Source organism: Equus przewalskii, chromosome 3 (genome assembly GCF_037783145.1).
Source record: "Equus przewalskii isolate Varuska chromosome 3, EquPr2, whole genome shotgun sequence".
NCBI classification, from domain to species: Eukaryota; Metazoa; Chordata; class Mammalia; order Perissodactyla; family Equidae; genus Equus; species Equus przewalskii.
Window position 1 is genome coordinate 25,420,201 of NC_091833.1, and position 60,948 is coordinate 25,481,148.

Here is a 60,948-nt window from a genome sequence, read left to right on the forward strand (position 1 = left end):
TGAGAGAACAGGAATGGATATTGGGTAGAACTGGAAGTGTCTGCTACAATTTCACGTATCCTGTCAAACATTTCTTACTCCACATCTACTTTAAATTTTCATAGGTTTCATTTGAATTCATGTTTCTTCCTAATTTTTATTGGTTTATTTTGATACTCATCTTTTAAGTCCTGAAGTCAAGTAGTTTGTGTATTTTTGGTCTTTCTAAAAAATTACAGGGGCTGGCCCCATGATAATGGTTAAGTTTGGCACGCTCCACTTGGGCAGCACAAGTTCCGATCCCAGGCGTGGACCTATCCCACTCATCAGCCATGCTGTGGCAGCATCCCACATATAAAGTGAACAAAGATTGGCACAGGTGCTAGCTCAGGGCTAATCTTCCTCAAGCAAAAAAAGAGGAAGATTGGCAACAGATGTTAGCTCAGAGCTAATCTTCCTTGGGAAAAAAAAAAATCACAATAAAACATTTGAGAATATAAATTTGGAATCCTATGTTCTGTTGCCTCATTTATGAAATCTTAACCCCTTACCAGTGGGGTAAATGTTTATGGAGCTGTCCAAAGATAGCTAGAACTAAAAGCATTAGATTTTAGTGTTCATGATCTTTGAACATGTATTCCCTGAGCTGGGTGGCTATTTGACATAGTAGACTTCTCGAGTACATAGTCTCTCATATCATAATTCGTTTAACAAATTGCCTTTTGCGAGACAGTTAGCGGTCTCCACTTCTTCAAGATTATAAGTATGGCTTTACCTGCCATCCTTACAACATATCTTTGTCTACCTTCGTGTAATTGTTTCCATAGGATTAATTTCTAGAAGTGGAATTGCTGTGTCAAACGGTATAAAAATGTAAAATCTAATACCTATCACAAAACAGCTTATTAGTTTGTCTTTTGCCCTCAGAAAAGTTTTCCAGAAAATGTAAATTGCTTTTTCTCATACACTTTTGGTGAGAGCATAACTTGCTAAAGCTGGTTTAGATAGCAATTGGGTGGTATCAGCCAAAATTTAAGTAGGGTTAGCCACTGACGCAGCATGCCCTCTTCTAGGAGTCTGTCTTACTGAATTACTTTTTATATACGTAAAGATACACTAGATGTGGTGACTTGGAAATAGAAGCTAAAGGCATTAAAATTAAGTGAAAAAATCACTTTGAAGACACATACATACACTACGATTCCATTTTGTAGAATAAAACTATATGTGCATGTGTTAACATACATTAGTACTCATATGCAGAGTAAAGGAACGAGAAGAATACATACCCAACAATGGCCAGTAGTTACGTCTGAGAAGGAGGATGGGACTGGGCACAGGAGAGGGAGATTGTGGTAAGGAGAGGTCCATGTTTAAGTTTATATACTTTTGTATTTTATGTCTTTTCCACTAAGGATATATTTTCATTTTACTATTAGAGGAAATTAAGATGCCTATTAATTAAAATTAAATTAGAATGTTGGCACATACTTTTAAGTTATCTGTACTATCATTTCATTATTTAGCTATTTATACTGCTTAGTTATTTAGATGATTGGTTTATTTGTATTTCATTGTCTCAGCAGCAGCATCAAGGAGCTAGGTTCTTTCTCTCTTACTAGTCTGCTAGGACGTAGATTGGCTGCCACTGTCCCAGGTGTCATATAGAGACCCAACAAAATCCAGTGAAAGAAGAGAAAGGCTCCTTTCACAGTGTCTCCTTCAAAAAACAAAGAAACCACCCCACAGTCCTCTCCCCCATACACACACACCTCCCTGGTCACAATTTTTCCCATGTCTGTTCCTAAACTAGTCTCTGGCAAGGGGAATTAATGCGATGACAGGCTTAATGAACAATCTCACCATGCCAAGGAAGGTAGGTACCTCAGTAAAACCTGGAACCTTTAAAAAAACAAAATTGGGGTAATGGGTACTGCATAAGCAACCAATAGGTTCTGGTAAGGTGGCAAAAGAGTCCCTCCTCCCCATGATAATTACTTTCCCCCTTTTGATACTTTTAAATTAATTTTTCTAGAGTTTGCACCTCAAAGTAAAGCTTATAAGTGCACTTGCTCCAGAAAGATCACTTGCCATGCTTCAGCCAGTGAGTTGTGGCTTTGGACAATTTATACTGCGTGCACATGGTCCATTAAGGGTCTAGGAAGATCCCTTCTGCTCTGCATGTATCCACAGATTATGAAATTCCATAAGGAACTTGCTAGATTTTCACACTTAATCTTAAAAAGTATAAGATTTGATAAGTGATAAAATACTCAGTTTTACTAATTAATCTATAGCTTGGAGCCACAGCCCTTTGCTCCCCAAAAAGGAACCATCCAAATACAGTAGTTGCCTAGCATTGGAGCTGGGTGCAGAGAGTGAGTTTGGATCAAAGGAACTAACCCCAGGGCCAAGGTTGGCCAAATATTCCCTCCGCCATCATAAGCTGGGCTTCTCAGAATCAGAGAAAGGCTTTATACAAACAGAATTTTGCCTTCAATAAGGAGATCATTCTAATTTCTCCATCAAGCCAAGCCACACAAGACAAACAAGCAGGTAACATTTCAGCTAAAAATTTTAACTTGCTAAAAGACCAAGGACAGGCAAGTGTGAGAGTATGGATCCTCTGGGAGATTCAGACACAAAAGGAGCTTGCATCAACTCACGGGTTATTCTTTATGAACATCACTGGGTACTTAGCAAGAAAGATGGGGGACAGGGTGGTACAGACGCGTAAACCTCCACCCGCATCCTCCTCCCCTGTGGAACAAAAGGTAACCATAGTAACCACAAAATGCACACCTAGCTCAGCTATGTACTGTTAAGGTTTTTATCTTTGGTGTCTGGCACTTTAAATATAATATACCCAGGTGTTGTGTTCTAGCAGTTATTTGGCCTGCTGTTAATTGAGGTTCCTGATCCGTAGAGTAATGTCGGTCATCAGATTTGGAAGAGTCTTGGCTCTTATCTATTCAAATATAACTTCTTTACATCTTTTCTCTTCTCTTTCTGGTTTTGCAGTGACACAAACAGTAGACTTGTTGACAATGTCCCACATTTCCTTTTTGCTCATTTCTGGGTCCTTGTCGTCGTCGTTATTGTTTTTCTTTGCTCTTCGTGTTTCATGCACATAGACCTTTGCTTTGATATTTCTTCAAATTTACTAATCTTGTCTTTTGTTGTGTTCATTCTGCAGTTAAACTCATTTGATGAGTTCCTTACTTCAAATACCATATTTCGTTGTTTCTAGAACATTCATTTGATTCTTTTTATAGATCACAGTTCTCCATTGAAATATTCCATTTTACGTATTCATTTTATCTTTTCTTCTCTTTTATTTCATATATCATCTAGTTTTTTGAAGGCCTTGCCTGCCACCTTTGAATCATCTCTAGGTCTGTTTCTATTGATTATTTTAACTATTATTGGGCACTTGTCTTCTTTTCATGTATGGTAACTTTTTTATTGCATGCTGGACATTGTGAGTGAGACTCTGTATTATGTTATCTTCCTCCAAAGAGTGCTGACTTTTGTCCTAGGTGGCAGCTAAAGTAGCAACAGATCACTTTGTTTCTGGTGAGACCCACTTTTAGCTTTTGTTACGTTTTTGAGTCTACTACAGTTTTGTCCTAACACGTATGTCCTTACCCATATGGCATTGACTTTATGGAGTCTTAACAGAATGTCCCAGTTGTTCATGTGTTTTAAAAATTGTAACTTTTTCAGAGGAAATGATAATATTCCTTCTTTATTTCTGTCCTCTATAAGTAGTTAAATTTGCTAGTCATTATTTAAGTGAATTTGAAACATACGTGATTGATGATGGGGGAATGGTGCTGTTTAATTTAATCACTGCTAAGTTACAGAAGTTACAGTTTCTTTATACTTCTATGTAGAACAATGCCAAAATCTGTATTTTCTTTTCCAAACAGATAGCCATAAAAAAGATTTAATCTTAGAAAATCTCAGGATAGAAGGGAAGTAAAAGTTCATTACAAACAAAAACATGTGGTCACCTGTGTTAATTCTCCATGGTGTCTGCGTTTACAATGAGATAAACTAAGTTGAATGGTAATGAGGATGAATGTCAAGTTCTGCAGCCGAATTGAAAATGACAATTGCAATAGAATAAAATAAGTAACACTTGAACTTTTATGAGCATCTCACGTGAGAATAAAACTCAATCTGAGTTCTAAAGTTAAGGCTTTAAAATTAACCTAAACATATGTTGGTTAGGGGAGTGTAGGTACTTGAAGATCTAGGTGTCTGAAGATTCTCTAAGGTCCAAGCATTTCTCAGCTCCACGACTGAAAATGTGGCACTGACCTTCCATGCAGGACGCATCCTGGAATATCCCCATTATTTCCCCAAGCCTGACTCCAGTGAGAGAACATGAGAATGCAAAACTGGGCCCTTTGTAGGGTGGCAACATGTAAATACAAGGTGTAGTCAACTAGAAGCATGAGACCTAGAGCTCTAGGTTTTCCAGAAATATCTTAGGAAAAATTAAATATCTTGATTTCCTCTTTTCTGATTTATTTTGATATTTCTGAAAAGTGCATATCTGAAACTTGCTTTCAGTTTTGTTTCCCTGAGGATAAGAGCTGTTCAAGTAACCACAATAAATGATGTTAAAAAAGAAAAGGTAAAACAAGAAAAAGGGAAGTATTAGTGGTCTGTCTAGAACTAAAATTCATCTATCTAGAGCTAAAATTCATTTTACCTTATAGGTGTTACAAGTTTTGGCGATTATTCTTGTTAAAGTTCAAGTTAGTCAGCAGTTAGTTAACTTGTGAAATAACATGTGGGAGAATCATACCAATTTTTAACTTATTAGCAGCTGTCTATTTCAGCGGGTTAAGCACATATTTCATATCTTAATCATGTTGGACATCCCTCCATGAATGGGATATATGAGGCTTGCTCCTAATATATGCTAAATGCCGTAAGTTTGAAATCCATCAGAAGCTTTTATCAAATGCTTCTTCGTATGAGATGAGAGTCTGATTTGGCCCTTGTCATTCAAAAGTTCTCAACTATGACAGGCAACCCACTTAGAAATTTAAATGAATGTTGATCATATACACCTTTGAGTAAAGAAGTTAAGCATCTAACTTAATGCATAGAATGAAGAAAATGTTTGTTGTTTGGTGGTGCCACTCTCACTTAACATTAATTGACTGCCAATCACATTCCAGACAGCAGACTATGAGCGTAATGAAAACAAGAACCAGGAAACACTGTGTAGGATGCAGCATGTAAAATGTTGCTTAATTCATGTTTGTTAAATTGATAGCAACTCGCTTGCCTTTTCCTATACAGTATCTCATTTCATCTCTAAAATTTCTCTGTAAGGTATTTTTTATGCCCACTTTGTAGATGATGAAGTTGAGGCTTGAAACAGTTAATGGACTTCCTTGACCCAGGTCCCACAGCTGTGGGTGGTCACGCAGTGCTCTCCCTTCCTGTGTTCTGCTCATTCTTTCTCCTGGCTCAGCAGGATACAGTCATGGGGTCTGGGGGGTAACAAAGGAGCTGGAGTTGCAGTTGGTAGGCAAGGCAGATGTATCCACATGCCCCCTGAGAGGTAAGGAGGCGGGTTGTGAGACCTGTTGGATTCCAAGAGTAGTGGGAATGACAGAAGATGACAGACAGAATAATGACAAGAGAGAGTCACCATGGCAGCTGTGTGCAGAGGACACCACTTGAAGAAGATGTGGAGGCAGAAAAGGGGGCTCATTGAAGAGACCTGGATGGGGAGATGGGGAGAAAGTTAAATCACCAGAGAGTCTGGGCAAAGGGCCTTCATGGAGAAGGTGGGCATCTTGAGAACTTGCTGTGAGGCTGCGTGAAAGAAGGTTATCAAGCCAAAGGTGTGAGTGGAAAATGCAAGCCCTTAAGAGGGATGTGTGGTTACCTAAATTCCGTGGCTGCTGACTTGTAGCCTGAATCCCAAATCTGGCCCAGGTCATCCTTCCTTTGCCTTAAACATAATGGAATGTTGTGCCTTGAGGCAAGGTCTATATTTTTCAGGGTGCCCCTGATTCCTGTTCACCCCTTATATTATCTGTCTGGCCCCTTACCCACCCAAGATTCACAGTAATGCACACGGGTCTGCTCCACCAATACTGAAGCCCAAAACCTCAGTTCCAAAATGAACAAAAATTAGACCAGTGTGGTGTAACTTTTTATTGGCTACTTGGTGAATTTCTCTGGGCTCATCCTCGTTTTTTAGCAACTTCTTTCAACCTGGCTTAGAATTATGCAACTACAGCACCTGCTAGAATCAATCAGCCTTCCAGACCCAAACATGTTCATCTTTATCCAAATGTAATTTATCTGAAATGCCACATTGGTGTGGGATTATGCGTTACTGCATAGGCTTCTATTTTCTTCTTAAATAATGAAATACCCTAGTGGAAAATATTCCCTCTAAATAAATTTTAATGAGCACTTATTTGCCTAAATTCTCCTTTCGCTGAATGGCATAAATTTAATATGAACTTGAATTAGCAGGGGCATTTTGCTGGGAATAAATCATGCAAAGATGACTTATTTTCCTATATCTTCCTAAGCTACAAGTACTGCAGTAACAACTTCCTCTCAAATGCAAAGCGAGTGTCAACATCTTATCATACCTATACAGGAAAATGTCACATCAGAAATCAGGACAAAGTGTAAGGTATTAATGGAGATTGACAGGAACAAGTAAGAAGTCTAATTGCTATAGAAGGGCAATTATCCCAGACTCTGCTGCTACAAATAAAAATGTATGTGTTTACTACATTTTTAAAAAATGTTTTAGTTTTTTTTTAAGTATGCTTTTTTTGGTGAGGAAGATTGCCTCTGAGCTAACGTCTGTTGCCAGTCTTCCTCTTTTTTCTCCCCAAAGCCCCAGTACATAGTTGTATATCCTAGTTGTACATCCTTCTAAGTGGAACACTGCCTCATCATGGTTTGAGAACCGGTGCTAGGTCCACGCCCAGGATCCAAACCAGCCAACCCCAGACCACCAAAACAGAGCATGCAAACTTAACCACTATGCCACCAGGCCGGCCCCTGCTACATTTTTAAATTCCGTGCATTGAACCGTTTTTCTGAGGAGAGAAAGTAAATAGGAAATATTACCCTGTATTCTGGCAGGCTAGAGAGCTCGGGCCTTGTTGTACTCACCAAGAATTAGAGCAGAGCCAGATGCAGAACTTGGAGAAGTGCCTTCCGGAGAAGAGCTCCAGCTCAGTGAAAATTACGAGTCAGTGGAGAAAGGGGCCAGACTTGAGCCCCTTTGGACTCCAGAATGCATACCGTTAATTGTTCCTCTAGACTTTCTCTCTGTCTGAAATACTGCCAAAGGGGGCCATTGCCATTTCTGAGCCATTTTTTATAATAGAAGTGACACTGAGAGGGGTAATTTAGTTCAGTTTTCTTTTTTTCTTTTTCTTTTTTTTTTTTTTGAGGAAGATTAGCCCTGAGCTAACATCTGTCACCAATCCTCCTCTTTTTGCTGAGGAAGACTGGCCCTGAGCTAACATCCGTGCCCATCTTCCTCTACTTTATATGTGAGGCGCCTGCCACAGCATGGCTTGCCAAGTGGTGCATAGGTCCGCACCTGGGATCCGAACCGGCGAACCGCAGGCCGCCAAAGTGGCATGTGCAAACTTAACCGCTGCACCATGGGGCCAGCCCCTCATTTAATTCAGTTTTAAAATTTGTATCGCATACATACTAGAAGTTTCAGAGTATTAAAGAACAACAACGAAAGAGAGAGGTTCCATGAGAGTTTCCATTTTCAAGTTGCTCTGCTCTGGGATGGGGAGCTCCAGCTAAGTCAAAACACTTCAGTGAGTATCAGATTCCCTTTATTAAACCAGAAAATTGTCAGCTCAATGAGCACCCCCAGGAGGGAAAAAGACACCAGAGCCCCACTCTTCCTGTTCACGGGAAGCTTCTGGGACTTGTGGGAGAACATAAGCTCCAGATGCTGATGGCTGTGCCACCTACCGACAGAGTGGCCTTGACAAGGTCAATAACTACCCTAAAAACTCTGCTTCCTTATCAGCAAGATGGGTAAAGAACACGCATCTTGTAAAGCAGTCATGAGATGCACACAGATAATAGACATTCAAGGACTGTTCTTTTAACCCCCAAGCAATCTCCTGTCACCTCTGCCCCCTACCGCATCATACGACCTCCACTCCCCCCGCTCTCCTGGCAGTTTTGTCCAGGACCAGCTCTGTCTACAGAAATGGTCAAATGATTAGAAGATGGGATCTCAAAGAAGATGTAGGAAGTGAAATTATTTAGTCCATGTGTAGAGGAGGTGGAGAAAATATTAAATGTGATTAAGATTATTTTGTAATCAATAATAGTAATGTGCCCCCTCATAATTTAGGTATTGTAATAATTATTCCTATCAAAAACATAAAAATAACATTTTTAAAACATCTAAAGGTCACAAAGAACTTCATGTTTATTTTATAATTTGCTTCTCAAGAATAATCTGGTGTTATCAGTAAGACAAGAAATTTTACTACCAGTTTTAAAGATGAGGAAACTGAGGCTCTGAGGATTTATATGGCTTGAACTGTCCATATATAGTGTTACAAAAACTGGACTCAGGTGCCTTTGCTTCCAAATTATAGCTCCTTGCAGCGTGTCATACTGCCTGGATAGATGTCTCTAAAAGAGGTCCAGCTTTGGCTTTTATTCCATATCAGTGTGCCTACTCAACAGCTCAACTTGAGTGTCATACAGGTAACTCAAGCTCTATTCATGAACTCTTAGAACACACCTTCCACTCCTTCAAAGCATCCTGTCTTCACGCCGTTACTGCCAGTCACCCAGATGTTCACACCAGAAGCCTTGAGGTCACCCCTGACACCTCACCTTCACCCCTCCAGTGGCGTCTATCACCCACCTCAGTGGACTCTACCTCTTTAACATCTGAATCTGCACCATTCTAGACCAGCAACCAGCGTCTCTTCCCTCTCATTGCCATGGCCTCCCAGAAGTCATTCTTGCCCTCTCTAATATGATCCCCCAGGGAACCACCAAAGTTATGTTTTAAAGCACAGGTATAGATTCATCATTTCCCTGCCAAAATTCTCCTTCTTCAGTCCTCTCACAACACAGTCAACTCTTTCATGAGCGGGCCATTGCCAGCGGCTTTGATCTCATCTGTTCTCCCTTCTCTTCTCCTCAATACCTATCCAGGACCCTTTCAGTTCCAGGCAGCCAATGCTCTTCCCACTTCTGGACCTTTCCATAAGACTCTCTCTCTGAGTGGTGTGTCATTGCTGTCTACTACACCTACTTCCCTCCTGCTCTTTCTCATGTATTCTTCCAAACACTGTCTCTTCCTGATGACTTTTTCTCACCTCCTCCTTTATTCCACGTGGTAGGCAGAACAATGGCCTCCTCGAAGGTGTCTGCATCCTAATCTCTGACACCTCTGAATGTGTCACCTTACATGGCAAAAAGGACTTTGCAGATGTGAGTAAGTTAAGGATCTTCATATGGGAATATTATCCTGGATTATGTAGGTGGGCCCAATGTAATCACAAGGATTCTTATAAAGGAAAGCAGAAGGCAGGAGAGTCAAAGAAGGAAATGTGATGATGAGGGAAGCAAGCTGGAGTGATGTGATTACTAGCTGGAGGCCACAAGCCAAGGAATGAGGGAAACCTCTAGAAGCTGGAAAAGATAAGGAAGTAGATTCTCTGTTTGAACGTCCACGAGGAACACAGCCCAGACAACACCTTGATTTTAGCCCTGCAAGACACATTTCAGACTTCCGACTTTCAAAACTAAGATTTGTTTTAACTCATCAAGTTACTGTAAATTGTTACAGCAGCAAGGGGAAACTAACACCCCTCAACTCCTATATCCCAGGTCCTTTTAGCCCCCTGATCTGGTGTTTGCATAGCATTCTGTACTTCTCTTAACTGCACACAGATCTCTTGCAAATACTTATTTAGAATATTTTGTGTAATGTCTGTTCTCCTGACCAGAGGATGTGGCCCTCCTCTCATAATCTGTTTTGGTCACCACTGAATCCCCAGCTTATACTCTAGGATTTGGCCCACAAAGAAATTCATGGATTCAAAGAAAAGGTACACAGAGCATTTTTGTAGCAGGGAAGCACCATGTATTAATAATGAAAATAAGTAGGCTATTTTCAGAGAAAGGGACAACTCACAGGCAGTGTGTGTGGATAAGTTGAGGAAGGTCCGTGTCCCAGGGCTGGTTCAGCACCTCTCTACGTTGGCGGGGGTAGATGCTGCTTGCAGGGGGTGATGCAACCTCTCCAGTGAGCTTCTGAGTTTGGATAACAAGAGACTGAGGGGTCAGGTGCCTCCGAAGGGCAGGAGCCCAGGAATCTGGCCCTGTGTGTCCCTCTACTCTGGAAGGGAGTCCTCCACCAGGCAGAAGGGAACTTGAGACAGGACTTGGTTTCCACCTGCTCTCGAGTGCAGACATGTGGGAAACAGGCTGTGTCTCCTTATGGGAAAAGAGGAGGATTCTTGACTGCCTAGCGTGCACTCATATTTTCTCCTAAGTGGTAAAACATAAACAGACACACACGCGCACACCTCTGAACCAGCGTGTTTAGGATGTATCAGACAACAGGATTAGGAAGAACTCTAGTGTTTGAGATGATCCATTCTGAAGTTACATGCATCTGGCTTCAAATTCTGGCTCTGTCATTTATAGTGAAGGGACCAGAGTCGAATCCCTAAATGTCTCATTTTCCTCCTCTGCAAAATGAGTCTGTAATGCTCACCTCATCTGATTGTTCCGATGTTCCAAGGATTAAACTAAAACTTGCAGGCTAGAGGCCTGGCACACATCACGTGCTCAATGGTAGGAATTGTTACTATTGTTCTATTCTGAGGGAGAGGAGGACAGTAACACTTATTGGGTGCTTTTATAAGCCATTCGCTTCTCAGGAGCATACACAATCATGGTCTCGTTGCATCCATACCACACCCCCGTGAGGTGGATAGCATCATCCCCATCTTGCAGGTGAGGAGTCTGGCTCAGGAAGGTGGTGTGATTTGCCCAGAGCTACAGAGTGTAAATGGCAGAATGCTTGATCATCCTAGAGCCAGAGTGGTCTCCCTGAAGGTGGGCTTGGCTGTTCTTTTATTGAGGGAAAGAACGATCAATACCTCTGCAGGAACACGGCTGGAGAGAACCCTGACATGAGCACAATGTTTCTGGGAAAAAGAAATTGGCAAACCTTAACTGTCAACAATCAGAAGGTGATCAACAGGAGAAAAGTACTTTGAGAAAGCATCTTTTTAATCTTCTTTGAAATAGAGCTTATTTCCCTAGACAAATGGAGAGCTAAATTCATGCAATTATCTATGCATACACTCTTGTCATCTTCTGTGTTTGTAGACAGTACACTTTCTTTTTTAAAGAAAAAAAGCCAGAGACACCGTTGTTTATGTGAGCAAGCTGAAGACGCTGTCTCCCCTGCTTTTCTGCTGCAGTCATCAGCACAACGTGTTATGAATAACAGGAGTAGGTCAACAAATGTACCTGTAAAGAACTAGTAAATGAAATGTTTACAGCTTCTTGGTGCTTGTTAGTGTGAAAATATAATCAATTGCTTCCTGATTCTTGGGAGAAGGAAACTAAGGGCTCTCCCTCAGCAGAAGGTGAACTCTGTGTTCCCACCAAATGTGCCTGACAAATGGGAACATCAACTCCCACGGGCAGGCCAGCGTCAAGATCACTACCCTCTGCCCCGACTCTTATCGCCAGGACAGCCAACTCCTCTTCCCGAGGCCCATCTGGGTTCTATATCCCCAAAGATAAAGGAGATAAAGGAAGAAGGGAAAGGAAGATAAAGGAGGAAGGGAAAGCTTAGTCTCACTGTCTCTTGGAATGGCTGGTGTGTGTTTTTGGGTGGAGGGGACAAGGCATGGCTGGCTAGACAGCAGGGTCCTAGCTTTCATGTAACCATGTCTGCCCACTACAAACTGAAGTGAGAGCATGCATTCATTCACATGTGTTGAATTCATTGTTTCCTTCCAACACCCCCTCTGGAGCCTCAAAATGGTAAACACCCTTCTTTTAAATCCAGAAGCCCTTAGACATACTTCCAGCTACATTTGCAGCTATCCGGAAAGCTTCCACACATTCTGAACAATTAACCTATTGGAATACTCAATCCTGAGACTCCTCAAGGAATCCAGTGGGAGTTAGAGTGGCTGGTCTGTGCCTTCCCCCCATGGAGGTCCGGGTCACAGGGCACAGCCTCAGCTGGATTGTGAAGCCCATGAGAAAGGACTTGTTTAAAGCAACTATGGTGACCCAGGAGAACGACCAGAAACCTAAATCTACTCACAGGACTCAATGAAGAAAAGGGTAGAAATAAGTAGGTTAAAAACAAATTGTACAGTGTAATCTCGTTGTTAAAACAACAAACTGTATAAATGTTGTAGTCATATATTTTTTTAAAACACCCGAAGGAAATATATCAAAATTCAAAGTTTGGAGCTTTGTTTTCTTTTGGGACTCCTGGGAATACAGGTGATTTTTATTTATTTATTTGTGTTTGAGATGTAGACCTATTTTTTCTAAGCATATACTGTTATTATAATGATTAAAAAGTACTGTTAAAAAAATTACAAATGCTCCACACCAGCCTGTGAGTTGGCAGGAGGCTATTAAGAAGGCAAGTGAGTCCAATAAAAACAGTCATTCTCCAAGTTCTTCCGTGCCCCACAGATAGCTTCCCTGTTCCCCAAGAGGATGGAGCTTTAAAACGTGCACATCATCAAACATTTAGTCACTGGACCACACAAATTCTAAAGTCATGCATGTAAGCACACTAAGAAGTCGAGGCACCTCCTTCTTATCCCAAGTCTGGATCCTCACCTTCACAGAGCCCAGTGGCTACCCTTTGACCAGCTCCATCCCCACCTGGAGGCTCAGGGGCCAGTAATCTACACACCAAGGTCTGTAGCAAAGAAGTGGGGACTTGCAGAAATTGCCCTATTCAAACTCCAACTGATCTGATGCAGGACGAGGCTCAGGGCCACACGGTGGATGAAGCGAATTCAGCTCCCATCCCAGCTCTGCAACCATCCAGCCTGCAGTCTTTGGGCAAGTTATTTAGTCTCAGCAGGACTCACGTGCCTCATCTCTAGAGGGGTCCTCTCTTTTCTCTCCAAGTAAGCATCGTTGAAGTTTTGCAGAACAGTGACTTCTCAGAAGAGGAACTGGAAAAATATTACAGCTGTGAATCAGAAACACGAAGAAATCATCTTAACTTGGTAACATGGAATGGAAATAAAGTGTGTTTGCCTTTACTTTTGCCTAAAATGAAAGAAAACCGAAATACCCCACCTTCGCACACATCCTGGACACAACTGTACAATCACTTTGATGTTTCAGAGTAAAGCCAGAATGTTAGAATCTTAGAAGCCTCTGTGTCCAGTGTGGGAGCCACTAACCCCGTGTGGCTGTGGAAATGTGGCTAGTCCGAGCAGAGATGTGCTGTAAGTGTAATTTATACCCCAGATTTCAAAGATTTAGTATGAGAAAAGGTAACATATCTCATTCACATTTTGCATTGATTATATGTTGAACTTGTAGTATTTTGGATATAATGATTTAAATAAAATATATTATTAGAATTAATTTCACCTGTTACTTTTTACTTTTACTGTGCCTTACTGGAAAATGTTAAATTACATGGCTGGCATTATATCTCAGTTAGATGGTGCTGATCTTGAAGAAAGATTTTTTTTTTTCTGGGGTTAGGCTGTATCTGTATGCTCTTCCAGCCACCACATGGCATGAGGAGGGAACAATGTGAAATGCATTGCACACAGGGAAGGTGTAAAAACCAAAGGTATTTATTCTACCACCCTAGTCCTCACTGGGATATGGTGGCTGTGATTTTAGCCACTTTTTCTTCTTCCTTCTTCCTTTCCTTCCCTTTTCCTCTTCTTTGCTCTTTCCTCTTTTTCTCTTCTTTGTAAAATTATCTTTAGCACCATGGCCTGCCATTGCTGAACTCTAATAGGAGTGAGGTGTCAGATAATTAGCTGCTGTTACACTTCACTCATCATTAGCAACTGATTTACTGGGAAAGCTTTACTCCAGGTAAAATCATTACCTGCCAGTGTGACCTGACTGGTGGAGACAGGAATTGCCTGCCCAGAATACTTCCGTCGTTCTTTCAGTAACAGTGCTCTAGTTTTTCTTTGCAAACCTGATCAATGCCGTTGGTTGTGTCAATCACAGTGCCCTATGCTCTTCCCTTCTCCACTGGACATTCAGGACAATCCAACTCCCTTTCCGAGAACTTGAGTCTGAAATGGAATGATATGCTATGGGAATGGAGATGAACCTAAGCCGTTTTTATATACCAATCGCTCCTGCTACTGGATTCTTGGAGCTGCCTTGATATTGTGCCTGATTGCTTTTCAGTTCTTCCTGCAAACTGATGAGCTACCCAGTAGTCTTGAAATAACTTCCTTTTGCATTTGAGCTACGTAGAGTAATTTTCCAGTCTGTGTAGCCACAGCCTTCTGTTATTCTGATTCTGCAAAACAGTGAAATGCTGTAAAAAGTATTTAAAAACCTTTATCCCTGGCTGCAAATATTAATGTCAACAGGAACAGGACAGAATAAAAAATAAATTGGTTGAAATACAGCCATCAGCTTTGCATTTGTGCCAACCTACAGTTAACCTGGTCCCAGGCTAGCTCGACTGAGCAGAGCCAAATCTCTCCAGTGCCTTGCAGATCTCACCTCCACGCCAGGAGCTGATCTCTGGGACAAGGGAGTTAAGAGGAATGGGATGGCCTGGATCTCCCCAACCTTTGATCTTTTAAACACTACTACAATGAGTTCTCACTCAAGCCGTCCCTTATGAAGCCGAGTTTTGATGTTGTACCTAAACCTACACATCTGTGAATTACTCTAAAGTACTTCTTAAATTTTATCCTCCAAGAAGCATCTGTTTTCTCGTGACATACATGCAACTTCAACTCTTTTTGTTATTCGAGAAGAAGAATGGTGGTTTCATCTGGTTGGTTGAAGTAAAGAAGGGCTTTGTTTCCTCTGCAAAGATTCCCAACTTTCGTCGTATTTGGGGACTTGAAAGACTTGGTTATGATCTGCCACTCATTCTAATTGTTCCTCAGTACAACTCTCTCTAGCATTTTATGACGGGAAGAGAATAGGAGGCTGCATAAAACTTAACATAAGTTTCATAGCTGTGAGTAGTGAATTTGCTATTACGAAAATACTTTGCATTTGCAAAATAAGTTATCAAGAAATTGGTTGTTTCTTTATGAACTCTACACCTGTAAGTTCTATATTTGTTAGAAAGATTGGTGGCAACCAGAAAGGAAGGACTCAAGGGTAAATATAACTCCCTCGATGTGTGTAACCAAGAGACTGAAGTAATTTTCATTTATACGAAATTGTTTACTGAATGCATACTAAGTTTCAGGCACTGAACTAGGGTTTTCATTTATTATTTCATTCGTCTTTCACAACAACCCTGAAAGTTAGATATCATTTTTCCAATTTTACAGATGAGAAGGCTGAAAACCGAAATAATTAAGCAATCTGACTAAGGTCATCCAGCTAAGAAGTGGCAAATCAAGGTCTCATAGACCTACAATATCTAATTTCAGACTCTAGTTAATTCCATCAAACATTCCTGTTTCGTTGCTGTTGTTGCTGCTGTTCAATGAAATTAACTTTTTTACTCAAAAAAACCCCCAAAACCCTTAACTTTGACCAAACATAACCTCTTTCTTGTGTGAGCCTTAAATATCATGTGACACAAGAGTTAAAGAAAGAGACCCCTCCTCAAGGACAGGTACACTAAACTGACAAGTGGCATGTTAGGTACCACTCTTTGAAACTCAGCTCCAGTTCCCACCCATCAGACTGAAGCCGTCTGATGTTAGGAAGCCATGTACTCTGTCACAAACACCATCACCTTGGCGTAGTCTCCCTGGGGCTGCTGCCTGAGGTTTCTGGATCCAGGGACACTGTCCCCTTCAGGCATTCTGTGACTTGGCTGCCCCTCCTCACAGGTAAGATCTGAACATACTTTGCCTCTCAGTCCATCCTACCAGCTTTCCTCCTGAGGTGAGCTAGAGAAGAAAGAACTTTATTGATCCTATAGGTTTCCACTGTCCCCCAACTCTGCAGTCCCAATTGCTAAACTTCTCATGATTCAATTCCATCCTTCTAAATAAATATTTCAGCAACTGCATAGCTTTATTATTCTCTGACTTTCCATCCAGAATAAACCACTTCTCAAAGGAGCTGCACTCACTCATGACTTTCAGCCAAACACCTAAAATAGTTTAAAACATGAGATAATGTGATACAGTTGTTTCCTAAAAGTGTCATGGGTGGGTTTAATCTATTATAATATATGGTTATTTCCTAATAAGATCATGGATGGCTTTATGAATTCCAAGGCTGGACATTTCTGGTTCCACCTGCTATACTAGCATCTCTCTCTGAGGCTGGTTTGTGATATTGTCTATGAGACTATCCCACAGAGATGGCAAGCGCTGCCCGCCAAGTCAACTTGCAGTTCTAAGGGAAATGCCCTTTGCACAATTCTTGATTACAGGGGAGGAGAAGGTGACAGAATTCATTTCCTTCTCACGATTTTCACGTGGCCATCTCCATCTTCATGCCACCAATAGCAAGCATACTAACTATTGCTTGTCTTGTGTCTCTGATGCTTACTGAGGCAGGGGAGGGGTGGGTGGGAATGAACAAAAAACAGATTTCACAGACAATTTTGTGTATAATCTTGGAGGGGAATAGGAAAGGCAAAACATGTAAAGGTTCGAATCAAAGAATAGGATAAATGATCTTCATCAGTGATATTCTCTCTGCTTCTGAACCTTTTATTTTTAATTTTTTAATAAAGAAATATTTCCTGAAATAACAAAATAAATACTATACTATACTCCATGGTACTCTTCCACATTTATTCCAACTCTATGAGTGTGATAAAATTGAAAATTTAAATGTTTCTAAAGGAAGACTGATCACTACTCTGACATATCAAGCACAGAACATCCATAGTCCTGTAGCTAGACGTGCCATTTAAAATCATTCAGCAAAGATTTCCTAAAGCCAAATGAATCCAGCCTCAAACCTCTCCCAACTTAGTTGGAAAATAACCACTTGACTGACTGTTGAAAAGGAGAAACTTGGAAACCCCGTGGTTCCATGGAAGGAAAACTGAGATTATCCCATAATGCAGGCCAGCAGTGGGTAGCACATGTCCTGAAAAGTTCCTAAGCCAAATGACCCCTACAGTTTTTGCTTGTGGAGAGCAAATGAAGGTGGCCATCTGGATCAAATCATGGCTACTCCAGTTGCTGCCTTTGTGACCTAGTGTAGGATATTTAGCTTCTCTATCAATCAGTTTCATCAACTATAAAAATGGGCATGATTATATTTGCCTCATAGGACTATTGTACGGATTCAGCAAGGTGATGTGTATAAAGGAGCCAGCTTAGTCCCTGGTGTGACAGGTGCTTAATGAATATTAGATGTTTTTTCTCTTAATTTGAGAGTATTTAACACTCCTGTTTGAAAAGAGCCCTAATTTTAACTACAAATATTATCGCAGCCAACTTGTGTGTTGAGATGAGAGCTTGGATGTGAACTCCAATCAGACTTCTCATCACGCACCCATCAGGTGTGCAGAGCCTGCAGCCAGTCAGATATGGAATTTCAATTTCCTGAGACTCAGAAGTGGGGAGTTGTTCTTACCTCACAGGATTGTGTGAGTAGAAAATAAACTTTGTGAACACCTGGCTCTGCACAGCATTGACACAGTGCGTGTGAGTGTGTGGGTGTGTCCTGTTGAAGAGATCGTTGCCACACCCCGAGTCATGAGGATATTCTCCTAAATTATGTTCTAGAATAATATTTGTTTTATCTCCCATATTTATACCTAAAATCCACCTGGAATTGACATTTGTTTATGGTATAAGGAAGGGAATTTATAATAACCATGGATTATAAGGTAAAGCCAGCAAGGAGGCTCAAAATCAGTTTATTCTTCAGTTGACTCTTCTTGATCCATGGGCCACTCCCATGACCTTGACACTCCAAAATTACTGGGATTCCACTGCCCTTTATCTTCTTCCTGCTGCCTGTGTCAGTTCTCTTTCCTGCTCTTCAAGCCAGTTTCCTGTACGAGCAGACACACCCAACTAGGAAAAGAGATTGCCCATCTGTCTTCCTAAAGCCTGTGTCTTTCAAAAAGGATGGTCTCGGGGAATCTCTAAAAGGCTGGAGTGTAGGTGGCAAATTACGGTGGGAAGAGTGTAGACCCCCCCGCCCCCTTCCTAATCCTCTGTTTCTATTGGGTTGGCAGGGGAGGTGACTGGCATGATGACTGAGGCAGCAGAGACAGCGTGGAGACTTCTGTGAGGATCTAAGATCTGACTCTAGTTGTTTAGTCTATAACGCCTTTTTTTCCTCAATTTTTGGTCCCACTTATTAATTCTTAGGCAACCAGACAAGCGCCACAGGTCAACCTCCCGTCACACCAGGGTAGACATGCAGGGGAGAAAGGTAGCTGGGGTGCAAACATATATGGCAAACATTCGACAATTTTACCCAAGGCTGTACCTGCTCATATGCTTAGAGAACTGAGGAGTGCTGGTACCCAGGATGGCATCAATGATTCAGACCACAACATTCAGAGTGCACATCTTCCAAGGGGCTCTCCGTCACTCCTGAAAATTTAAAAAAAAACAAACATCCTCACAGCTGAGCAGCTGATGATAATGTTCATTAAAAACAACTAAAGCAGCCTGTGTGTTCTCAAAGAGCCACATGGCACCTGGAAAAATAGCATTCTGATATTTCAGGGGGAAAAAAAATAAAACAAAAGTTAAAAGGAAAAAGAAAATAACTCTTCTATCTCAAAAGACACAGATTTTTCCCAATTCTGAGAATGTTAATTACAGCCAACTTATAAAGTCCTTTGAAATTAACAGGTTATATTAGCAGAGCTAATACAGCCTTATCTGAAAGTGAGCAAGAACAGCCCCCTTAGGATGGGAAAGCGAAACAACAAAGTTCTAAAGCGTGCAATGGCCTGAGACAAAGAATAATTAAGGTCTTTGCATAATATGGTCCCAGAATGAGCCCCTCATATATTTTTGTGAGGATCTTGGAATTGGGGCCAAAACATCAGATTTTTCTTGTGTGACAGAACACATAACATGGGGATTTTAGAGCTGTGGGTGGCCAGGATTTTCACTAGGAAGCAGGAAAAGTTCAGGGCTAAGAAATCAATAATGAAGATGTACAGACAGAAGAATAAGTGAGGGCAGGAGGTAGACAGAGAAAGAGATCTCAGGATCTTTCCAGTTTCTGATTCCATCCATCAAAGTCCAGCTGCCATTCGGTACATCTTAATCGATTTTATAGCCACCTTTTTTGTAACATCTGAAAGAGACACAATATCATTTATTTTTTAATGTTTTTATTGAGGTATAATTGACATATAACATTATATTAGTTTCAGGTGTACAACGTAATGATTCAGTATTTGTACATATTGTGAAATTATCATGAGTCTAATTAACATCCACCACCATACATAGTGACAATTTTTTTTCTTGTGATGAGATCTTTTAAGACCTACTCTCTTAGCAACTTTCAAATAAGCAGTACAGTATTATTAACTACGGTCACCATGCTGTACCACACATGCCACCTTTTAAATGAGCTGGTTGGAACTGGATTCTCTTACTTTCTACCAGAATCCTAATAACTACAGAGAGTTTTAGGAAATGGGCCAGTGAGTAGAGAGGCTTTTTTCTAGGCACCACATACCCCATCACTGACAAAACTCCCTTGTCCCAAGGGTGCTGACGTGTCACATGAAGTTCTTGAACATCAAGTTACACACCAGAGAAATACATCAGATTGGCTGTGCTTTGCCTGCAGAGGAGATGGAGGGTAGACCTGAGCTGGCGTCTCGAAGCCACTGGGATGTGTGATTTAAACACTCCATCACAGTAAAGAAGGCCGTGTAACCTGGAGCCAGAAGGACCGTACTGGTTTAAAATATTCTGCTAACATCAGCCTGGGTACTGTCACAATGTCCCCTTAAGAATTTATGCTCATCCTTACTTAGGGCGACACAGCTAAAACTGTTCCCCAGATCCACTCTTTCCAGTGGTCCAGTGATGAGGAGGAGATTTTAACACATGGCCAAAGGGGCAATTACTTTGTATCAGAATTCATAAAGCCCTAATCATGATAACATCAAGCACCATATTATTAATTCCATCTAGTATAAATAAATTTTTAAAAATCACTTACATTTTTCTAATTATATGACCTAGAGCAAATTACTTAAACTCTGTGGGCCTCTGTCTATTTCTGCAAAACAGATTTAATATGCATTACTTCATGTGATTATTGTAAATATTGAATAAATTTACCAATATAAAGTGCTTAGTATGGCGCCTGGCACATGTAAGTGCTGAACAGATATAAGCTCTTATTATTATGACTAGAAGTACCTAGCTGCCTCCACCGACTCAATTTCAGAGGCAGATGATCTCTCCCTTGTCCAAAAATATTTCAGATGCCGCTCTGACAATTAGAGATTCATCACACTGGGTTGTCAAATGATCTCTACTGTAATGCAAAAAATTCTGGTAGGAAATGTGAAAAACTACCTAATGGTCATTCAAGCCTTTTGTAAAATAGTCTTCAAAGTAGATTATTTCCTCCTAATATGTTTCAGTGAAAAGAAGGATGAGATTAACCATCGGACTCTTGAGAGAGGTACGGATGTGGAGGATGGACACGGGAGTGGGCTGATAATGCAACGATGCCTAATTCTCTGTACTCACCAAGCAGATGAGCTAGTCTCCTCCGCGGTACTGAGAGCTCCAAAAGCTTAGGAACAGGTGCCTCCCTCTCAGGTACATGGCTTTTTTCTGCCATCTAGTGGTCATTTTTGAGGACAACACTCTTTATGTGAGCAAGGAAGGCATTGTCCCATCCTGGACCATACACGAAAATCTCACTGGTTTCTATGAGTTTGACTGTTTTAGTGGAATCACGGTTTCATAGGTGTACACATATGCCCAAAGTTATCCAATTTTATGCATTAAATATGTGCAGGTTTTGTATATCAATTATACCTTAATCAGGCCGTTTAGAAAAAGAAAGAACCTCACTGGCTCCCAGGCATCTTCTTCATCTTACACTTTGCAGGGGCTGACCCTGAGATCTTACAGGAGGTGGGAAGAAAACCAAAGGGGAATCTGCAGGGAGGATTAAGCCCCAGACTAGCTATTTAAAGACTGCTAGCTTAGCCACCAATTCTCTTGGTGGTCTCAGACCTGTCACTTCTCGCTCCCAACCTGTTTTCTCATCTATAAGATGAGTCACACTGCTGGCTCTGATATTCTGGTGTTCTAGTGTCCCTCAGATTGTAAAATTTTGTTTAAAGAAGCAAGTCTATACTTCCTTCATTAATAAAACTAAATTGAGGAGAAACTAGAACATTTAGACAATTAACTAATTGCTATTCCCTAGGACAACACAGTGATAAGGTGGCTGAGTATAATGTTTTTGACATCATCTTTCTCTTGGGGAAGCTCTGTCCTCTTAATTGCCTTGTACAGAATGTATGAATCATTGGTTCCTTTACTCCAATGCCCATGAGAAAAATGCAAAGAATAGTGAGCAAGTAGTTTGTTCCCAACACTCAGATATTCATTGAGGAATGCTAGAATAGCTTTAATCACACCAATAATACACAGTTATTTATGCGTGTGTTGGCTTTATTTGATCTAGAATTTTCCATGACACAGCACTGGCTTAATCCCTCTCCAAAAGGACTGCCATATATTCTTTAACATTCTGCTTGCTTCTAAAATCTCTCCTTTCTCTTCATTGTTATTCTATCCAATAATTAAGAGAGAGGAATCTGAAAATAGTCGACTACCTAAAGATCCCACTGGCTTCCCATTGCTGCCATCATTCACTCCAAACCTGTATCATGCTATCAACGCATTCCTTGATGGGCCCTACAAGGGACATTTTCTTTTATTGCTTCCTCAGCATCCTCACCCCCCACCCCCCACCACCAGCTGCAACACCCTGAATTTTCTTTGGAAAATTACTCCCTGCTATGGCTTGAGTAGTCTTGATCTCACTTCCAGGGCAAGAGTGACTCTTTATTGCCTTAGGCCACTCCAAATGACCCTTCTCCTGGCCATAGTGGTTGGTTCAGGGGTAGACACATGATCCAACCTGAGTCAATGAAATTCCTGGAGAGTTCCAAGAAATAGACTCTCTCTAGTGCCTTCCGGATGTAAGCAGGACATATGTAGCCAAAGAAGCTGCTGGAACTAGGGAGGAGAGACTACTAGAACTTGGTGTGAGCACTAAGGAAGAAGAGAAAGAAGTGGAGAGGGGAACGAGTCCTGGTCACATCATTGGAGGCCTGGATCAAGTCTCACCTGAACCTAGTCCTTCCCTTTCTCTTCTATTAGCCAATAAAGTGTATTTAAGGCAGTTTGGATTGAGTTTTCCACTTTTAGAAAAAAAATAATAAAATCCATAACTCATATAGGCCCCATGCATACTTTCCATATATTTGTGTTAGTCCTCATAGACTCTTTTCTTCTTATTTCACCAGACTCAAGGAGAATATTCAGGCAGAATGGACAGTGTGGGTGAGGGCCCAGCAGTGCTCATCAGGTTCCGGGGGTGCTGACTTGGTTATTAATAATTGGACCTGAGCACGGGGAGAAGGCAGAGGCAAGCATGACCCCAAGGAGGCAGACTTGAGTCACTTTGGGACTGACTGCTATTGCTATCAACGAAGAGAAAACATGAGTTTGGGCGAAGGAGACAAGGTTCAGGTCGGAACAACTTGAATTTGAGGAGAATTATCATACTGAGCTGCAGACCTCATTGGCTTGTCTACCATTCCCAGGAAGCTGGTGGTCCTTACAGGGGCATGGACTGTGTGTTCCTCATCTTCAATCCCTCTCCCAGACAACCCCAAGGACTACATGTTCAATCAATGAAGAAATAAGCAAATGAAAGCTGAATTATCCAAAAATAATTAAAGAACAATTAAGCCCCAGTCTCTTAAACTTGATGATTAAGTTTGCCAAAAGTTCTGTATATTTTCCCATTATTTTATTGAAGTCATAATGGTTTATAACATTGTGTAATTTCAGGTGTACATTATTATTTATCAGTTTCTGTATAGACTGCATTGTGCTCACCACCAATAGTCTAATTTTTTTCCTTCACCGTACATATGTGTGCCTCTCTACCCCTTTGGCCCTCCCCCCAACCCCCTTCCCCTCTGCTAACCACTAATCTGTTCTCTTTGTCCATGTGTTTGTTTATCTTCCAGGTATGAGTGAAATCACGCAGTATTTGTCTTTCTCTGTCTGGCTTATTTAGCTTAATATCATATCCTCAAGGTCCATCCATGTTGTTGCAACTGTGACAATTTTGTCTTTTTAATGGCTGAGTAGTATTCCATTGCGTATATATACCACATCTTCTTTATCCATTCATCAGTTGATGGGCACTTGGGTCGCTTCCATGTCTGGGCTATTGTGAATAGTTCTGAAAAGTTCTGCGATGCCTGCTGGTGGGAATGAGAGTCTGTCAGAGGAAGAGGTAGTGGTCAAGCTGTACCTTGAAGAAATAGGTGGAAGAAGGAAAGTGGGGCATTTTAGGCTGAGAGAGGGGCTTAAGCAAAGGTGTTCCTGCCTCCCTATCCGCTTGGGGAGTACCACTATACCGTGCAGGATTATATCACTGTTCCAAATAACTGGAGAGAGGCCAGAGTGAAGAAACCAATAAGGATCCCACCTCACCTAATAACCAATGACCCATCGCAGGGATCAGAGAAGTAGAGGGATTGTGCTTGGAGAAATAGGTCACAAAAAATTAAACCAAAAAGGGGCTCTGAACTGCTCTCTCCCCCTCCTTCCGCTGAGTCAGGAGATGACTTGGTATGTCTCTATTGAAATCCAGGGAATAGGAAATGAGGCAGCTGGTGCTGACGTTTTGTGCTTCTTATTTCTGATTACAGACAAGATGGGGAGATAGAAGAGGGGACTTTGAGCTCTTCTGATGAACAAACCCAGAAGCTAATTGCATTGTTTTGCTGTCTTTCCCTCTAAAGGAATTTTCCAGAGGAAAAGGTAGAGAGAAAATTTCTATTTAAGAAGAGGAAGAGTCTAGCTCCCATAATTGTCCCCAATTTAAAGAAGAAAAAAAAAAAGTCTTCAAATGGAAAGCATTGCTTCTAAGCTGGTTGTTCCATATGCATTTTAAAAAGAAAATATGGCACAACATAAAGAAGCTTTCTGTCAGCTGTTGGGGATTTGCATGAGAATGATCAAAGGGGCCCTTTTCCCTCTCTCTGAGATGTGTAAACTCTTATCGGCCTCCTCTTAAAAGGCTCTCTGGGTGTAGGCAGTTACTCCTCTATCATAACTGTTTACACTTACAGGCAATATAACTCTCATGGCTGGTTTTATGAATTTCTTAGCCGTCTGCAAGGAAGTACTTTGAAACATTAGAAAATCCATTCAAATCTTATTTAACAGGCAGCAGGTGACTTGGAAATGATTTTGTGCTCCTTCTTGTTTTCTAATTCTTTGAAGAATGATGATGCTGACTGGCCTCATTACTTCCACAGGGAAAAAGATCAGGTACCCAGAGACCTGTGAAATCAGAGGCGCTCACCCATCATTGTTATGCAATTTACACCTTCTGAGTTTTTAGTGACCAGATTAGATTTATCGAAAGAAATAATGAGATGATTGTGGCCTTGCATTCTGGAAAACTGCTCATGTTTTTGCATTTCAATATGAACACTATGGTGGAGCAGAGATGGTGTGGAATAGTGGATGAGGCACGGAACTTGGTGCTGCGAAGTCTGAGATGCAAACTCCAGTTTGGCTTGACTAAATAATTCAACCTTTCTAAATTTCAGTTTACCTTATCTTTAAAATAGGGTAATTGTATCCCTTCAAAAAGAGTGCTGAGGATTAAATGAGATAATATGTATCAAACGTCTCCTAAACATGATACACTGTATTGGTTCAATGGATTAGGGGGCGAGGGGCACGTTGCTGCTGACAGTGGTATTACAGAGCTTTAAATATTCATCTGGTGGAAGAAAACATTTAAGTGGGCTATTCTGTTCCAAATTATCCGTGATGATTGCAAAGGGTTACAGTAGGAAGAATTAATATCATCAGTCATATGAAATTGCCATTTTTTTAGTGTGGGATATTTTTATCATTTTAAATGTATAACAGAAGTTATTTGGAAATTTCCAGATATTTAGGAATTAAACAAGACACTTTCAAATAAGCCATGGGTCAAAGAGGAAATCATAGAGGGAATTAGAATATATTTTTGAATTGAATAAAACTAAACCAGAACATTTCAAAATTTGTGGGAAAGAGAAGAAGAGTGCTGAGAGTATAATTTATGGCTTTAAATGCCTATATTAGAAAAAGAAGAAAGGTCTAATATCAATAACCTAAGCTTTTACCTTAAGATGTTGGAAAAAATATATATTATATTAAAACTCAAGAGGAGAAAAACAATAAATGTGAATGGAAAGCAAAAGAAAAATAGAGAATATCAACTAAACCAAAAGATTGTTTTTTTAAAAGGGCAATCAAATTAATTGATGACCCAGTAGGTATATTAATCAAGGAAAAATTAGAAAATGTGCAGATTACCATTATCTTAAGTGATAAAAGAACATCACTACAGATCTTACATACATAAAAGTAGAATAAGGGAATATTGTAAAGAACTTTATGCTAATAAATTTGAAAGCTTAGGTGAATTGGACAAATTTCTTGAAAAATAAAAAATTCTAAAATACATGCAAGAAAAAGTAGAAAATTTCAGTAACACTGTATCAATTAAAGAAATTGACTTTGTATACTGAATTTTTCTTACAATACAAATAAACTTTGCTTCACTGGTTAATTCTAACAAGCGCTTAAGGAAGAAACAATACATTCATTCACAAACTCTTTAAGAAAATAACAGAGAAATAAATCTTTTCTTAAATTATTTTGTCATTGAAAAATTATCCTGACACAGAAATAAAAGAAAATAAAAAAAAACACCCCTAACATGAATATTTCTCATGAATATGCACACAAATTCGATAAGAAAACATTAGCAAGTTAAATGTAGCAGTATGTGAAGGATTGGGATTTAGGTACCAAAAGCAAAGTTGGTTTATCTTTAGGAAAACCAAATAATGTCAATCCACCACATTAACCAAATAAATGGTTAAAGAAAACCTGTTTAATTATATAAGTAGATGCAGAAAAAGAATCTGGCAAACTTCAATGATCATTCTTGATACTATCTCACAGCAACACAGCAATAGAAGAGAACATTAACTTATTAAACAATGTATAAGAATGCCCTACAACTAACATCATACTTAATTGTGAAAGACAGTCATTTCCCCTTAAGGTTAGCAACAGGGTACATGGTTCTACTCTCATCGAATCTATTCTTCATTGTAACAAAAGTTCCAGTCAGTCTATACAGCACTTCAAAGAAATAAAAGTCATAGTGATTAGAAACAAATAAGAAAAACTGTCTTTTCTCACAGATGACATAATCTTATATGTAAAATTTCTTAGAAATCTGAAGAAAATATACTATAACTGATAAGTGAATTTAGCTAGGTTGCAGAGACAAGAGCTATGTGCAAAATTCACTTGTATTTCTATATGACAGGAATAATTACAATTGAAATTAAAAATTAACACCTGCTACAGAAGCATAAAAATAAGAACTAGTTAACAACAAATTTAACAAAATGTGTGCCCGATTCATAACACTGTAAATACCAAACATTGCAGAGAGAAATTTAAAATGGTATGATAAATGGAGAGATATGAAATGCTCATGGGTCAGAAGACTCAATATTGGTGTCAGTTTTCCTTAAAATCATTTCTAGATTCAAATCAATCCCAGTCAAAGCCACGCAGGCATTTTCATAGATATTGACCAGCAGTATGTGAAATATATATGCAATGGGCTTTACATGCAATGGAAATAGCCAAACTAGCTTTGAAAAAGAAAACATTTGAAAGAATCGCACTACCAAGTTTCAAGTATATCATTGCTATAGTAACAAAATAGGGTATTAGTGTGAAAATAGATATGTAGATCATGGCAGAAAATATCCAGAAACAACCCACACACATAGGATGAGTTGATTTTCAACAAAGATGCCAAGGTAATACAATGAAGAAAATGGGTCTTTTCGAGAAATTATGCCAGAACAAAGTTGATGTTCTATGTGAAATAATTAACTTTGATTCTGTCCCCAGGCCAAACACAAAAATTAACTCAAAGTGGATCATAGACATAAGTGTAAAAGTTTATGCCTACAACGTCTAGAAGAAAACAGAACATTTTGGCAACCTTGGCATAGGCAAGAATTCCTACACTGGACACAAAAAGCAGGAAGTGTTTTAAAAATGACTTTCACTTAATTAAAAGAAAATACTTCAGTTATTTAAAAGACACTGTGAGAGGAAAAAAACCAAGCCAGACTAAGAGAAAATAGTGACTATTTTATGCAATAAAGTTGAAAAATAGAACAATTAAGTGACTATCCCTTTCTTGAAATACAGCAATGTGGCTCATTTTGCCTGAGGATAGTATTCTAATGAAATGCCTCACAAAGGGGAAAGGGATGGAGTGTGTCTGGTGGAGCTCCGAATTTCTATGTCCTGGGATAGGAAGAACCTGTGTGTGTGTGTATGTGTCTGTCTGTCTGTCTGTGTGTGTTCACCCCTATGGTACTCAAAATAATGTCCCTCCAAAGATAACCACATCCTCATCCTTGGAACCTGTAAATGTTACAGGGGGAATTAATGTTGCAGATAGAATTAAGTTTGTGAATCAGCCGACTTAAAACTAAAGAGATTATCCTCACTTATCAGAGAGGAGCCACCATACTCACAGAGATCTTTTAAATGTGGAAGAAGAAGGCAATAGAGCCAGTGTACTGTGACGTGAGAAAAACTCAACTAGCCATTGCTGGCTTTGAAGATGGAAAGTAAAGGCACATGGAGGCAAAAAGATAGGGGTATCCTCTAGCCATTGAAAAAAGCAAAAAATGAAAAAAAAATTCTTCTCTAGAAGAATATTAAAACATCTAGAATATACTCAATTCTGTTTTAAAGTCTCTGTAATGTGGTATTGATGAAGGAATAGACACAGGCAAATTGAATAGAACAGAAAATCATGATATAGTCTCAAATGCGGATGGAAATTTAGCATATGACAATGGTGACGTCTTGATTAAGTAGTGAAAAGATATCTTTGTAATAGAAGTATTGGGTTAAATGGATATCCATAAAGACAAAGACAAAATTTTCTCTGTGCATTATACTGATATTAAGAGAAATTCCAAATGGGCTAGAGATCTAAATATAGAAAGTGAAATTATGCAACTGATCGACGAAACCATGGGTACAATCCACTATCCTTGTTAATATGGGAAACCTTTGATAACTATAGAAGCAGTAAATCAAAGCACTGTTAAACTGATTACATTCAAAAAAAATTTTTTAATTCAAGAGGAGTAAAATGTTATATGAGAAAAATATTTGCAATCATACCGTGAAGAGTTAATATGTTTAATACGTAAATCCTAAAAACAGAGGAAAAGTCAATCAACTCTATAGAAAAAATAGGGCAAGATATGGACTAGTCGCAGAAAAAATAAAATGCAAATGGCCCTTAACCCAATCCTATTTCTAGAAATCACTTCTAAAACACATTTTCAAATATAAGAAAAGATGTATTCACATGCCTATTCATTGAAGTATTATTTGTAAGGGCAAACAGTGAAAAACCATCAAAAAGACCAATAAATAGGAACTAGTTGGATAATCCAGAGAATACCAACATGGAGAATTATACAACTGTATAAAAAATGAAGAGTATATATTACTATGTTGTCATCTTAAGATACTCCATAAAATAAAAATGGCAAGATGGCAAAAGAGATATATAGTGTAGTTCAACTATACCGAAGAGAGAGGATGAATGTGCTTATGTCTGTGCTTATAGATGGTTCAGTTAAAAGAATAAGGAAGGGTAAACCATAATATAATAAATGGAAGCCTGTAGAGGGTGGAGCAGAGAATGGAGCTGTGGGGAAGGCATAGAAGTTGAGTGCCTGGATAAATCTTGTTTAGTAGATTTGGTGTTGGAGGTGATTTTGTTTTCTCAAAATCCTAATGCAAATTTAAATTGTATAAAGGCGCTGAATATATTTTTAAAAATAAAACAAAGGAGTCAGTTTTCTAGGGTTGTCACAACAAAGTACCACAGTCTGGGTGGCTCGAACAACAGAAATGTATTTCCTTAGAGTTCTGGAGGCTAGAAGTCTGAGATCAAGGTGTCAGCAGGATTGCTTTCTTCTGATGGGTATCTCCTTAGCTTACAGATGGCTGCCTTCTCCTTGTACCTTCACATGGTCTTCCCTCTGTGCCTGTCTGTGTCCTAATCTCCTCTTCTTATAAGGACACCAGTAATATTGGATTAGGGCCCACCCTAATGACCTCAGTTTACCTTAATTCCCTCTTTCAAGACCCTCTCTCCGAAAACAGTCACATTCTGAGGGACCCAGGGTTAGGACATCAACGTGTGAATTTTAGGGAACACAGTTCTGCCCATAATACTGTCCAAGAGTGGGTGGAGTTGGTGGCTCTTTGGGTAACCATACAGAGAAGGATTCCAAGTGACAAGCACACCCAATAATCAGACCACACCTACCTGGTTGATATGCCTGAAGGATGAAATGGAAATGCGAATAAGAGAAAAATGAGTTCAAGTGACTAGTACACCCAGTAATCAGATTGTACCCTCCGATGGACATGCCCTAGGGTGAAAAGGAAATGCAGACAACTATTTATTTTTCATGGTGCTGGATGTTCTGCAGAAGCTGTGGTACGTCTCAGCTCAGATTGACAGAGGTAAGGCATTTGAGACGTGGGGCACAGACTTTGTGTATCTGATCCACAAGATTGTGGAAGCTGGGCCCAATCTTTTAGGTCCCTTGACATTAAGGAGGTAGACAGACCTCCAAAGCCAGCCAGCCCAGTTTCTGTCTACAAGTGGATGGGGGAGCTGGGCTAGAAAAAGTTCATACGTTGATTTATGCTTGGTGTCCCCCAGGGCCCACCATGGATCCCTCATTCCTGCTGGCCTTTCCTTTGCTCCTGGCTCTGTCAACACCTTGCAGTGCTTGTATTTGTAAACTTCAGCACCCTCAGACATTTTACTGCACATCAGATGTGGGTGAGTCTGGTGAGACACCAGAGGAGTCTCCACCAAGGGGGGGTCTCCCCAGGGTGTAGAAATGCAGAGGTGGGAGAGTCGTGATGATCTGAACATTGTCTCTAAGAGACTAGGATGAGGGCATCTTAAATCAATGAACCTCTGGGTCTCTGACCCATTTTTTCTTCCTCTCAGTCGTAATAGCTGATATATTAGGACCAGGAAAAGACACCAAGACAAAACGAGGATTGCAAGTCAATGTCACTCAGGTAAACCCAACACCTCCTTCCTTCTTAGCTCCTTCCCTCAAAACAAACAAGACTCTCCAATCTGCTCTTGCTAAGGGAATGGGATGGTTTACTGGAGCCCAGCAACTCCTATGAAAATCTAATGTCCTGGGGGCCGGCCCCGTGGCCGAGCGGTTAAGTCCGCGCACTCGGCTGTGGTGGCCCACGGTTTTGCTGGTTTGGATCCTGGGCACGGACATGGCACTGCTCGTCAGGCCACGTTGAGGCAGCGTCCCACATGACACAACTAGCAGGACGTGCAACTAAGATATACAACTATGTACTGGGGGGATTTGGGGAGATAAAGCAGAAAAAAAACAAAAGAGAGAGATTGGCAACACTTGTTAGCTCAGGTGCCAATATTTAGAAAAAAAAAAATCTAAGGTCCTAGCCTCTCTTTCCCTCCTATCATAGATACTCAAGGCTCCCGGGAAAAATCTGAGAATCCAGAACATCTACTCACCCCTGAAATTTGAGGACTGTGGTTATGAACTGAGGACTAATTTCCAATCACAATTACTCATCGCAGGTGAGCACCCTGTCCACGTACAATCCCTCAACCTTGCTACTCCCCTGAAAGGAGCACTCTACTTCTGCGACTCTACAGCAACAAGGACCAAGGGTCCCCTCTCCATGATCTGGGCAAATGCTGGACCATCATTCATGGCTGACGGGACCAGCCTCAGGGTTTCCAGATCCTCTGGGGCTGACTACCTAGGGCCCATAGCATGTCCTTCCCAAGGGCATCCATACACACTCTGCTGACTCTCAGGCCATGCTCTCTGATCACTGCAGGCTATCTGAGGAGGGGGAAACTGCACTTCACAAGATGTCATCTGGTTTATTTCTGGTACCAGCTCACCACAGAGCAGAGATTAGGTTTCCAGGCCGCATACAGAATGGGATGCAGCTGTCAAGTGAGTGTTCTCCTCAGTATTTTTTCTCTGTGGCCCAGGAATGGATCCTTGTCCCATTTTCTTGTTCCCAGATCTTCCTCCCTGTTATCTCCCTCTCTCAATGACCTCTGCTCCCTCACCTTCCTCCTGTTTCCTGGCCTCCCCGCCCCCCACGCTTCCTTCCTGTTTCCTGGTCTCTCCTTCCCTCTGCTTCCTTCCTGTTCCCTGGCCCATCTCACTATCCCCCTTAGCCTCTCCCTGTATTCAGACCCCTGCTGCCCTTGTCTTTTCAGGATGGGGTTTGTGAATAGGAGGTGTGAAGGGAGTGGCAACAAGTCCTGTATCTACCTCCACCCCTAGGTTCAACCCTGCATCGGCTGCTGGCGCCCCTGTCCTGAACCTGATTTGACAGAGTGTGTGTGGAAACAAAGAGACTGTGACTACAGTATATGGGCGGGAAACCAGTCCATGTTTTCCATGTGTATCCCCTCCGCATCTGGTCACTGTGAATGGGCCCGTGTCCCGAACAACTACCGACAACAGACCCCATTTCCACCTTCTTCTTCAGTCCCTGCTGCTGTAAAAATAATTTAGGATTTTAATAGTCTTTTCCTTGACCTGGCTAATGTTAACAGAATTGAGTTAGCTTTGTACATATTCAGTGAGTTACTCGCGTAAGTTTTACTTTCTGCAAGTAGTGCATGCATCAATAAAATTTACAAAAATAAATCCCAAGCTGACGAAGCCCACCCTGGGGACAAATTTCCTTTATCATCTCGATTCTACAATTATCTTTTACCTTTTATTCATCCAGCAACAGCATACCTGACCTGAAGCCTTCCCAATCCAGGGTTTCTGACATTTCCTCATCTTACTAAAACCAAGAGCCCTGGGTCCAGACAAAGGAATAAATGCAGAGAGACTTGGGTCAGACTCCACCAGACATGCCCTGGGCCTTCCCCAGATAATTTGTAGAACCAAAAGCCACTGGGTGAGGGGGAAAGGATATTCTTTGTTCCCACAGAATCAAGACTTCTTTGCAAATATAAAAATCATTCCTCGTCATGTTAAAGTCCTGAGAATAAAATATAAAACTTTTCAATTTTTATAAGAGCACAAAAGGGAATATCGTTAGGATTTCAAATCACACAAGGCACCAAATATGAAGGAAAATATTGATAAATTTGACAACTTTTTAAAATAACACAGCTTTCCAAAAATAAAAGCACCATAAATACTATAAAAATATAACATGTGGACATAGATTGGAATCGTAGAGGATTTACAGCTTTCTGGTAAAAATAAGGTCTGACCAATGATTGTTTTGGGGAATTGACTGAACTGTTCCTATGAACATAATTTATCCACTTAGGGGGCTGGCCCAGCGGCATAGTGGTTAAGATTGTGCACTCTGCTTTGGCAGGCCAGGGTTTGTGGATTCGGGTCTCAGGCGTGGACCTACACATGGCTCATCAAGCCACACTGTGGCAGGCATCCCACATACAAAATAAAGTAAGATTGGCAAGGATGTTCGCTCAGGGCCAATCTTCTCCACCAAAATAAAAAAAAAATATAGGGCCCTTCCAAAAATAGTCTCTTCTTTCTTTCTTTGTTTTACTTATTTTTTAAAAAGTTTTGAATAATATTAGATTTACAAAAAAAGGTGCCAAGATGGTAGAGAGGATTTATATATACCCTTCACCTAGTTTGCCCTGATGATAACATCTGATGTAACAACAGCACATTCATCAAAACTAAGAAATTAATATGACTATAATATTATTAGCTAAATTCTGTTCAGAATTCTACAGCTTTTCCTTTTTTCAGTTCCAGAATCCAATCCAGGACACTGCAGAAATTAGTTGTCTTGTCTCCTCAGCCTTCTCTGGTCTGTGACAACTTCTTAGTTTAATTTTGTTTTTGACGACTTGGCAATTTTACAGAGTTCTGGTCAGGTGTTCCATAGACTGTCCCTCAATTTTGGTTTGTTTGGTGTATTTCCATGATTAGACTGGGGATATTAATTTGGGGGAAGAATACCACAAACAGGAAGTACTTTTCTCATTGCACCATATCACAAGTACATGGTATTGACATTATGTCAGTGGTGGTGTTAACATTGATACCTTGGTTAACGTGGTGTCTGCCAGGTTTCTCCACTGTAAAGCCACGATTTTTCCTTTTCTATACTCTATTGGCCATACCCCTTTTTTTTTTTTTTTTGGTTAGGGTTGAGGAAGGTTAACCCTGAGCTAACATCCACCACCAAGCCTCCTCTTTTTGCTGAGGAAGACTGGCCCTGAGCTAACATCTGTGGCCAACTTCCTCTATTTTATATGTGGAATGCCTGCCACAGCCTGACTTGATAAGTGATGCGTAGGTCCATGCTCGGGATCTGAACCTGCGAACCCCAGGCCACCAAAGCTGAGCGTGTGAACTTAACCACTACACCACTGGGCTAGACCCCTCCCATTTTTTTGAATTGGACAATGGAACTTAGAAACCCATATCTGGACACTGGGTTATTCATTGCTACTGGAGTGTTATGGCTTCTAGGCCCTCTCAGTAGACAGAGTTGGAAATATATGTATGTATACTAATTCATGTATATACACATAGTTATAACTCTTTTTCTCTCTCTCTCATATATATTAAAATAAACATGAGTTTATGCTGTCTCCAACATGTAATACAGGGTTCATTCTAGTCCTTGACCCTTGATTATTTGTATCCTTTTTCTCTGACAATAAGAACCTGACTCCCATTTTATATAATTTATGTACTTCTTTGTTCAACCCTAGTAAACAGGTAAAGTAGTCTCAGAATTGTCTGTGAAAATAAATTTACCAACCAGAGTACCAAATTCATGTCGTTTTACATAAATCCATTTGTTAAAACTCAAATGCACATGGTCCCTACCCTCAAGCACCAAAGGTACCCAAGTGTACCTGGGTCCTTTCTGGAGGGGAAGCCCTGCAGGGGAGATGGTGCTCCTGGCACAGTCCCAGAATCTGAGTGGACTTACATGCAGTGTCAGGAATAAAGGCACTGCCTGATATTTACACCTCTACGATCTCCATCTAACTTATGCAGATCCCCGATTTCAATCTTCCCATAAGCAGGTCTTCCTATTTAAAATCCTCAGAATAAGATAGAGCTCCTACAAAGAATCCTGAAGCTGAGTGGGCATAGTTGTGGTTAATAGGCATAGAGTAGGCTGAAAAATCCATGCATAAATTGTCCAGATCTCCCCCTCCCTGGAGTCCAAATACCAACCTTGGAATCAGAGGAGGATCTGGGACAGAGAACACCTGTAGGACAGATGGCATACCTGGCAGAGACTTGGGTAACCATATGGGCACAGGGAGGTTTTCTGTGGCTACAAGGCTCACACACACACACACAGAGTTACAAAAGTGTTTATAAATATTTGTGTATACACAGGTAACATATTTCCTAGCTTTCTCTGGTGAGAACCTAAATGAAATGAAATTTATCAGTTGCATAGACAATAGTTTCTTAGGGCACAAAAAGTAAAAATTATAAAAGACCAAGTGGCTAACTACGCCTCATTAAAGTTTAAAACTCCCACTCTTCAAAAGCTAAAAATAAAAGAGAAAGCCCCAGAGAGAGGAGCTATGTGCAAAACACGCATCTGACAAACGTACTGTCTCCTGAATTTATTAAAATAAAAAAAGAAAGAAATTAAAAACCTCTTAGCACTCAAGAATAAAAGGAAAAAGAAAAAATATAAATGGGCAAAATATTGGGATAGATGCTACATAAAACGTGATATATGAATGGTCAACAGACTCCACAAATACTTACTATTGGAAAAATATAAATAAAACTTCTATAAGATACCACTTCATATTCACTACAATGACTAAAACTAAAAAGACTGACAATACCAAGTGTTGACAAGGATTTGAAGTAACTGAAAGGCTTCTAAATTGTTCTCGGGAGGATAAAATATTGCAACCAATTTGAAAAAAGTCCAACAGTTTCTTATGTAGTTAATGATTCAATTATCATATGATCGACGGCCTTACTATTTACACAAATAATGAAAATATATGACAAGAAAGACAGCTGTAATGAATGTATATAACACCTTTATTCATAATGGCCAAAATCCTGGGAAAAAATAATTTTCTATCAGTAACTGAAGGAACAAACCAAATTTAGATTTATTCATACAATGTCACAGTAACCAGCAAGAAAGAGAAGGAACTAACAGTACAGGCAACAACATGAATGAATCTTAAAAGTATTCACTGAGAGAAAGAAAACATTTAACCTGTGTTAACATATTTATATGAAATTCCGGAATATACAAAATTAATCTATAGTGATAGAAATTACGTCCATGTTTGTCTGAAGCTGGCTTAGAAAAATGATGAACTCCTGGGGGTCTGAGAGAATTGCAGTATTTATCTTGTCGCTCTACATCTTGATTGAGGTATTGTTACATGGTGTATTTATTCATGAAAAGTCTTTAGACTATGTGATTGAAATGTGCGTGCTGCATTGTGTGTCCATTTCCCTTATAAATTTGATTACATTGGCAACCATCATTTTATTACTTCTCATGATTCCATGGGTTGGCTGGGTGGATTTTCCTCTTCGTGTGATGCCATCTGGACCTGCAATCAACTGCAGATGGAAATGGACCAGAACATCCGTTTGCCACCGCCTATGAGTTCATATATAGTTATAGGCAGAATGGTGTACCCCCCAAATTCATATGTTAGTGTCATAACCCCCAGTCCCTCAGAATGTGACTGTGTTTAGAGATAAAGTCTTTAAAGAGCTAATCAAGGTAAAATGAGGTCTTTAAGGTGGGCCCTAATCCAATATGACTGGTATCTTTATTTAAAAAAAACCAGGAGATTAGCACACAGACTCACTCAGAGAGAAGACCACGTGAAGACACAAGGAGAAGACCATCATCTACAAGCCAAGGAGAGAGGCCCTCAGAAGAAACCAACTCTGCCAACAGCTTGATCTTAACTTTTAGCCTCCACAATTGTGAGAAAATATACATTTTGGTGGTTTAAGTCACCCAGTCCGTGGTACTGTGTTATGATAGCCCTAGTGAATCAATACATATATCTTTTAACTTCGGGTCACTTCTCTTTCCGCAGAAACCATATGACCAGGAGAACTTCCTTATCCTGCCTATATTGGGAGAACTTTTCTCTCACCCCTTTCTTTCAAGATCACCCTTGAGTTGGCGTATCGTATGGCAGCCAACCATATTCATCCTGTTTCAACATACCAAGCCAACCCATCTATTAAGCAGTCTGGGTTTGCCTTTGTCCATGAGGTGGTCAAAAGTTGTGAGTGAAGATAAAAGCTTTGGCGCAATACTACCGTATGAGATGGTTCTGGGCTACCTGCTCAAGCAGCTTTTTTTTTGCCCTCAACATCTGTTCACACTCAATCCTGGGTGCAGAACTTGCATCTTTTGATAAATTTTTGTTGAGCTGGCTTGAACCTATGACTTGGAGGTTTGACCACACCCACTTCTGGCCACATAGCACTGGGTCTGTCTCTACCACGGTGCAGCAGCCTCCCATGAACTGTATTTTTAAGAGTCATATTGGGAATTTAAATGCAAATATACTGGGGACTTTAACTTATTCTTTCTTTCTTTCTTTCTTTCTTTTTTCTTGGTGAGGAAGATTGGCCTCGAGCTAACATCTGTTGCTGGTCTTCCCTCTTTTTATTTCCCTTTTTCTCCCCAAATCCCCAGAACATAGTTAAATATCCTAGCTGTACGCCCTTCTAGTTCTTCTATGTGGGATGCTGCCACAGTATGGCTTGATGAGCAGTATGTAGGTCCGCACCCAGGATATGAACTGGTGAACCCCAGGCTGCTGAAGCAGAATGTGCAAACTAAACCATTACACCACTGGGCCAGTCCCTCATTCTTTCTTTAGGATGATGATAGTATCACTGATTTCTAATTTTCTAATTTCTAAATTTCTGATTTCTGATTTTCTACCCAAATTATGATGTTGTTTTATTTCCTTGGCCAGGGGGTCAATTTCAGAGGCTTCCACTTGGTCTTAATCATTAAGATATCCTTTAGAGAGGAAAAACGTCAACGTAGTGGTTATGCCAATCACCATTTACAGCTATCCCAGTTATGCGTTTGGAGACCACGATCCAAACCACAGGATGTGTCTGTAAATGTAGTAGACACAGTGTGATCTGCTTTAGGACCAGGACTCCATTAATTCCCTGGATCGCATACGATCCCAATCAAACAAGGATTCTGGATGATCCTTGGGTGCTTCAAATATCAAAGGCAATTCTGACCTGTGTCCTACAGTCTTTAAAATGCTTACTTACTCTCTTTGCTCCAAGGTACAGTTACAAAGACAGCATTGAGTCCTACTAAGAAAGGACTGGTGAAATCTTCATCATATAAACTTACCCTGGTGTTTACCAGGGTCATCTCACCTGTGAACCAATCCTCTTCTGCGTTCAGTTCCAGGTATAGGTATCAGCTCAGCGCTGGTGTGGCCTCTGCATCTTCTTCAAGCAAAGGGAAAATGCTAACTCTTAATAAGGAAGAGTAGACCAATTCTGTGGGATCATAAGGTTGCTGGGAATCTGGTGTCTTAAGATTTTTGAGTGCATCAGCCCAAATGTCCCCATCCCAAGTATCTGTGGCCCAGAGCAACGGATTCTAGATACCCGAGGTTCATGCTGGTCTGAGCTCAGGATATTCAAAGACTCATTCATGCATTTGAGCTTACTGCTGCTCAGACCATTGTACCTGGCCTTGGTCCCATATCGCCTTTCACTTCGACCTCTTTTCCTATATGAACAGCAATCAGAGAGTGATGGCAGACCCTGGGGAAACTTAGAAATGAGCTGTATATTATATTTTGGCACACTTTTTTTCACTTATTTTTTAGGATGTGTGCAACATAGTGTATTTTATACCATTTCCCTCCACAATTTCAAGTGTAGAAATGTTCTCAGTAGGACATGTTTGATGTACAAACGAGAGGAGATTTAATGGCGAAACAAACAAATAATGTCCTGTTGTTCCGATCAAAGCATAAATTACCCTAGGCCTCGTCCTACCCTAGCCCTTTAGCAATGGCTTCAGTTTACTCCAGAACACCTGTGATTGTAGGCCTAATGTCAGTGAAGTGAAGATTACATGAAATGCTAACAAAAATAAAATGCACTCTTATCTCAGTTGACAAAGCTACGAACAATGGCTTTCAGGAACACGCAGATAGAGTTTTAATCGTTTTACAATACTCTAAGCCCCCTCTTTATTCCCAATAGTGGCGGCTGTTTTTTCTCTTTTTCCTTTAGTGCTTTATCTTGCCCATCTTTAGTTTACCCAGGGTGGCTCTTAAATACTCTATTCACCTTATCCTAAATCCACACTTTCTCCTTCAATGGATTTTGCTCCCTGTTTGCCTTTGTTGTGAGCTCCAAACTAGAGCCCAGTGCAGACTTACACAGTAACTCCCCACGATGAGTCACTACTTCCAAGTCCCTGCAAGGGACACTGAGGGCTCCAAGATTAGGCGGGGAAGGAAACTCATCTTACTAAAAAGATCAAAGACAGAGGAAATGAGCCTGGACAAGGGGTGATACTGTGGGCTTCAAGTTCACATTCTTGGTAGTGAGGACTCACTTCTCTTTGAATTTTTGCTCCAAGGTCTGGGATGAGGGTTGTTTAGAATGCTGTGTCCCAACACTTACTATCCAAGAGCTTCTTCCCTCCTATAGACACTTTGCCGGTTTCAAAAGGCTTTTCCTACGAGTTGCATTGTCAATACTGAAGACAATTTTTTTTTGGTGGAGGGTGGGGTTGGGGGGAAGTGTTCAGCCTTGCTTTCACTAGCCAAATACATTGGTGGCTTCCTCTTACACTTAAGATGAATATAAAAATTCTCACTATGGTCCTTGAGAGTCTTTTAAATTTATCAATTACAAACAACTCTGTCGATAAATGTGTATGTTTCATAAGGACATAGCTCTATGAAATTTGACAACTCAGAGTACTCCTCTCACCAGAATCCAGATCAAGAAGAACACAAAATATGTAAGTGTTAGTAGATATGAGGAGGTTGGCGTGGAATCTGTGAGGGTCTTTTTGAGGTATTTCAGAATGACTGTTCACAGAGTGCAGCCAGGTGTCTGGGTTGGTAAACTGTACATAAATACAGAGCAGGAGCCATCTTACCTGTATGATTGTATGAGTATGAGTCAGCAATGACTGCTATGTCTATGGACGTCTCTCTGGAGAGCACAGAAAGCAGAGCAAAGTTTAGCATCTCTTTATTCTGTGCCCTGTCACAGGTAGACGACAGTAAAAAGTGGAGCAGGAGGTGAAGCACTAGAAGAGAGTCCTGTAAAGAGAGAAGAAGAAAATAGAGCAGAGGGAGGGAACAAAAAGACAGCAGGTGCAGCAAACAGTAGCAAGTAGGATCAGGTTGCAATGATAGGAAAAAGATCAACAGGCTCATCACATAGAAGGAAAGGGCAAAAACAGAGAAAACAAGGAACAGGGGAAAGGCAAGGGGGATAGAGAGAAGGAGGAGGGAAAGGGAAGAGGGAGAGGGAGCAGGGCACAGTGGGAGAGTGGAAGCAACGGATCCTGGGAGGAAAGGTGGGTGATTCATGGTGGAAGGACTTTCTGTCTTGTGGATATCAAGATGCCTTCTTTCTCCTCCTATGTGTACCTTTTCCATATTTCACCTGCATCTCTTCAATTTTAATGTATTGTTATTGAAAACTGTTCATGAAGACAGAATTCAAACTTGGCAGGTCAGCACACTGCATCTGCTCTGCAGTTTGAGTGAATCCAGCCCTACAGCCTCAGGATATCGTGGGCAGGGAACCAAATCAGCCATGGATGGGCAGTCCTGGGAGCACAGTGTCCTGAGTTACTAAGGAGAGCCAATGACTGTGTTTCCGGTCTGTTGGCCAAAACTGATGGTTCCGTGCAGGGGATCAGAGAAGGCAAAGGGCTAGGGATGTCTGAGATCACCTGCTTGATCATCTGTGGAGGAAAGAGGAACGATGCTATGGTGCTCAGCAGTATGTGTGGAATGGGAGGCTGGGGTGTTGGTGTTTAACCAGGACCTGTTGGATTCCAGACACCCTGAACATTCTCTCAGTCCTAGCAGGATGGAGAATCTTCTTCTATGGGGACGAGTTGGTAGGGTTACCCTGGCAAAGTGATTTCATAGAGCTATGTTTTCCTGTTGAAATGGCCAGGCCCTAAAACAAAGCAATAAGGATTAAGCGGGTGGAAAGAGTATGCATGAGACCCCTTGTGTTTAGGTAGTCAAGATTCCACCATGTGCCTCCAGCCTAGTCACAAAAAGACAAAATATGCACCCCCACTGCAGATCCCCGCACCCAGGATCCCCCACTCAACCACCAGAGTAGGGAGAATTCCCATCCCTTGAACCAAAGGGTGAAATGCCATGGTGAGGCACTCTGCGTTCTTTTTTTTTCCCAAAAAAATTGGCCCTAAGCTAACATCTGTTACCAATCTTTTTTGTCTTCTTTTTCTTCTCCCCAAAGTCCTCCAGTACATAGCTGTACATATTCTAGTTGCAGGTCCTTCTAGTTCTGCTATGCAGGATGCCATCTCAGCATGGCTTGATGAGAGGCTATAGGTCTCCACTCAGGATCCGAAACCGCGAAACCCTGGGCCTCCGAAGCAGTGTGCGCGAACTTAACCACTCGGCCATGGGGCCGGCCTCTGGACTCTGCATTCTTAACGGACTCACCAACTTCTGTGTAAGCAATCCAGTGGTGGAATAGTGCACAAAAGCAGGCCCACCCAGGAATGGTGATGAGCATCAGGAGGATGCAAAGACTGCCAAGAAGGTGGGAGCCAGGCGAGAGCCAGAGGGACAAGGAAGGATTTAAGAAAAGACCTTCTTGCAGTTCCTCTGTCTTTAATGATATAATATTATAATATGGGCAGAATGTGAATAAATAATATTAGTGACTTGTGATAAGTATTCTTTTAATCACCCTGAGAAACATAGAGGTTAACTCAATAGAACCTGGACTCAAGGTGCTCAGGTTATAATCCAAGCTGTATTAATTCCTGGCTGTGGTACCTGAGGACAAGTCATTGAACAGCTCTTTGCCTCAGATTCCTCAACTGTGAAATGTAAATAATTATAGAACTTCTCTTACAGGGCTACTGCCAAAATTAACCATTTAATACATGGAATACACTTGGAATATTACCGAAAACCAAGTAAATACTCAATACGTTTGGATTTGTATTGTATACTATATGGTTAGTAATTATTATTACTGACATTTTAGCAATAATGAACACTGCTTTAATAAATAAGGATCTATCTCTTTTTCAAACTTCACAATACGCATAACAATATGGATTTATCCCTCTAGTTTACAAGTTTCTCTTCATTCCTAATCGCAGGACAAATTTCAATCATACTATTAATAGAAATGCAAAATATAATATCAATTATGCATCATAACTATCGCAATTTCATATAGATTAAGAGAGAAGAACAGGATTCATCAGGGCAGTATTAATCATGGTTATAATGTTACGTTAATCCAGATTAGTGATGTACTGAAATTGTCCCCATTTCCTAAAGGGAAACCAATACTCCTAAATAAAATGCCAATATTTTTATGACTTAGCCCTGGAATGCTGCTGAGACCAGCTAGGCAGCCAGCCGAAGGGGCAGACGGAATTAATAGACAGAACACAATCTATATTATTCAATGGACAGAGGACCATCAGCCTCAAGGACTGAGGTGAGGTCCCTCAGATCACCACATATTTATTTGCAGGTAAAGAATCACAAGCATGTACAATAGCAGAAACTCATGCCTGCAGGGACACGCAGGCCAGAGTCCAAAGGTTCTATTCTTCATCCCCTGAAGCACACCAGTCCATCCCAGGTCATTCCCTTGGGGAGTATCTTAAGGACAATCAGCAAGGTATGCAGGCCGCATTCTGTTCCTGCAAGGGTCCGGCGTTCCTAAGCCCCTTGCCTTCATGCCCAATAACATATTCCCTTCCGGCCTGACAGTCCAAAGCACAAGCAATCTGGTATAATGATTATGAGAATCAGCAGATCACATATCCCCCCCAGTCACCCATTTGGAATTTAGTTTTCCTTAGGCTTAAAACCTAGCAAGAATGCTGCTATGATCTTCTTCAGCATTTCCCCCTTTTTGTTTTTGTAAGAGGAGGTAGGTGGTCTGGGCAGTTTCTCTCTTAGTCAGTTCTCAGAAGGTTTATCTCATGCATCGGAGGACTAAGCAGAAAATAATGAAAAATATACATCCTGATATAACAGTTCCAATAAGGCCACTGCCAATGGTTTTTATCCAATCAGTAGGAAGCATCTTTGACAAGCCAGTATGTATACCATGAAATAGTTCAGATTCAGGTAGCGATGATAACTTAGCATCTTGCATATGTTTTACTTTAGCTTGCAATAAATCTATATCTAATGTGAGATTGTCCTTGAGGTGGCCCTTTAAGTGCCGCCTTCTAGTGCTCCAGGCATGCTTGCTATCATTATAAGGATGTGGTGTGATACAGAACTCAGTAACATTCCACTCACATTGCAGTCTGACTAGCTTTTTTAAGTTATGGACTTCATCTCCCAATATTAATGCAGCATTTCCCAGATCCACTAGCCATTCATTGATTCCCTGATCAATTCTTATCTGACTGTTCCATGCTTCACAGGCATTTTTGTGCCATTGTTGAACAAAGGTAGTGGTTTGAATTGTTTGATGCAGTGCCACCCCAGCAACAGCAGCAGTGGATGCTATTGCTATAATGCCTAGTATAGCAGTGATTAATAATCCTATAAATCTTTTAGATCTTTTTAAGATTTTCTGAATTATTTGTAGTAAGGCGTGGGTATCAGGAGATCCCTCCCATGGCCTATTTTGACCTACTGGAAGCCAAATGCCCAAATGTCGCCTCAATAGCATATATGAGTAAGACTCATCATATAAGGAGCTATTGAGACAAGTGTATAATTTGCAATCCTTACAATCCACAGTTTTAGCTGCTTCATTAATAGATACTGTGCCTATGGCCAATACATATGGATCTCGGACACAGGCTTTGATGTAAAAAGTCCAATTGGCGGATGTGTTGAAAGACAATTTTGTGTTCTCATAGTTTCCATCCCAAATTCTGAATCGCCTTAGACTGAAGGTTAGTTTCCATAAGTCAATCTGTGATCGACCCATATTAAATTGAGGTTGCAGAGGAGAAAATCCTTCCCCACACCATAAAATGGGATATACACTATGTGTTGTAATAGTCATGTGCTTAGACCCTGAAATTTGCCATCTTAACCTTTTATAGGGATTGCAGGCGGAGTCTGTGTGGGAGCAATTTGAGACTGCATACCCCTTGTGGGACCAGTCCCATACTGTTCCACAGGAACCATTAATCAAAATTACCCCCGCTGTCCCGCAACAAATATCTCAATGTATTCAATCAATTTTATCCACCCATAATCTTTGGCCAGCACACACTGGACGATTTGGAGCTGTAAGATTGTTTTGAGGGGCAATAGAATAGTGGAAACTGTAGCCCGATAACATATGCAATTGTGCTTTGCTATGATTTCTATCGAGCATGTAAGTAGATAGCCAAGCCTGTGTAGTGAAATTTAAACAACCTCTTCCTCTTCCTATGCAAACAGGCCAAGGGTTGAAACCAAAATCACTTATTTCGTACGAGGTGGCTTCTTCCGTTTCAAATATAGGTAGACAGACATCCTCGGGCCCCGAGACCCAAGATGAATCATTAAGATATACAGGGACAGAATTTTCTCCCCAGTTCAATTCTCTGATCAATGGGGGATTAGGAATATAAGCCCAATATGTGTAAGTACTGTTATTCGACTGGGCTATGGCCCTGGGTATACTTATGGCCACTAACACCAAGGGCGAACATCACCAGAGCCAAGTTATATGGAGTGACAGGTTTCTTCTCTTGTTCTAACACCCTCTCTGTTTGTTGAGTCAATCTATTTGTGCCCAGGTTGGAATTGATGCACGATGCGTCTGAGACAGCAGGAATGTGGTTTTGGTAGTCTTCAGGCTTAGACCCTGAAAACTCGTCACCGGTGGTTCGACGTCCCACGCTAATCGACGTTTTCTTGGCGGGGTGCTCATGATATGGCTTAAGATGTCTAGAAGGAACCCAGATCGGTTTTTCTAAATCTCCTGGCAAAACGCAAGCAAAACCTTGTCCCCATGTTATTAATGACCCCCAATTCCATGTATTACTCCCAGGATCGAACCACCAGATAGATGGTTTGTTTTTCTTCTTCTGCTCTTGTACATAATGCTTTTCTGCTGGGGTCCCTTCCTCATATGGTTGCAAAAAATTCAAAGTGAATAATGCTTTATAAATTCTTTGTGGAGGGGAGATAGTGCCATCTCCCCCTTTTTGTTCTTGTAGCATGGCTTTCAAAGTTCGATTTGCTCGTTCTACAATGGCCTGTCCCTGAGGATTGTATGGAATGCCTGTAGAATGGCGGATACGCCAATCTGTTAAGAATCTAGCAAGAGAGACGCTGGTATAGGCCGGACCGTTATCTGTCTTTATGGCTTTAGGTCGGCCCATTACTGCCACACAACTACGGAGGTGCATAATCACATGTTTGGCAGTCTTTCCCATGGTGGCAGTTGCCCAAATATAATGAGAAAAAGTATCATTACAGTACATCTACAAATGACATCTTCCCAAAGGAGGTAATATGAGTAACATCCATTTGCCAGAGGTCATTAGGTTTTAAACCTCTAGGATTAACTCCTGTATGAGTTTCAGGGACTATGTTTACTTCTTGACAAGTGGGACAAGTTCGTACAATTTGATTAGCTTGGGCCCATAATAAGTCACATTGCATCTTTAAACCTTTAGCATTACAGTGAGTTAAAGCATGAAGATGTTGAGCGTTAGAAAAAATTGGGAATAGTAATGCATCTGCTCGGGCGTTTCCCTCTGTGAGAGGTCCTGGAAGAGAAGCATGGGCTTTGATATGGGTTATGTAAAATATGTGGTGCCGGTTACGAATGGTTGTTTGTAGATCATTGAAAAGAACATATAAGGAATTGGGAAGATTTTCTTTGATAAGTGCTGTTTCAATCAAACGTGTTACTTGAACAGCATATTGGGAATCAGATAAAATATTAATAGGTTCCTGGATATTTTGCAAAGCAGGAGTGATCGCTTTTAACTCAGCCTGCTGAGCTGATAATCCAGGGGTATCTATCACACAGGTATATGCTGCAGTGTAACTAGCCTTATGATTACTAGAGCCATCTGTAAATATAATGTTGGCATCAGATATAGGAGTCAATTTTGTGATCTCTGGAACGATCCACTGAGTCCTTTGTAAAAATTGTAATACAGGTATTTTGGGAAAATGATAATCTATTTTTTCCCACATAATCAGCAAAAGCCAATTGCCATTTCATATGATTTTGAAAACATTGTGATACTTCTTCGTGGGATAACAACAAGCAAACAGTATCTAGGTCATTTCCAGAAAGTTGTTTAGTTTTTTCTCATCCCCGACTTATTACTTCAGCAATAAGATCTAGGTATGGGGTAACGGATTTAGACATATTATTAGGTAAGAATATGCATTTTATTAAATTATTTTGCTGCATTAGAATTCCTGCTGGTAAATGGGTATAGAAATAACATGTAATGAAATTGGAATATGAAGGTTGACTCTATGCATTTGGGCAGTTTGAACATATCGCTCAATTAGTTCTAATTCTTGATTTGCTTCTTTTGTCAAGCTTCTAGGGCTATATAAATCAGAATTTCCTCTCAGAAGAGAGAATAAATGTGATAAAGCATATGTAGGTATTCCTAATTTTGGTCTTAGCCAGTTAATGTCACCAAGCAATTTTTGTAAATCATTTAAAGTAGTGATCGAGTCCCTCCAAATTTGAACCTTTTGAGATCTGATAGTGGTTTTTTCTACTATTGTGCCTAAATAGAGATAAGGTTCGGTGAGTTGAACTTTTTCTGGGGCTATTTTTAGCCCTGCGTGATTCAAATGAAGTTGTAATTCTTGGAAGACAGTAGACAATAAATTAGTGTCTGGGGCTGCACAAAGGATGTCATCCATATAATGAATAATATACGCTTGTGGGTATTTTGCCCTCATGGGGTCTATAGCTTTAGCAACATAATTTTGACATACAGTAGGGCTATTCAACATCCCTTGTGGTAGGACAGTCCAATGAAACCTCTTGTATGGCTCAGCCAAATTGATGGAGGGCACAGAGAAAGCAAAGCACATTTGATCCTTTTCATGTAGAGGGATGGTAAAGAAACAATCTTTCAGATCTATGACTAAAATTTTCCAGTCCTTTGGTATCATGTTAGGACTCAGTAATCGAGGTTGTAAGGCACCCATAGGAATTATAGTAACATTAATAGCTCTCAAATTGGTTAACATTCTCCATTTTTTCTGTTTTCTTTTTAATTGCAAAAACAGGAGAATTCCACGGGCTAAACATCTCCTTGATCTGTCCCTTTTCCAGTTGTTCATTAACTAATTCTCTAAGAGCTTCCAATTTCTCCTTTTGTAAAGGCCATTGCTCCACCCACACAGGTTTGTCAGATTTCCACGCCAATGCTATAGGCATCGGTGGGGGAAGCTTTATATGAGCAGTGGCCTCCATTAAAAAGGCAAGTATCCAAATCCATGTTTATTCTGTTTCCCGCTAGGGACTACAGGGCTTACTTCTCCCTGTAATTGCTTTCCTACTCCTAAACCCGGGACATAGTGTTGTTTTTCCATAATTTTTTGTGACTGCTCCTTATAGAATACCTGAGGAGGAATATATATTTCTGTTTTCCATTGTTCTAACAAGTCTCATCCCGGTAGATTAATGGGAAGATCAGCGACATAAGGCTGTAAGGTAGCCTTTTGTCCATCCGGCCGCATGCAATGTAATACATTTGAACTCTGCCGCAACGCCTGTGCTTCCCCAAGGCCGATACCTGAAATCAGGGGAGGAATGGTAGGCCAGCGATAAGGCCAGTGTTTAGAGCTGATGATAGAGACATCTGCCCCAGTATCAGTTAACCCATCAAATGTTTTTCCATTGATGTTAATTTTGCAGCTTGGTGAAAATTCTAAAATTTTTTCAATAAGGAAAACCCCCACTTGTCGCATACTGCCAAATCCTTGTTGCCCTCTAGTTTGTTGTGGTTTCCTAGAGCAATATAGGGCAAGATTAAAAGTTGAGCAATGTGATCTCCCTTTTTTATCCACCAGGGAATTGGTGTAGACACCATAACCTTTATTCCCCCTTGATAATCACTATCTATAACCCCAGTATGCAACCTAACCCCTTGTGAAGTCAATCCTGACCTCCCTAAAAGTAGCCCAACCGTGCCTTTAAGTAAGGGACCATACATCCCAGTGTTAATCAGAGTAGGAGTTTCAGCGGGAGTGACCATACAATTCTTACTGCTGGTTAGGTCTACTGTGGCACTTCTGCTCGTGGCTGGGGATAAATCCAAGGCACGGCGTTGTAATTGTTGCTGTTTTCCTGCTTCTAAGCAGGGAAGGCCCCCTCGTTTGTCGGGGCTGGGAGCCCGCCCCTCCGGTAGTTTCCCCATAGTACATTCCTATTCTTATGAGATTTAGATTGGCGTTGACTAGCCCGGTGATTCCCTTTCTAGCAACAAGGACACAGCCCAGGAACGGCAGGTGTTTTCCTTATTTTTCGGTTAGAGCCATTATCACTTTTCTGCCTTTTTATCCTGCATTCCTTTCGAGTGTGGCCCAATTTCCCACAACTAAAACATACTCCGGGAAATTCGCCCACTCACAGCCCTGCCATGGCTTGTGCTAACATCTCCGCCTTAAAAGTCTCAGTTCCCACTCCCTGGCACATTTTTATATAATCAGTCAAATTACCCTTTCCCTTAAATGGCCCCAGTAGCTTCTTACAATCAGAATTAGCATTCTCATAAGCCAATAATTGTAAAATAGTGTCTGCTGCCTCTCCATCAGTTATCTGTCGTTTAATAGCTTCTTGTAGTCTAGGAATACATTGTGTGTGGTTCTTTAGCCCCTTGATTCTCTGAAATGAGACTGTGGCAGAACTTTTCGTCTCAACCTTTTCCCAGGATCTCAGGCATCAGCGTTTTAATTGTTCTCCAGCCTGATCCTCCATCCTTAGCTGATTTTGTACTTCAGCCTAAGGTCCGATGCCCATCAGTCGTTCTAAAGAGATCGGGATCTGTCTGGCGGCTGCTGTCTCAGCATGATCTTGCCACCACCTACGAAATTGTAAAACCTCCCCAGGGGCTAAGACAGTCTTTGTCAAAGTTGACCAGTCCGCAGGCATCAGTCCATTGCCCTTAGCAATCCCCTGAACTACCCCGACTGTGAAGGGAGAGTTAACTCCATAATTCTGAACTGCATGGTTTAACTCTTTTAAGATCTTCAAAGGAAAAGGATCATGAACAGCTTCATACATGCCGTGGGGATTTTGAGGATCAACACCAGGGGCCGCTCTCTCATGAACCATTACAGGGAATGCCATGTGAAGAGCTTCCACATCTCCCTCCTTTACTGCTGGTCTAATCCCCATTTGTAAGGGTGAAAGTGTGGAAGCCGGAGGACGCTTAGCTATGGTGCCACCAACAAACTCCGGAACCGGAGTCAGGGAAGGAATGGGACCAGAGGGGGCGGTGGAAACATATCATCAGGCTCAGCTGCCGTCAGCCACATGTGCTCCTTCCTCTTAGTAGCTGTCCCTTCAGGGACTGCATATTCAGGACTCTTTATGTCATCAGTAAAGGAGCCTCCATCTTCTCTGTCTGTCTTTCCTCTGAGGAGTCATGGGTTTGGAGGGGCTCTAGTACGGAAGGAAACCAAGTGTTCCATATAGTCACAGGCATCGGAATGCCCTTCTGATATTCTTTAATTCAGTTCCCACCTTTTCCCATGGTTGTAAATCTAACGTACCTAGAGTAGGAAACCAAGTACAATGCTTCTCAATGATTTGCAACATCTCAATTTATTTTTACTGACCATAGCCACCCCTGCCCTCAGCAATTGCCTGAGTAAGCAGATATAAGGGCGATACCGTTCTGTACTTTCAAAATTACCCATTTACCCTGTTAAAACTTCTGGAAGCACTTACCCACATGGGGAATCTTCTGAGGCCTCACACTGCTTCCAGGTTCCGCACCGCTGAAACTCCACCGTCATTCTTTGGCAACCCTTCCTTCGTGCCTCACGTTGTGCGCCACTTGCTGCTGAGACCAGCTAGGCAGCCAGCCGAATGGGCGGACAGAATTAATGGACAGAACACAATCTATATTATTCACTGGGACAGGCGACCATCAGCCTCAAGGACTGAGGTGAGGTCCCTCGGATCACCACATATTTATTTGCAGGTAAAGAATCACAAGCATGTACAATAGCAGGAACTCATGCCTGCAGGGACACGCAGGCCAGAGTCCAAAGGTTCTATTCATCATCCCCTGAAGCACACCAGTCCATCCCAGGTCATTCCCTTGGGGAATATCTCAAGGACAATCAGCAAGGTATGCAGGCCGCATTCTGTTCCTGCAAGGGCTGGGGGTTCCTAAGCCCCTTGCCTTCATGCCCAATAACATATCCCCCTCTGGCCTGACAGTCCAAAGCACAAGCAATCTGGTATAATGATTATGAGAATCAGCAGATCACATATCCCCCCCAGTCACCCATTTGGAATTTAGTTTCTTTAGGCTTAAAGCCTAGCAAGAATGCTGCTATGATCCCCTGCAGCACTGGAAAGGTCCTGAGATATTAAAGAACTCTGTAGGAGGTCACGGCATTGCTCAGAGATTAGTCCTCATAATCATTATTCCCCATTGTCCTTCAAAGTTGGCCGTAAATTTTCTTGGACAGAGCCACGGCCCTACATCCTCATCTCATGCTGGCCACTGACCAGGGTGAGGTCATGACCTAGTCTCTCCCCATCCTCTGAAAATGTCCAAGCCCAGACAGGCGTGTAGAAGGACCTTACTTGGAGATCAGGGGCCTGTAATATACAACATACCCCAGCATATGACATATAATCTTTTTTAGGCCATGACAAACACCCAGCCTTTTGCCTCAGGAGGAGGCCACACACAGGTCAAGAATCAGGTGATTGTCCCCATGCCCCATTCCAGGGTCTCTCAGTGCCACTAATGAACTCATCCAATCCCCTTGCATAAGCAAGGGGGGGAAATGCTACATTGTATCCTGTGGTGATAGATTAGTCAGAGATACCAGTGCAGTGTGAATCATGTTTATTTTAATATATATTCAGATAATCAGATGTAGAAGTAATTATGGATATGCTTATATACAAAGATTAGCAAATATATATGTAAATATATATATCAAATATACATATATATAAAATACATATTTATTTATTTGCTTCCTGGCTCTGTCTCCTAAACAGACCTAGAAGCATTGACACTCTGATAGCAACGAGCACACCTAGTGCCCAGATATTGGTTTCTAAACACCATTACCCATTAAAAGAAACCAGGGCCCTTTGTAGAAAGGGCTGAGTATAGGGCTGGGACAGGTAAAACACAAGCTGATCCTGTGTATGTTAAAAGGACACATGAAGCAATATGAAAAAAATCCCAAGAGTTAAGGCTGGAACAATTTTCCCAGCAAAATATATAACAATTGAAACAATTAAAATATGGGACAATTTTCCCAGCAAAATAAATATATATAGAATTGAATTATGACTCAAAGAATAAAATGAATATTCATCCATCCATACCAATATTAATAAAATATTGAATAAATAAATAAATGGGGCAAAGGAACAAATCTTTCTTACAAAAGAATTCCAAACAGTATGTGTAGAGACTTGCCTTCTGAGAGGTAGAAATTCATTTCCTTCACCTTAAGTATGGGGGGGACTTACTATATCCCAAAGAATAAAAAATGGAAAGGAGAAAATAGTGACTTTTTAATAGAGAACCATTGAAGAAAGCGTCTTAACCAAGTGGTCAACGCTAATATCAGCAGCGATAATTTATGCTGATATCATGTACCCTCTTGATATGATGCAATGAGAAACATATTCCACCTCTAAGTATACTTTAGAAATATATTTTTTCTGTTTTCAAAGTAAAATTTACTTAATATGTAATATAATGCATTGTATTTGAATTACAATTCCTTTGTAAACCTCTGTTATACTAAATTTATGTGGCCGTAACTATAACTACTATAAAATAATGCAACAAAATTATATGCTGACCATTACAGATTTGTCCTCATCTTTTGTTGAATCTTTTCATCTAGAACCCACTAACTCAATGCAAACAATTAATCTTAAAATGTGACCACTGGAGTGTAGGGGTCTCACCTTCCAGTCTTTTAGGATGTTTGTTGAGAATGTGACTCAAATTAGGTACTTGCCTGTGAGATAACCAATTCACAATGCTACTGACAGAAGATGGAGATGTCTTCGCCTTCGTGATGCTTGGCACATATATGTTGAAAATGATGTATTTGGTAATTTCTAGATTTTCTTATAAGCATGCTCCAAATTTCTCTCTTTCACATACTCCAAGCTCAGCTTCTGGTTTTGCAGGCTGAGGGGAATTAAGGATCTCTACAACATTTGGTTGATGCCACCATCGTTCGTCAGGCAGGTGGACATGGCAAACAAATGATAGGGATCAGATCATTTGCACTACTTTAAGCGACCTGGGTATGCTCTTGACACCACAACATTTCTGCCTGGACATAACTATCCCTCCATTCTGCATACGGATCTGTATTGAGGCTTTAGGAATGCCTAATATTAAGGTCAAAAAAATTTTGCTGGACTTTCCCCTAAAGTCAGACAGTTAGCTTTCATAAAAATTATCTCATTATCTCCTCCCTAAATTTTTCACCTAAGAAAAAACAGATAGTAACAAGATAACATCGCTACACCTATGAATTCATTCATGATGCAACACTAAATATATTAATCCCAGCACTAGATAGTGAGGCTGTTTTCAAGGGTGATGAATGGTGATCTTCTGGGGGTCTGTTGCCGATTAATTAGACGATTTCATTTGAAGATCTTTACAGACAAAACGATTAACCATTAAGGAAATAATTAAATAGGGCCTGTGGGGACCCTCAGAGTCTATTGTGGGTTGAGGCATATAAGCCAGTACATCAGATTGTTGGTGACAGAAAACTAGCTCAAAGTCACTTAAGCTTAAGAGGAGGGACTTACAAGCTCTCCTTATTAGGGAACACAGACCTGCCCCCTGGCTTCAGGCCTGGCTTGGCCCAAAGACTCAGTACCTGTAGGGCTCTCGGTCTGTCTTCCCACCTCACAGCTCTGCCTGACTCTCCTGGCATTGTTCCTCAGACAGGCTCCCAGGATCTGCCAACTCAGCAACCCCACTCAGAAAAGGCAGCTTTTTTGTTCTCAGGCATAAAAAGTTCCAAGGAGAATGCTCATTGTGTCATGTGCCCTTCACTGACCAATCACCATGTGATGCGGGGTCGGTGAGCCGAGGAGTCGAAAGAAAGATTTCTTGGACTCTCAAGATCTGGCGGTAGTGCTCTTTTATTTAGAGAATAGTGTGGAATAGCATGGGGACAGGACCCATGGGCAGTCAGGCTGCTGCGTGGGGACAGGGCCCATGGCAGGAGGAGCTGCTGCTGCTCCCCCCAGTACTGCTGCCAGCATGGGGACAGGACCCGTGGGCAGGCAGAGCTGCTGCGTGGGGACAGGACCCAGGGCAGGAGGAGATGCTGCTGCTGCTTCTGCTGCCAACATGGGTGAAGAGTAAGGCTAAATTTAAGGCATAGGTATGTGAGCCATCTCTTTATAAGACAAAGGAAAGAACATGTAAAAAAGTTAAAATGGTATCAGTGCAGGTGGGGTCTGGCCATTGGGTGGTCCCAAAACTTTTAGATAAGGATCAAATCGGAGTAAGTAAAGGCCAGAAGCCACTACCCTAACTCAGTTACTTGAGGTTGCCAGGCAGTAACCAACTTAAGTCCTTGCCTTCTGCATTAAGAGTTTCCAGAGATAAGGCCATCCTGCCTTCCTCCTGGTGCAGAGGGGGAGGCATGGAGAGTTTCCTTACAAATGTAAATGTTCCCAACAAAGGGCAAGCAAACTCTGCTCCTCGGAGCCTGCTTCTCATCTGCAGTTTTAAAAGTAACCAGCCTAAAATCCTCATTACATGGTCTGCCCTGGGGTACTCTAATGGGACTGGCTTGGCCCAGGCCTTCTACTCGTGTGTCCAGGGAGGAGTGGGACTGCGTGATTCATGGGCCAAAAGGGCCACACGGGTGAGGGAGAAGTTCCTAAAAGAGGAAGACGAGCAACACTGTCAGAAGTCACGGAATGGCAATCTCAGGCGAGAGTGTTCTCCGACCAGAGAGACTGTGATCATACAGCAATCGTCCGCAGGCACCTATCAAGTGCCCCAGATGGGGCCTCATACACCATCCACTCCCCCTTTCCTGTTCCATGCAGGGTCTACTCAGAGCAAAACTACAAAGAGAAGCCTCTCTCTGTCTGTTGCAGCCTTGTCGATCTGCATCCTCAATGCAGTGCTCCTCTCCCACACACCGTAGGGACAGGCTCCCAGAAGCCATGTTTGTACCACGTGATCCCGCTCTGCCCGCAGGTGATGTAAGAGGCAAGTCTCAGAACTGAGCTCATCAGGTTATTTGCTGAGGAATTTGGAATCGGGGCCAATAAGGGAGATTTTCCTGTGTGGCTGGACACAAAACATGGGAATTCGAGAGCTTTGTGTGGCCAGGATTTTTATTTTGAAACAAGAAAAGCCGGGGGCTGAGAAATAAGTAACAAAGACACAGAGAGATAAGTGGAGAGAGAAATGTATATATACACATACACATATAACAAAGATATGCAGAGAGCCGTATAGGCAGAGGGCAGAGAAAGAGATCTCAGAATCTTTCCAGTTTCTGATTCCACCCCTCCTGAGGTCCAGCTGTTTTCCATGCTGCATGCCATGAGGTACACTCTGATTTCTTAACTCCCTTTTTAATGAGCTCCCTAGAGTTCGTTTCTCTTACTTTCAGCCCAGAATCATAACCCCCATGGCGAGTTTCAGGAAACAGGCCAGTGAGTAGGGAGGCTGTTTTCCAGACACAAGACTGTGACACAACACACTACCTCTCTGAGAAAACTCACCATGCCCCAAGGGTGCTGAAGGTGAGTTGTTGCACAGAGCTCTTGAGCATCAAGCTGTACCACCAGAGAACCGCCTCGGTTTGGAAGAATTGAGTGAAGTTTTGCCTGGGGGGGAGGGAGAGGATAGACTTGAATTGGATCCTGGCAGCAGCTGGGATGTGTAATTTAAACACTCCACTGGGAGCCAGCCTGGGGTTGTAGTGGTTAAGTTCTTGCACTCCACTTCGGCAGCCCAGTGTTCTCAGGTTCGGACCCTGGCCACGGACCTAGCACCACTCATCCAGCCACACTGTGGTAGCATCCCACATAAAACGGAGGCAGATTGACACAGATGTTAGCTAGAGGCCAATCTTCCTCACAGCAAAAAAAACCAACAACACTCCATTGCTCTAAAAAGGATCATGTAACCTGGAGCCAGCAGGACAGTCCTGGTTTAAATATTCTGCTAACATCAGCCTGGATATTGTCACAATGGCCCCTTAGGAACTCATTTATGGTCACACTCACTCATGGTAACACAGCTAAAACTGATTCCCAGATCTAGTAAGGAGAAGATTTTAACACATGTTTCACAGGATCAAGAGAAGGATAACTTTTCATCTGAATTCATAAAGCCCCAACAATACTAACCCCTTATTGTTAATTACATGTAGCATGAATAGATTGAAAACAATGGGCCTGAGCATCTTTCTAATTGGAGGACTTTGAGCAAATTGCTTGAATTCCCTGGGTATCAGCGAACATTTTTCTTAGTTAAATAGCCATCACTTCATAGGGTTATTGTTAGGATTAAATTTGCCAATATAAAGTGCTTAGTACGGTGCCCAGCACATAGGAAGTGCTGAATAAATATCAGCTCATTATTATTACTGAAAATATAGGGCTGCCTCCATCATCTTAATTTCAGAGACAGATGACCTCTTCCCTTGTTGAAAAATATTACATGCACCACTGTGGCCATTACATATTCTTCACTTTGTGTTGCTAAATAATCTCTATGGTAATGCAGAAAACTGTAGTAACAAAACTCTAGCAACTCAGAGAAACATGCAATACCACACTCAAGACTCTTATAAAGCTTTCAAAGATTATTTCCTGTTAATGGCTTTTAATGAGATCGTTGAGATTCACCATAAAACTCTTCAGACAGGTACAGATTTGGAGTGGTCACACGGGAGCGGGGTAAGTTGTGTTTTAAGTGGTGGGCTGAAGTGGGCTGAGAAGACAATGTCTTGATTGAAAATTTGTTGATATCACAACAATCCCTAATTCTCAGTATTTACCAGGCAGGTGAGCTGGTTTCCTCAGAAAAACTCTAGACTCCCAAAGCTTTATAATCTTTGGAGCGTGTCTACATATCAAAATCATGGGGTTTTCTGCCATCTACTGGTCATTTTTGAGAAGGACAACAGTCTTTGAGCAAAGATGGTGGGGTCTTTGATGCCTCTTTTCTTTCTTGGCCCACCTGGGGCCTTGCCCACAAAGCTCACTTGAACTGTGGGGTGTGGAAATGGGTTTGTGGAGTCAGTGATAGGGCTTTTGGGGTTGCTGATGGTGGTGCACGAAGATATGGACGTGTGTGGGATCAGTGATGAGTGTCTGTGGGTTCAGTAGCCAGAGGCTGTGGGTCAGTGAGTGAGGCTGGAGGCTGAGTGATGGAAAGGCTATGGAATCAGAAGTGGAGTTTCCCTGTAGTTAATGACATGGTCTCTGCAAGTAATGTCTAGAATTAAAGGTTGAAATATTTGAGATGCAGAATCCATTTTGTCTATGGTACACAGCCTATGGGGTAAGGGATGTTTAGACGAGGTGTCTGTGATATGGAGTCTGGAGGCTCAGGGTGTGGGGCGTTATGTTAGTGAGGTTGGGTTCCTGTAGTAGTGATGCTAGTCTGTGAGTTTGCTGATATATCAGCTCTGGATATAGTGATGGGGTCTCTAGGATCAGTAATGGGAGGCTGTAGAGTCAGTACGTGGGCGATGGAAGGTCTTTACTGTCAGAATTTGGGTCTGTAGGACAAGTGAGTCTGGGTTTTAGGTAGTGAGTATGGGCCTGTGAGGAAGGAATGGGGCATATAGTTTCAGTAATGTATTGTCTGTGGGCTTTTATATCCCCACCTCGACCAGTCATTAGAGACAGGCTGCCTGCAGGAAGCAGACATACACATGACTGATGCAGTTCTATCAAATAGGGGCAATTCCTTGAGACTGACTCAGATGTAAGATGTTAGCACCCATCGTTCCCAAATGCCTGAGCCCTGAAAGAGGGATTGGCTGTGCCCTACACCATAAACTAAAACAAAGAATAAGATTATAATTGTGGAAAACCCAAAAGAATAATCAGAAGTCACTACAAACAACCATAGTATTTGTTAAAATAGCAAATCATAGAATCAACAAACAAAAATCAATACGCTTGATACATACCTATATAAACCAGTAGAAGATAGAATGGAGTGAAAATACCCTGTTAGCAATCACAAGTAAATAAATAAATAAGTAAATGAATGACTAGGCACAAATGTAACCCCAAAAGGACCAGCACAAGGACACACATTACCTAATTAATGTTTTTGATTACTAAAAATATGCATAATCTGAGTTTAATCACAAGAGATATCAGACAAACCAAAAGGGAGGAAGTTTCTACACAATAAGCTGACTGAACTGTTCCAAAATGTGGAAGTAATGAAATAAAAAGAAGAACTGAGGAACTGTTTCATAGTAAAGAAGTCTAAAGAGGTGTGATAACTAAATACAATGGGTGATGATTGAGTGGATCGCCCAGATTTAAAAAAAAAAAAATCTATCTGTAGGGGGCCAGCCCAGTGGCGCAGTGGTTAAGTTCACGTGCTCTGCTTTGGCGGCTGGGGTGTTTGCCAGTTCGGATCCCGGGTGCAGACTTAGCACTACTCATCAAGCCATGCTGTGGCAGGCGTCCCACATATAAAGTAGAGGAACATGGGCACAGATGTTAGCTCAGGGCCAATCTTCCTCAGCAAAAGAAGAGGAGGATTGGAAGTGGATATTAGCTCAGGGCTAATCTTCCTCGAAAAAAAAAATCCATCTGTAAAGTCATTACTGGATTGACAAAAAGTTTTGAAAACTGATTATATATTAAGTAAGCTTATTGGATCAACTTGCAATTTCTTGGCTGTGTATGAAAATATCCTAGTTCTCAGGAGATGCATATATTCAGGGGTGAAATATCTTAATGTCTGCAATTTACCTTCCAAGTGGTCAAGCACTAAAACGTGCATGTAATTTTCAAAAAGTTTTAAAAATATTGACAAATAAGAAGCTCCAAAACACATGTGAACTATAAACATTCTCAGAAGACACAAAAACCAACTTGAATGAATGGAAAGGTACATTGTATCTGAGACTCTCTAAAATTAGATTTTAAGATAAAGATTCAAATTATCATTATTTGTGAAGGATATGCTCCTGACACAACCAACAAGAGAGTTGTAGAAGCAAGATAGGGAGGGAAGAAAGTAGGGAGCAATCTTAGGCTAAAGCACCATTCATGGCAGCCTCCAGGCTCACCCTCAGGGGATGCTAGTGTGTAAGCTTTGTCCCCAGTCACCCTGATTTTTTTAAATAAAAATTATATTTATTTAAGATGTACAACATGATGATTTGCTCTACATCCATGTGGTGTAATGATTACTACAGTCAAGCTGATTAACATATCATCTCACATAGCTACCATGTTGTTTTGTGATGAGATCACCTGAAATCTGTTCTTTTAGCAAATTTCCAGTATTTGATCCAGCCAGATGTTGGTGAATCTGGGGGATACCACACAGGTCCTCACTTTGGGGGGAGGTCATCAAGAGGACGTGACCAACAGTTGGACCCATGAGCAGGACCCAGGTAGTTGGAGGCTCGCCACCCCGTCCCCTGTCCTTGGAATGGGCAGTCTGCTTGACTTCCTTGCTCCCAGAAGCTGCTGCAAGGATACAGCCTTGAGAAAGAAGTGTGGTGTTAAGACTACCTGGACTAGGTAAATGAATGAACATAGTTAAGGCTTATATATATTCTTAAGATTCTGGTGGGCAGGTGCGGAAATCTACTTGTCTTGCAACCACCCAAGACACGCCTCGCAAGTAAGTTCCCTTACTGATCAAACTTGCCACCTACCGATCTGGAGTGGTCTGCCTTTTTCTTTGGTCTCTCCTTGCCCTCCTTGTACCAGCCACTTACACCTGAGAAGTTCAAGGGCAGGTTGCCTAGCAACACTCACCAGGGAGGGAGGACATCTGAAAATGCAGCGGTAAGAGAGCTGTAGCATCTGAACAGTCTCCAGGAGACTTGGGATGCAGGGAATCTTAAGTCCATGAACTCCGTGTGCCGCCTGATCCATTTCTTCCTCCTCTTAGTCTTGGGTGCTGATGTACTAGAACTGGAACAACACCAAAAATAAATGAGGTTTCAAAATCACCGTCACTGAGGTAAATCCAATACCTTTTCCTTTTCCATTTCCACTCTTATAAAAAAAAATCTCTCCAAATTGCTCCTTCTGAGGGAGTTTGATGGTCCCTGGTATCTAACAACTTATAGTGAAGACATAAGATTCCGTCCCCGTTTCTTCTCTCCACGACGTACTCAACACTCCCTTGGAACTCCAGAGACCCAATATCCCTTTTGCCCATCCATTGTGAGGACTGTGGTTATGAACTGAGGCCTACTCAACAATCGCAATTACTCATCACAGGTGAGCGCCCCGTCCATGGACAGGCCCTCAACCTTGCTACTCCCCGTGAATGGAGCACTCTACTTCTGCGACTCTACACCAACAAGGACCAAGGGCCCCCTCTCCACGATCTGGGCAAATGCTGGACCATCATTCATGGCTGACGGGACCAGCCTCAGGGTTTCCAGATCCTCTGGGGCTGACTACCTAGGGCCCATAGCATGTCCTTCCCAGGGACATCCATACACACTCTGCTGACTCTCAGGCCATGCTCTCTGATCACTGCAGGCTATCTGAGGAGGGGGAAACTGCACTTCACAAGATGTCATCTGGTTTATTTCTGGTACCGGCTCACCACAGAGCAGAGATTAGGTTTCCAGGCCGCATACAGAATGGGATGCAGCTGTCAAGTGAGTGTCCTCCTTAGTATTTTTTCTCTGCAGCCCAGGCACTGGTCCTTGTCCCATTTCCTTGTTCCTAGATCTTCCTGCCTGTTGTCTCCCTCTCTCAATGACCTCTGCTCCCTCACCCTCTTCCTGTTTTCTGGTGTCCCCACTGCCTCTTTCCTGTTCCTGCCCTCTTCCCCTGCTTCCTTCCTGTTTCCTGGCCTCCTCCCTGCCTCCTTCCTGTTCCCTGCCCCCCCCCACTTCCTTCCTGTTCCCTGGCCTCCCCTCTGCTTCCTTCCTGTTCCCTGGCACCTCTCACTGTCCCCCCTTAGCCTCTACTTGTATTTAGACCCCTGTTGCCCTTGTCTTTTCAGGATGGGGCTTGTGAACTAGAGGTGGGAAAAGAGTGGCAACAAGTCCTGTATCTCCCTCCACCCCTAGGTTCAACCCTGCCTCCGCTGTCTGTATGCCCCTGCCTTCAACCTGGTTTCACAGAGTGTGTGTGGAAACAAAGAGACTGTGACTATAGTATATGGGAAGGAAGCCAGTCCATATCTTCCATGTGTGGCCCCTCAGAATCTGATCACTGTTCACGGAGGCAAGTTGAGGTGTAGCCTAATGGTCCCCCTCCAGTGATGAATCCTGATACATACCTGCCCGCTTACAACCTGAATTCCAACAATTCCTCCCCATCTGATAACCCCTCTGGACACCAGTCCACCATCCCATCCAATGATCCCACCAACCCACCCAATTCTAAATCCAATGACCCTTCTTCCATCCAGTCCACAAATAACAACTCTGAATGCAGAAGCTCCCCTAGCCCACTTCACTTTCACTCCAAAGACTCCTCCAGCCAGTCCGTTTACAACTCTGAACCCAAGGACTGCTTGGGTTATAGTGTTCGGTTCCTTGATGTGGTGACAAGCTGGGATAACTTTATGAAAGTTTATTTAGTTGCACACTTAATTTTTGTTCACTTTCTGCCAGTAGTATATGCATCAATAAAATTTACAAAAATAAAATAAATCTCAGGGTGACAAACGCCACCCTGATGACAAATACCCTTGA

The 60,948-nt window shown here is 41.5% G+C and overlaps 2 protein-coding genes across 4 annotated transcripts; one reads left to right on the top strand and one right to left on the bottom strand.

Annotated features, from left to right (window-relative positions):
• The first annotated feature begins 29,893 nt into the window (after window positions 1-29,893).
• On the top strand, window positions 29,894-32,292 carry LOC103555245 (metalloproteinase inhibitor 1-like). The gene is made up of 6 exons (XM_070613915.1): window positions 29,894-30,056; window positions 30,259-30,381; window positions 30,556-30,629; window positions 31,062-31,176; window positions 31,443-31,564; window positions 31,904-32,292. Exons 1-6 carry the CDS (start codon window positions 30,002-30,004, stop codon window positions 32,135-32,137), a joined length of 723 nt encoding a protein of 240 aa, XP_070470016.1. The 5' UTR covers window positions 29,894-30,001; the 3' UTR covers window positions 32,138-32,292.
• Window positions 32,293-35,638: 3,346 nt separating this feature from the next.
• Window positions 35,639-60,070, bottom strand: LOC103555244 (uncharacterized). Of its 3 annotated transcripts, XM_070613917.1 has the most exons (5): window positions 59,042-60,070; window positions 54,794-54,898; window positions 49,754-49,878; window positions 38,015-38,089; window positions 35,639-36,199 (listed from the first exon to the last, which is right to left on the bottom strand). In XM_070613917.1, exons 1-5 carry the CDS (start codon window positions 59,159-59,161, stop codon window positions 36,196-36,198), a joined length of 429 nt encoding a protein of 142 aa, XP_070470018.1. In that variant the 5' UTR covers window positions 59,162-60,070; the 3' UTR covers window positions 35,639-36,195. The 3 variants fall into 3 exon arrangements, 2 of the variants coding, with proteins under 2 accessions (XP_070470018.1, XP_070470017.1); XR_011538549.1 differs by lacking the exons at window positions 35,639-36,199; window positions 38,015-38,089 and adding an exon at window positions 40,934-44,757 and having other exon boundaries at window positions 51,980-54,898; XM_070613916.1 differs by lacking the exons at window positions 35,639-36,199; window positions 38,015-38,089 and adding an exon at window positions 40,934-44,757.
• Window positions 60,071-60,948: the final 878 nt, after the last annotated feature.

What these genes read in the sequence shown, in the direction of transcription:
- LOC103555245 (XM_070613915.1), top strand. Translation starts at nt 30,002, where the DNA reads ATGGTGCTGGATGTTCTGCAGAAGCTGTGGTACGTCTCAGCTCAGATT. An exon ending in TTACTGCACATCAGATGTGG is followed by an intron (nt 30,382 to 30,555) that starts GTGAGTCTGGTG and finishes TCTTCCTCTCAG; the next exon opens with TCGTAATAGCTGATATATTA. An exon ending in GAATGGGATGCAGCTGTCAA is followed by an intron (nt 31,565 to 31,903) that starts GTGAGTGTTCTC and finishes CTCCACCCCTAG; the next exon opens with GTTCAACCCTGCATCGGCTG.
- LOC103555244 (XM_070613916.1), bottom strand. Translation starts at nt 59,161, where the DNA reads ATGGATCAGGCGGCACACGGAGTTCATGGACTTAAGATTCCCTGCATC. An exon ending in TCAGATGTCCTCCCTCCCTG is followed by an intron (nt 54,899 to 59,041) that starts GTGAGTGTTGCT and finishes CCTCCCCCCCAG; the next exon opens with GCAAAACTTCACTCAATTCT. An exon ending in TTCAGCACCCTTGGGGCATG is followed by an intron (nt 49,879 to 54,793) that starts GTGAGTTTTCTC and finishes CTGGCTGCCTAG; the next exon opens with CTGGTCTCAGCAGCAAGTGG.